We start from the raw sequence: 72089 nt of genomic DNA, 5'->3' as shown, positions 1-72089 counted from the left end.
AAGTATATATGACTTATAAGGACCAGGTAAGGGTAGGTTCTGTATTTTTAAGCTTGGCTCCTTTTGAGATTACAATATAATAGGCATGGATGCACAATAGTAATGCTCACCAGTCGGGTAACTTCTGACAGAAATATCAGACATTTATGTGTTAATAAAACAGTAAATATGAGCTGTGTAGAGACTTAAAAAAAGACATAGGTCAAATGTGGTCAGTCTACTTTTAAGTCTTAATATTGTAATGCATTAATTCATTTTGTAGTGAATGTTCATGTCAATAAAAACGTGGAACATTATCTGCCTTTCTTATCATTTAATTGAAAGCACCCAGCATAAACCACAGATTTATGAGTAAGAACAATGCAATACAGAAAACTACAATATTGACATAACTGTGGAAGCAACAAAGTATCTCTCTTGGTTGTTTCTTTTTTCCTTGCATCTTTCTTTTAATGCAATGATCCTGTTGTGGATGTAGTACTTTATGGCAACCCAGTCTCTGCCTTTACGAGCTGCCGGCTCTGCTTGGAAGCAGCAGTCACATTCCTTTTACCTGGTACTTTGCAGCAACCTTTACTTCATCATTTGTCCACTTGCTTCTCACCTTCCCAGCTGTCATAAATGGAAACAAAAGAAAATATCTTAATGTGAATGCAAGAAAAGATAGAAAATATTCTAGTTTATAGTTTATAATGTGAATACAAAATGTTCTTAAACCTTGCTTTCTACTGAGCACTTTAAAGGAGCAATGTAACACAAACTAGAGTTGTTGGTTCTACCAATTGAGAAAGGCTACAAAAACACATTCATGTCCTTCACAGCTTAAAACAATATGAGGACAATGTAACACAAAAACACAAAAATATCAAATTTAGTAGGAATAAATATCAAGCTGATGCTTTAAAGGAAAGTTAGAACTAACAAATGGTACGCCAATTTCTTTCTCCTAAGATCTTCACAAAGAAGTAAAGCTAATGTTGATTTTGGGAAACTTTGACTCAAACTGATTGTTTTAATACAATCAAAGTGCATTTAATTTATGCACTAGGCCCAACTGACACATAAACTTGATTACTAAATACAAAAAACATGATGTGTAACCTGTTGGAAGAATGAAGTGGGTATGTCACTCACCAATTGGTCTGTATGAGGCTGAGACAGGACCTCAGCACTTGGTGTCTGCAACAAAAGACAACAATATAACGTCAGAAACATTCTCTAGTATAAATCCCGACTAGATGATCAACTACAGATCATATTTGTAGCAGTGAACATTATTCACAGAAGGATCCGACTTCCTTATACAAGATTCTATAGAAACTTAACACTGTACAGTTCTGCTACCAACAATATGAGGACAGTGTAACACACACTAGAGTTGTTGGTCCAACCACATGAGGAAGGCAACTGAAACACACTCATGTCCTTCACAGCTTAAAACAATATGAGGACATTGTAACACACACTACAATCACTGGTCCTACCATATGAGGACTTCTTCTTAAACACACTCATGTCCTTCACAGCTTAAAACAATATGAGGACAGTGTAACACACACACTACAATCACTGGTCCTACCACATGAGGACTTCTACTTAAACACACTCATGTCCTTCACAGCTTAAAACAATATGAGGACATGACGACTGAACACATGTAGAGTTCATGTTCCTGACTTCTAACTTCTCCTGCTGTTGTCAATAAAAGCTCTAAACCCAACACTGATGTAAAGCCATCTATTTCCCCAGAAATTAAATCATGTAAACTGATCAGCGGGAGGTTAAATGGACAAAAACATGTGTAAAAGGACAAAAATATCAAATGTAGTCAGAATAAAGATCAAGCTGATGCTTTAAGGGTAAGTTTGGACTAACAAATGGTATAGACCAGGGGTGCCCAATCCCAGTCCTCGAGAGCTACTGCCCTGCAGCTTTTAGATGCGTCCTTGTTCGAGCACACCTGAATCAAATGAATGGCTCGTTATCAGGCCTTTGCCAGACTTGATGGCATGCCGAATTGGTAATCCAACTATTTGATTCAGCTGTGTTGGAGTAGGGATGCATCTAAAAGCTGCAGGACAGTAGCTCTCGAGGACTGGGATTGGGCACCCTGGTATAGACAATTACTTTCTCCTAATGCTAATGTTGATTTTGGTTAACTTTGACTGAAACTGATTGTTTTAATACAATTAAAGTACATTTCATTTATGCACTAGGCCCATCTGACACATATACTTGATACCAAATACAAAAAATATGATGTGTAACCTGTTGGAAGAATGAAGTGGGTAAGTCACTCACCGATTGGTCTGTATGAGGCTGAGACAGGACCTCAGCACTTGGTGTCTGCAACAAAAGACAACAATATAACGTCAGAAACATTCTCTAGTATAAATCCCGACTAGATGATCAACTACAGATCATATTTGTAGCAGTGAACATTATTACAGAAGGATCCGACTTCCTTATACCAGATTCTAAAGAAACTTAACACTGTACAGTTCTGCTACCAACAATATGAGGACAGTGTAACACACACTAGAGTTGTTGGTCCAACCACATGAAGAAGGCAACTGAAACACACTCATGTCCTTCACAGCTTAAAACAATATGAGGACAGTGTAACACACACTACAATCACTGGTCCTACCATATGAGGACTTCTTCTTAAACACACTCATGTCCTTCACAGCTTAAAACAATATGAGGACATGACGACTGAACACATGTAGAGTTCATGTTCCTGACTTCTAACTTCTCCTGCTGTTGTCAATAAAAGCTCTAAACCCAACACTGATGTAAAGCCATCTATTTCCCCAGAAATTAAATCATGTAAACTGATCGGCGGGAGGTTAAATGGACAAAAACGTGTAAAAGGACAAAAATATCAAATGTAGTCAGAATAAAGATCAAGCTGATGCTTTAAGGGAAAGTTTGGACTAACAAATGGTATAGACAATTGCTTTCTCCTAATACTAATGTTGATTTTGGGAAACTTTTCCTCAAACTGATTGTATTAAAACAATCAAAGTGCATTTCATTTATGCACTAGGCCCAACTGGCACATATACTTGATACCAAATACAAAAACATGATGTGTAACCTGTTGGAAGAATGAAGTGGGTATGTCACTCACCGATTGGTCTGTATGAGGCTGAGACAGGACCTCAGCACTTGGTGTCTGCAACAAAAGACAACAATATAACGTCAGAAACATTCTCTAGGATAAATCCCGACTAGATAATTAACTACAGATCATATTTGTAGCAGTGAACATTATTACAGAAGGATCTGACTTCCTTATACCAGATTCTAAAGAAACTTAACACTGTACAGTTCTGCTACCAACAATATGAGGACAGTGTAACACACACACTACAATCACTGGTCCTACCATATGAGGACTTCTACTTAAACACACTCATGTCCTTCACAGCTTAAAACAATATGAGGACATGACGACTGAACACATGTAGAGTTCATGTTCCTGACTTCTAACTTCTCCTGCTGTTGTCAATAAAAGCTCTAAACCCAACACTGATGTAAAGCCATCTATTTCCCCAGAAATTAAATCATGTAAACTGATCAGCGGGAGGTTAAATGGACAAAAAACGTGTAAAAGGACAAAAATATCAAATGTAGTCAGAATAAAGATCAAGCTGATGCTTAAAGGAAAGTTTGGACTAACAAATGGTATAGACAATTACTTTCTCCTAATGCTAATGTTGATTTTGGTTAACTTTGACTGAAACTGATTGTTTTAATACAATTAAAGTGCATTTCATTTATGCACTAGGCCCATCTGACACATATACTTGATACCAAATACAAAAATATGATGTGTAACCTGTTGGAAGAATGAAGTGGGTAAGTCACTCACCGATTGGTCTGTATGAGGCTGAGACAGGACCTCAGCACTTGGTGTCTGCAACAAAAGACAACAATATAACGTCAGAAACATTCTCTAGTATAAATCCCAACTAGATGATCAACTACAGATCATATTTGTAGCAGTGAACATTATTACAGAAGGATCCGACTTCCTTATACCAGATTCTAAAGAAACTTAACACTGTACAGTTCTGCTACCAACAATATGAGGACAGTGTAACACACACTAGAGTTGTTGGTCCAACCACATGAAGAAGGCAACTGAAACACACTCATGTCCTTCACAGCTTAAAACAATATGAGGACAGTGTAACACACACTACAATCACTGGTCCTACCATATGAGGACTTCTACTTAAACACACTCATGTCCTTCACAGCTTAAAACAATATGAGGACATGACGACTGAACACATGTAGAGTTCATGTTCCTGACTTCTAACTTCTCCTGCTGTTGTCAATAAAAGCTCTAAACCCAACACTGATGTAAAGCCATCTATTTCCCCAGAAATTAAATCATGTAAACTGATCAGCGGGAGGTTAAATGGACAAAACATGTAAAAGGACAAAAATATCAAATGTAGTCAGAATAAAGATCACGCTGATGCTTTAAGGGAAAGTTTGGACTAACAAATGGTATAGACAATTACTTTCTCCTAATGCTAATGTTGATTTTGGTTAACTTTGACTGAAACTGATTGTTTTAATACAATCAAAGTGCATTTCATTTATGCACTAGGCCCAACTGGCACATATACTTGATACCAAATACAAAAACATGATGTGTAACCTGTTGGAAGAATGAAGTGGGTATGTCACTCACCAATTGGTCTGTATGAGGCTGAGACAGGACCTCAGCACTTGGTGTCTGCAACAAAAGACAACAATATAACGTCAGAAACATTCTCTAGGATAAATCCCGACTAGATAATTAACTACAGATCATATTTGTAGCAGTGAACATTATTACAGAAGGATCCGACTTCCTTATACCAGATTCTAAAGAAACTTAACACTGTACAGTTCTGCTACCAACAATATGAGGACAGTGTAACACACACTAGAGTTGTTGGTCCAACCACATGAAGAAGGCAACTGAAACACACTCATGTCCTTCACAGCTTAAAACAATATGAGGACATGACGACTGAACACATGTAGAGTTCATGTTCCTGACTTCTAACTTCTCCTGCTGTTGTCAATAAAAGCTCTAAACCCAACACTGATGTAAAGCCATCTATTTCCCCAGAAATTAAATCATGTAAACTGATCAGCAGGAGGTTAAATGGACAAAAACATGTGTAAAGGACAAAAATATCAAATGTAGTCAGAATAAAGATCACGCTGATGCTTTAAGGGAAAGTTTGGACTAACAAATGGTATAGACAATTACTTTCTCCTAATGCTAATGTTGATTTTGGTTAACTTTGACTGAAACTGATTGTTTTAATACAATTAAAGTGCATTTCATTTATGCACTAGGCCCATCTGACACATATACTTGATACCAAATACAAAAACATGATGTGTAACCTGTTGGAAGAATGAAGTGGGTAAGTCACTCACCGATTGGTCTGTATGAGGCTGAGACAGGACCTCAGCACTTGGTGTCTGCAACAAAAGACAATATAACGTCAGAAACATTCTCTAGTATAAATCCCGACTAGATGATCAACTACAGATCATATTTGTAGCAGTGAACATTATTCACAGAAGGATCTGACTTCCTTATACCAGATTCTATAGAAACTTAACACTGTACAGTTCTGCTACACACAATATGAGGACAGTGTAACACACACTAGAGTTGTTGGTCCAACAGAAGAAGGCAACTGAAACACACTCATGTCCTTCACAGCTTGTATGAGGACAGTGTAACACAACCAATCACTGGTCCTACCATATGAGGACTTCTTGAAACACACTCATGTCCTTCACAGCTTAAAACAATATGAGGACATGACGACTGAACACATGTAGAGTTCATGTTCCTGACTTCTAACTTCTTCTGCTGTTGTCAATAAAAGCTCTAAACCCAACACTGATTTAAAGGCATCTATTTCCCCAGAAATTAAATCATGTAAACTGATCAGCGGGAGGTTAAATGGACAAAAACATGTGTAAAAGGACAAAAATATCAAATGTAGTCAGAATAAAGATCACGCTGATGCTTTAAGGAAAGTTTGGACTAACAAATGGTATAGACAATTACTTTCTCCTAATGCTAATGTTGATTTTGGTTAACTTTGACTGAAACTGATTGTTTTAATACAATTAAAGTGCATTTAATTTATGCACTAGGCCCATCTGACACATATACTTGATACCAAATACAAAAATATGATGTGTAACCTGTTGGAAGAATGAAGTGGGTAAGTCACTCACCGATTGGTCTGTATGAGGCTGAGACAGGACCTCAGCACTTGGTGTCTGCAACAAAAGACAACAATATAACGTCAGAAACATTCTCTAGGATAAATCCCGACTAGATAATTAACTACAGATCATATTTGTAGCAGTGAACATTATTACAGAAGGATCCGACTTCCTTATACCAGATTCTAAAGAAACTTAACACTGTACAGTTCTGCTACCAACAATATGAGGACAGTGTAACACACACTAGAGTTGTTGGTCCAACCACATGAAGAAGGCAACTGAAACACACTCATGTCCTTCACAGCTTAAAACAATATGAGGACAGTGTAACATGACACTGACCATGAGGACACACACCATGTCCTTCAGAGTTCATATGAGGACATGACTTCTAACTTCTCCTGACTTGTTGTCAATAAAAGCTCCAAACCCAACACTGATGTAAAGCCATCTATTTCCCCAGAAATTAAATCATGTAAACTGATCAGCAGGAGGTTAAATGGACAAAAACATGTGTAAAAGGACAAAAATATCAAATGTAGTCAGAATAAAGATCACGCTGATGCTTTAAGGAAAGTTTGGACTAACAAATGGTATAGACAATTACTTTCTCCTAATGCTAATGTTGATTTTGGTTAACTTTGACTGAAACTGATTGTTTTAATACAATTAAAGTGCATTTCATTTATGCACTAGGCCCATCTGACACATATACTTGATACCAAATACAAAAATATGATGTGTAACCTGTTGGAAGAATGAAGTGGGTAAGTCACTCACCGATTGGTCTGTATGAGGCTGAGACAGGACCTCAGCACTTGGTGTCTGCAACAAAAGACAATATAACGTCAGAAACATTCTCTAGTATAAATCCCGACTAGATGATCAACTACAGATCATATTTGTAGCAGTGAACATTATTCACAGAAGGATCTGACTTCCTTATACCAGATTCTAAAGAAACTTAACACTGTACAGTTCTGCTACCACAATATGAGGACAGTGTAACACACACTAGAGTTGTTGGTCCAACCACATGAAGAAGGCAACTGAAACACACTCATGTCCTTCACAGCTTAAAACAATATGAGGACATGACGACTGAACACATGTAGAGTTCATGTTCCTGACTTCTAACTTCTCCTGCTGTTGTCAATAAAAGCTCTAAACCCAACACTGATGTAAAGCCATCTATTTCCCCAGAAATTAAATCATGTAAACTGATCAGCAGGAGGTTAAATGGACAAAAACATGTGTAAAAGGACAAAAATATCAAATGTAGTCAGAATAAAGATCACGCTGATGCTTTAAAGGGAAAGTTTGGACTAACAAATGGTATAGACAATTACTTTCTCCTAATGCTAATGTTGATTTTGGTTAACTTTGACTGAAACTGATTGTTTTAATACAATTAAAGTGCATTTAATTTATGCACTAGGCCCATCTGACACATATACTTGATACCAAATACAAAAACATGATGTGTAACCTGTTGGAAGAATGAAGTGGGTAAGTCACTCACCGATTGGTCTGTATGAGGCTGAGACAGGACCTCAGCACTTGGTGTCTGCAACAAAAGACAACAATATAACGTCAGAAACATTCTCTAGTATAAATCCCGACTAGATGATCAACTACAGATCATATTTGTAGCAGTGAACATTATTCACAGAAGGATCCGACTTCCTTATACCAGATTCTAAAGAAACTTAACACTGTACAGTTCTGCTACCACAATATGAGGACAGTGTAACACACACTAGAGTTGTTGGTCCAACCACATGAAGAAAGGCAACTGAAACACACTCATGTCCTTCACAGCTTAAAACAATATGAGGACATGTAACACACACTACAATCACTGGTCCTACCATGAGGACAAACACACTGTCCTTCAGCTTAAAACAATATGAGGACATTCATGTTCATGTTCCTGACTTCTAACTTCTCCTGCTGTTGTCAATAAAAGCTCCAAACCCAACACTGATGTAAAGGCATCTATTTCCCCAGAAATTAAATCATGTAAACTGATCAGCGGGAGGTTAAATGGACAAAAACATGTGTAAAAGGACAAAAATATCAAATGTAGTCAGAATAAAGATCACGCTGATGCTTTAAGGGAAAGTTTGGACTAACAAATGGTATAGACAATTACTTTCTCCTAATGCTAATGTTGATTTTGGTTAACTTTGACTGAAACTGATTGTTTTAATACAATTAAAGTGCATTTAATTTATGCACTAGGCCCATCTGACACATATACTTGATACCAAATACAAAAATATGATGTGTAACCTGTTGGAAGAATGAAGTGGGTAAGTCACTCACCGATTGGTCTGTATGAGGCTGAGACAGGACCTCAGCACTTGGTGTCTGCAACAAAAGACAACAATATAACGTCAGAAACATTCTCTAGGATAAATCCCGACTAGATGATCAACTACAGATCATATTTGTAGCAGTGAACATTATTACAGAAGGATCCGACTTCCTTATACCAGATTCTAAAGAAACTTAACACTGTACAGTTCTGCTACCAACAATATGAGGACAGTGTAACACACACTAGAGTTGTTGGTCCAACCACATGAAGAAGGCAACTGAAACACACTCATGTCCTTCACAGCTTAAAACAATATGAGGACATGTAACACTGAACACATGGTCCTACCATATGAGTTCATGTTCCTGACATGACGACTAACTTCTTCATGTTCTGACTTCTTGTCAATAAAAAAGCTCCAAACCCAACACTGATGTAAAGGCATCTATTTCCCCAGAAATTAAATCATGTAAACTGATCAGCAGGAGGTTAAATGGACAAAAACATGTGTAAAAGGACAAAATATCAAATGTAGTCAGAATAAAGATCAAGCTGATGCTTTAAAGGAAAGTTTGGACTAACAAATGGTATAGACAATTACTTTCTCCTAATGCTAATGTTGATTTTGGTTAACTTTGACTGAAACTGATTGTTTTAATACAATTAAAGTGCATTTAATTTATGCACTAGGCCCATCTGACACATATACTTGATACCAAATACAAAAATATGATGTGTAACCTGTTGGAAGAATGAAGTGGGTAAGTCACTCACCGATTGGTCTGTATGAGGCTGAGACAGGACCTCAGCACTTGGTGTCTGCAACAAAAGACAATAATAACGTCAGAAACATTCTCTAGTATAAATCCCGACTAGATGATCAACTACAGATCATATTTGTAGCAGTGAACATTATTCACAGAAGGATCTGACTTCCTTATACCAGATTCTATAGAAACTTAACACTGTACAGTTCTGCTACACAATAATATGAGGACAGTGTAACACACACTAGAGTTGTTGGTCCAACCACATGAAGAAGGCAACTGAAACACACTCATGTCCTTCACAGCTTAAAACAATATGAGGACATGACGACTGAACACATGTAGAGTTCATGTTCCTGACTTCTAACTTCTCCTGCTGTTGTCAATAAAAGCTCTAAACCCAACACTGATGTAAAGCCATCTATTTCCCCAGAAATTAAATCATGTAAACTGATCAGCGGAGGTTAAATGGACAAAAACATGTGTAAAAGGACAAAAATATCAAATGTAGTCAGAATAAAGATCAAGCTGATGCTTAAAGGAAAGTTTGGACTAACAAATGGTATAGACAATTACTTTCTCCTAATGCTAATGTTGATTTTGGTTAACTTTGACTGAAACTGATTGTTTTAATACAATTAAAGTGCATTTCATTTATGCACTAGGCCCATCTGACACATATACTTGATACCAAATACAAAAACATGATGTGTAACCTGTTGGAAGAATGAAGTGGGTATGTCACTCACCGATTGGTCTGTATGAGGCTGAGACAGGACCTCAGCACTTGGTGTCTGCAACAAAAGACAACAATATAACGTCAGAAACATTCTCTAGTATAAATCCCGACTAGATGATCAACTACAGATCATATTTGTAGCAGTGAACATTATTACAGAAGGATCCGACTTCCTTATACCAGATTCTAAAGAAACTTAACACTGTACAGTTCTGCTACCAACAATATGAGGACAGTGTAACACACACTAGAGTTGTTGGTCCAACCACATGAGGAAGGCAACTGAAACACACTCATGTCCTTCACAGCTTAAAACAATATGAGGACAGTGTAACACACACTACAATCACTGGTCCTACCATATGAGGACTTCTTCTTAAACACACTCATGTCCTTCACAGCTTAAAACAATATGAGGACATGACGACTGAACACATGTAGAGTTCATGTTCCTGACTTCTAACTTCTTCTGCTGTTGTCAATAAAAGCTCCAAACCCAACACTGATTTAAAGGCATCTATTTCCCCAGAAATTAAATCATGTAAACTGATCAGCGGGAGGTTAAATGGACAAAAACATGTGTAAAAGGACAAAAATATCAAATGTAGTCTGAATAAAGATCACGCTGATGCTTTACGGGAAAGTTTGGACTAACAAATGGTATAGACAATTACTTTCTCCTAATGCTAATGTTGATTTTGGTTAACTTTGACTGAAACTGATTGTTTTAATACAATTAAAGTGCATTTCATTTATGCACTAGGCCCATCTGACACATATACTTGATACCAAATACAAAAATATGATGTGTAACCTGTTGGAAGAATGAAGTGGGTAAGTATGAGGCTGAGACAGGACCTCAGCACTTGGTGTCTGCAACAAAAGACAACAATATAACGTCAGAAACATTCTCTAGTATAAATCCCGACTAGATAATTAACTACAGATCATATTTGTATCAGTGAACATTATTACAGAAGGATCCGACTTCCTTATACCAGATTCTAAAGAAACTTAACACTGTACAGTTCTGCTACCCACAATATGAGGACAGTGTAACACACACTAGAGTTGTTGATCCAACCACATGAGGAAGGCAACTGAAACACACTCATGTCCTTCACAGCTTAAAACAATATGAGGACAGTGTAACACACACACTACAATCACTGGTCCTACCATATGAGGACTTCTACTTTCCTGTTGGAGGTTGAGACAGGATGGAAGGAGAGCAGGGAAGTAGCTGGCACAAATGATTCTATTGACACAACAGGTCAGTGAGATTAATGAACTGAACACAACAGACTCTTTCAAAATAAAACAGGAAAATGGCATGAAAATACAAACGTTGTAATATACAACCCTAACATAAACTCCTTAAAACAATGTTAATAACGTTAAGCCAAACTCAACTAACCCGCCACTAAACATAAGAAACTCAAAACCTTAGAATAACGTCAGAAACGCTGGGCCAGAGACCCAGACCCTATTGGTTTGTGCTAAATACGAAAACATTATTATTAACATTTAAATCCCCAAACATATCTTGTGTTGAAAAAAAAAATGTGTGTTGCAGTTAGCTACACTTAAAAAGAGCTTAGACTGACTGTCTGTGCAGTTGAAGATGCAGAGCACGTGCAAGGCCACAGGTCCCTTTAACTCCAGTGGGAATTTAAAAACAGTTAAATTAAACTTCTAATATCTATTGTTGAAGATAAATCTTAAGTAATTTTTAGCATTTATCATCATTCATCACACAGTTTGTTCAAATCGATTGTGTATTGTTTTAGTTCCGTTTAACTAGCGTTAATTAGCTTGTTAAACATACAACTTTACCTTGCTAAATGTGCGTCGAGTCATGGATATCAAAGGTAAATACATACGTCAAGACAAATCTCTGCTGAGTGCTGAAGGTCCCGGATGTGCAGTTCACTCAGAGCTCCGGCGAGTTTGTATCTTGCCGTGACCAGCAGCTCTTTGGTTGAGGCTTTCGAACAATCAGATGCAGCGTTACTCACTTGTTGTCCAATCACAGACGTCGTTCTATGCTCCACTGACGAAATGCCGCATCCTCTCACCAGCCACGGGCTCTCCTCGTCCATTTAACAACAAAACACAGCAACACTCGCTGTATTTGAGGTAGGAACACTTGAGAAGTGTCACAGTGTTTTGCAAACTGCTGTTACAGTTAATTTCGTTCCGTTAATTTGTTTGGTTCCTATTCTTAAGTAACACTTAAATACACATGTGGTTAGCTTGCTGGTCTAGTTTAAGTTAGCATGGGCATGCTGTTCACTGATGGAGTAATGCCAAAATTGGCCTGATATTGTCAGTGTGTTATCATAAACATGTCCTAATTTGTCATGAAAAGAAGAGCAGTACCCCTAGACCCTCAAGTGAAAATACAGATAATAGATAAGCAATTTAAGAAAATAAGTATAATGTGTATAATAAATGATTTTACTGTCACTTTCCTGGGTTTGTTGACCCAGCATTTTAAGTTTTAGTTTGTTTGGATGTCGATGTTTATTTATAAGTTCTTTAGGTTAGCTAAGTTCATTTGTTTATTAGATTACCCTTGTGATGTCTGTTTTATTGTGAAAGTCCTTGTCCTATATGCAGTGAGTCTAGTTTTGTTTCCCTTGTCTTGTTAGGTCTGATTTGTCCCAGCTGTTCCTCATCCCCTCATTGTCTCTCTGTGTACTTACAAGGGCTTGCAAAAGTATTCGTCCCCTTTTCCACATTTTGTCACATTACTGCCACAAACATGAATCAATTTTAATGGAATCCAATTTCAGCAAAAGGTGGTTCTACAAAGTATTGACTCAGGGGCTGAATAATTACGCACACCCCTTTTCAGTTATTTATTTGTAAAAATGTTTGGAATCATGTATGATTTTCATTCCACTTCTCACGTGTAGACCACTTTGTATTGGTCTTTCATGTGCGTAGTCCAATAAAATTGATTCATGTTTGTGGCAGTAATGTGACAAAATGTGGAAAAGTTCAAGGGGCCGAATACTTTTGCAAGCCACTGTAAGTCCTGTCCTCATTTGTTCAGTGTCAGGTCATCTGTTGTCTTTGGTGCCACGCTTTCCATGTTCCAGGTATGTTTGTATCCATGTCAGGTTTCATGGTTTGTCCCCAGGTTAGGTTATTGTTTAGCTTCACTTCTGCCTTTTGTTTTGTAATCTTTTAATTCAATTAAATTCAATTTTATTTATATAGCACCAAATCACAACAACAATCGCCTCAAGGCGCTTTTATATTGTACAGTAGATTGCACAATAATAGATACAGAGGAAAACCCAACAATCATACGACCACCTATGAGCAAGAACTTTGGCGACAGTGCGAAGGAAAAACTCCTTTTAACAGGAAGAAACCTCCAGCAGAACCAGGCTCAGGGAGGGCGGGGCCATCTGCTGTGATTGGTTGGGGTGAGAGAAGGAAGACAGGATAAAGACATGCTGTGGATTAATAACAAGTATGATTCAGTGCAGAGAGGTCTATTAACACATAGTGAGTGAGAAAGGTGACTGGAAAGGAAAAACTCAGTGCATCATGGGAATCCCCGGCAGCCTCACGCTCACTGCAGCACAACTAAGGGAGGATTCAGGGTCACCTGATCCTGCCCTAACTATATGCTTTAGCAAAAGGAAAGTTTGAAGCCTAATCTTAAAAGTAGAGATAGTGTCTGTCTCCCGAATCCAAACTGGAAGCTGGTTCTGCCTATTTTACCAGCCTTAATAAACAGCTTGCTTTCTGTTAATATTAAAATTTTCTTTCACGCCCTTTGTGTCTGCATTTTGGGTCCATTCCTCAAATTCATACATGTGTCTCAACTGCTTTTCCCCACTCGCGACACACACCCGTCGGGGTCAAACTCTGGTAATTGGTGATTCTGTTCTCAGACATGTGAAGCTAGAGACACCGGCAACCATAGTTAATTGTCTTCCAGGGGCCAGAGCAGGCGACATTGAAGGAAATTTAAAACTGCTGGCTAAGTGTAGTGAAGTAGATTCTGGGGTAGGATTTTACATGATGTCCACAAACGCACCACTAACATCCACACCTTCCCAGTTGACAATTAGCAGGCTTATAAGAAACAGCTGCGCTTCACTACCAGAAGGAGTCATTTGGTAGTCTTGTCCATCCAAGGTGGCTGCGAGCATTAGGCAGTTAAGCGCTGCAGATCTCTCCAGGAAAGTTACTCAGTTTAGTATTGCCCTTTAGAGAGTGGTAAGTGGGACTCTTGTGTTCATCATAACGTGGCATAGTAGGGTGGACTTTGACAACTGTTTCCCTCTTTTGTTGCAGGCTTGCACTATACTACTGCTGTCTTGTCATATGCTGTTTTGTTTGTTACGCAATGCTTTTATAACAAACAGTAATTTGGGGTGTATTTGTTTTATGTAGATCTTTTACTAATCTGTTTAATGTTTTATGCTTTCTTTTATTGCTTTAGTGGAGGTGTGGCTGCTTGTTGAGGGGCTAGGCACGTGAGGTGGAATCCTCCCGATGCATGCGAGTGTACACACCGGGCATAGGTAGATTGCACCGCTTAGTGTGAGTGAGGTCTGCAGTGAAATCACATGGGTGAGTAATTGGTGGCACCCTTGGGCACTCCTCCCTGTAGGTTGCCTCCTCAAGTGGCCGGTCTCCACCATTTTGTTTAGTTGCTCTTTATCATGTTGTGATTGTTTTAGGGTAGCATCGTGGTAGGGAGTCTGGTCGTTTTAATTAACTATTTTGCCGCCTCAACCCTGCTACCTTAGGTGCCTCTTTGATTTTATAATTCTATGTTTTTAGTAGTTCTTCTTAATAAACCTTGATTTGTAAAATTCACCTGCCTCACCTTTGCCGTTAATAACAAGTCTGTGGGCTTTGGTTGCCAGTGTAACACTTACATTGGCTAGAGATATCTTTCCTGGGGTGTAACTCCTCCCCCAGGTGGCGTTGTCAACATCTTAGTTACCGTCCCGGTTATTCCTCATTCGCGCCACCACATAAGGGTAAACGAAATTCAGTAAAATCATAATTCACATCGGCAGTAATGACACCCAGTTACGCCAATCGGAGGTCACTGAAATCAATATCGAATCAGTGTGTAACTTTGCCAAAACAATGTTGACTCTGTAGTTTTCTCTGGTCCCTCCCCAATCAGACCAGGAGTGACCTGTTTAGCTGCATTTCTCCTTAAATTGCTGTCTGTGTTGTCCCAGAAATGATGTCGGCTTCATAGATAATTGGCAAAGCTTCTGGAGGAAACCTGGTCTTGTTAGGAGAGACGGCATCCATCCCACTTTGGATGGAGCAGCTCTCATTTCTAGAAATATGGACAAATTTATTAAAGCCCCAAAAATATGACTATCCAGAGTTGGGACCAAGAAGCAGAGTTGCAGTCTTACACGCCTCTCTGCAGCTTCTCTCCTCCTGCTACCCCCAAAACCCATCTCCACTGAGACCGTGTCAGCTCCCAAACAGACAAAACAAACTAAAACCAGCAAAAACAATTTAAACATAAAAAAAAAATCAAAAAGAAAGAACAATACAGTATCCACATCTGAACCAAAGAGTAAAACATTGTGGATTATTAAATATTAGGGCGCTCTCCTCCAAGTCTGTTAGTACATGACTTAATAATTGATCAACAAATCGATTTACTCTGCCTTACAGAAACCTGGTTGCAGTCGGATGATTATGTTAGTTAAAATGAATCAACACCCCGAGTAATTCTAACTACCAGAAATCGCAGCAGCAGGGCGGAGGGGCGGTGTGGCAGCAATTTTCACACCAGCCTATTAATTAACGAAAGACCAAGACAGACTTTTAATTCATTTGAAAGCCTGATGCTTAGCCTCGTCCACCCCAGCTGTAAAACTCAGAAACCAGTCTTACTTGTTATCATCTATCGTCCACCTGGGCCTTACAGAGTTTCTGTCTGATTTCTCAGACTTTTATCTGATTTAGTGCTCAGCTCAGATAAAATAATTATTGTGGGTGATTTTAACATCCATGTAGATGCTAAAATGACAGCCTCAACATGGCATTTAATCTGTTATTAGACTCAATTGGCTTCTCTCAAAATGTAAAAGAACCCACCCACCACTTTTATCACACTCTAGATCTTGTTTTAACATATGAAATAGAAACTGAACATTTAACAGTGTTTCCTGAAAACCCTCTGCCGTCTGATCATTTCCTGATAACATGTACATTTACAGTAATTGATTACACAGCAGTAAAGGCCCTGGTGTGGTGCCTATGGGTCTAGCTAGGCCCTGGTGCGGTGCAGATGGCCTCAGAAAACAGCACAGGCCCTGGTTGAGGCTCAGTTGGTTTATGCTAGCAGCACAGGCCCTGGTGTGGTGCAGACAACTTCTGGTAGTAGCAGAGGAGAAAAAACCAAAACAAAAAACAACCCAAAATTCAAAGCAGACATTCAACAAGGAGACATGCTGCTGCCCTCTTGGAATTCAGAGTCGAGACTGAGCCTGATGATCATACTGAATCACATGACAGCGGCAGGAATCTCTAAGTTCAACTGCAGATTGCAGATGCAATTATATTAATGCAGATTAATATAAACTCTTCAAGGGTCAAAATCTGCACACACATCATTCTGCTTAGTGAAGGTCAGACAATTTGTGCATTGATTTTGAGAAGTAAGACTCATTAAATAACAGTAATATAATTACACAAATGTTGAAACTTTATATTTTGAGACATTTTGTCAACAACAAAAACCCCAAGATGTGCAGGCACTAATAACTGAATCTAAAGACCTTCATTTTTGTCAAGATTTGCCTGATTTAACTGTTGTTACCCTTGCTTAAGCCCCAAGAAGGGTATAACCTGGGTCAAATGTGTTATTGTGTCTGACACACCTACAAAATGAGGACTCGCAGAGTGACGCCACTATAACCTGGGTCAAATGTGTTATTGTGTCTGACACACCTACAAAATGAGGACTCACAGAGTGACGCCACTGAAAGTGTGTTAAAAGTGTGTTTGTTCCAAAACTGGCCAGTAGGCGGCGAAACTGAAAGTGAGCAAAACGCTAAACACACTTAAACACACTTTTTCATAAAATTGTGATATTTCAGGACATTCGAGATTTTTGGTTTGGGAGCATGTTGGGGCCTCTAGAACACTTTAGAAGGCTCGGAAAAATGAGGACCTCAAAATGTCCTCATTTTTCCGAAGGCCCTCATTTTGTGAGTGTGTTATCATAAAATTGTCCTCAGATGTCACGAAAAACACACACACACACACACACACACACACACACACACACACACACACACACACACACACACACACACACACACACACACACACACACACACACACACACACAGGAACATCTTGTATAAATAAAGGACGCGGACAGTCAATAGACGCAGATCCTGTGTTCATGGCTGCCCTCGCGAGTGAAAGAACTGCAGTGTTTGTGTTTTCTAAACTCAGGAGTCTTGGCTAAAGAAAGAGCGGCAGGGTGATTTAAAGAAATCCCCTGTCAATGTTCCTGCACACATACATCGAACTTCTCAGATTATTGCATTTAAAATTACATGAGCAATCATGTCCAGTAGATAATGGACCTACAAGTGTGAAAAACATGCCACCACTGCTTCATATTTCTTGCAGAGTTTAAGGAAAGGAAAATCACAGTCCCATTAACCTACGCTTTCATCTGTTTTCATCCCTGCTAATTGAACAAACAACACATCACAACAAAAAGAGATTACCAAGATCTGGCCTCATTTGGACCATCTTGAAAACACATTGCTCCAATGAAACTGATGCTGATTGGTGACAATTTCCCACAGACTCAAATGCCTAAAGAATATGTAAGTGCGAACAGAAACAAACTCTTTGCCCAGAAAACAAATCTAAGGTGGTGGTGGTGGGGGATTTTGGGGGGATCTGAGGTCAATCTGAGGATTATCACCAGCTTGCAAGAAGATTGTAAGGACATTATGGAGCCACCAAAAAAGTGAAAAATATCAGCAGGTAGGGAGCATTTTTACATGCTAGTACCCAATAATAACGTAACTCTTAAATCAATCTTAGAGAGGATGTTTAGGTGTGTGTGTATGTGTGTGTATGTGTGTGTGTATTTGTGTTATTCAGGACCTCACGTGAGTATTCTCCAAGTGATACATCATTACATTTACATTTCATATTATTTTATTATATGCATTTGAATTATATGCATATTACATACTGGTATAGGCCACACAGCAAGGCTGCTGTACATTGAAGGACCAGCAGATGTCAGTACCTCCAAATGAGCTGTTGAACGAGGCTTTGTGTGATTTGCCTTTTGGCGAAGAATATGCCACAGCTGCTAAATGTTCACGCTGAGTTCACAGACACCATACAGAAACAGAACATACAAAACCTATCCCACTACACTAGCATGATCAATGCTTTGTTTCTATTCTCTAAGTTAAGTATGTAGCACAATGGACTGTGTTAAATGTGTTACTAGCTGGAGGGAGTGATGCTATCAGTATATGACAGTAACAACCTTAATTTAATAACTACTTTAATATTAGCAATAATAATATCATTTGGTTAAATGGACAAACTTAAAACTTTTTTTTTTAATAGAGCAAAACATTTTTTGGCAACAAGGTTTAATTGAGGGAATTGATGCCCTTTGTAAAAACAATCCCTACAGTCCTGTTACCTCATGACATAACAGAATCGAAGCTGCTTTTTGTATATATGATTTAATTATGGTGTGATTTGATTTTGGAAAGGGTATAATTGGTTGTATTTGATACTTTTTGTTTTAAATTTATATTTGTCCTTTAAAAACTTTATCTTGCCTTGTTTGGTGTTATTCTTTTCAGCATAACATCACATGCCTGACTTCACTTCTTTTTTTTTTCATTTTCATTTGCTGTAGTAACACAATGGACCTAACATCACACAAAAAACAAAAAATCAGCGTAGGAAAGAGTCAGACACGCTACTGAATCATTTTAACTACTTGAAATGCACATATAAAATGCCTGTTTCAAAAATGTATCTACACAGAAACATCAGCTGTCTATTAAACACATTCTATCTTCTACTAAGATAGAAGCAGATGGATCGATGCAGGTGAGATTTTGGGTGGTACCCCCCCATGTATTTTTGAACCTGAAAAGAGGTCATCTATCAACTTGTGCAGTTACATTTGAAGGCTGAGGGGAGTAGGGGTGCTGGCGGTGCTGCAACACCCCTTGTTACAAAAGGCAGCCATCACATTGACCCAAATATTTTTTTCTTTTGCTTTAACAGCCTTAGTTGTTGTTGTTTTAGTTTTTTTAATTGTCTTATTGTTTAATTTTTTCTCTTTTATATTTTATTGCACGATTGTTTTGCATTTCACTTATTTTGGTTGTACTTTGTGCAGCATGAGCTGTTGGAAATGTGCTATATCAATAAACTTGACCTTGACCTTGGCAGAACCCCAGCCAGCTCCTCATGAAATCAAAACTGTCAAATAAGTAGAGGTTCTTTTGACATTTTTACATTTTCAAAAGCAATTTCATTTACAGCTCAATAATAATGTAGTAAATACTGGGATAATAAAGTGGAAAAAAGAAGGTAATGATGTATAACTAGCAAGTTATTACCACTTAATCAGCAAAAGAAGTAATTAAGTAATAGGTAATTATATCAACAATAGCTACAACTGAGCAATATTAAATTTACATTTATGGATCTTATTCCCATAGTGCTTGAAACTAACAGTGTAAATGTAATGTAATGGGGAAGGCTTTAGGACCTGGAAGATTTAGGGGAGAGTTTAAATCAGAAGTGGTAGTGAGCTCACTTTTTCTCTCTCCCACAAAACACATAAGTACAATAGTGGCTAGATTTGTGGTGTGCAGAGACGCTAAGCAATTGTTGGTGTGCTAAAATAAAGCAGTAAAGATTCCTTTCATATCAGGATCAAGCTCCCATTCAACAGAGAGGTGAGGTATCAAAAATGTTTAAGGTCATGCATCTTTTACAAAAAGAGTATATTAAATTATAATTGTGTGATGTTCATGATATCCTGTTCTCTTTCAGTATTGTGTAACATCACACGAGCCACGCTGCATAACAGGTACATAATTCAACCTAAGTTATGACATCGTAGTGCAAGCTCCTGTAAAACATTATTGTAACTCCATGCTGGCATGTAGCCTAAATTACATGCATTCCTATGCAGGGCGGTCTGCATGTGTGACGTGACAATAAAGGCATTCTATTCTATTCTATTCTATTCTATAATTTTACTTAGTCCAAGATAATCAGGACATAATCAGATGCGAAATGTAATTTTAATTTATAGAATTTATGTTTGAACTCACAGATGGTTAATTTCCCACAAAAAACAAAACACTTTAACAATACTGCGTTTCTTCTAGCCCACAAGATTAACTCGACCACAGAATTCTAATGACTTCTCATGCTTCACAGGCATGCAGCAGTTTTGCCAGATTACACAATGTTACCTCAAAACACAGAAAATCTATTAGAAACTTTTGGAACTTTTACTGAGTATAGTTTACAACATCATAACATCTATTTTGAAAGGGGAAATAGAAATCAGAGCCTCACAGCATAAGGTTGGATTTGGTTTTCATGCCGTGAAATATGTATATATACGCTTTTCTATGCATCGGGGCACTCAAAGCGTTTTATACAATTTGCCTCATTCAGCCATTCTTACAAGGTCATTTTATATATTTCAGGTGTCCGATACCATGTACAAAATGTCTGGATTTGGACATGTTATCCTGTGCTACTATATTCTAGGTATGGCAATTTCTAAGAACAGATTAATGGAACACTTTTTAATCAAAGTATAGCATCAAGCCTATCCATCTATCTATCTATCTATCTATCTAAATATTTAGATTTTATGTTGTATACAAGATATAGATATATATTGTTTGCATTTAATTTTATAATTTATTTTCATTTTTCTCACAATCCTCTTGCAGGATATATTTGGTGCAGCTCCAGTGCTTGGCAGGTAACAATGCCGAGTAAAATCAAAGGATTGTCGGGTTCCTGTCTTGTTATCCCTTGCAGTTATGATTACGATCAGTATCCACCTAAAAGACCAGATCGTGTAGTGTGGTATCAATATGTGAGCAGAGGATATCCAATAGTATCTGACGACTGGAACAGGAATGATGTGTTGGACATATTTAAAGGAAGAACAAGTGTATTTACTTCTTCACACCATCGGACATGCAGTCTGTTGATTGATCCAGTGACTTTGGCTGATCACAGTCAGAAGCTTTATCCCTGGGTGGATCCGGAAAATGTTGGATGGAGAACCTACCGTTTCTATGACACAACTGTAACAGTTGAAGTAGTAGGTAGGTAACTAGTTTGAGCTTTCACTATAAATTGATCATTATGTTGTTATATGACTATATAATTCTTCACATTTTATTATTTAAGGCACAGCAGATCCACCGGTTATCAAGATCTTTGGAAACACGGTGGTTGGGCAGTCTGTAACAGTGCAATGCAGTGTTTACCACACTTGTCCCAATTATCCCCCAAGTCTGAGGCTCAACATCCCACTGCGAAACGAACGTCTAACTCATAGTCCTCTATCTGATGGAAGATCCAAAACTATGGTGACAACCACTCTGTTCATAGAGAAAGAATATCAAACTGTGGAGTGCTATGTCCGACACTATGGTGGTCGCTCTGCATCAGCATCTAAAACCTTAACCTCACAATGTATGTAGTAAAAGTAAATTATATTTTTTTTCATATGCCATCTTTGATATTTAACCATTTTTAATTGTATCCCAGGCTCCATTTCAGAACTGACTATCAGCCCTGCATCATATGAATTTCTGGAGGGAGATCAAAGTACAGTAACCTGCAGTGTTTCATACACATGCTATCGAAATATTCCAACTCTGACATGGAATTATGGTAATATGCCAGCCTCTTCTGATACTAGCAAGTTATCAGGGGGGGCTCAGTGGAGGACTGTCTCCACACTGACATTTACAGCATCAGCTAATGATGATGGAAGATCGCTGATATGCTATGCACGCTTCCCTGGAGGTCAGACACGAGAAGCAAGCGTCACTCTACGGGTAAAGAGCGAGTGCAAATTTTATCTTCATTTAAACACTGAACTTTACAAATCTAATGTAGAGCATTCATTTGCACGCACTATCTTGTATTTTTCCTCACTGTCAACCATGTCAACAGTAAAATACATTTCAATGAATTGTACTTTATTTATTTGAATAAACTGTAGACTGCAGCATGGTGCTGTGTGCTAAATTTGATACTGATTTCCCTCCTCTTCTCTTTTCTTTTGCTGCTCATTCTTTTTTTGTGTTTTTCCATGTGTTTATATAAATTAGTGGTGTTGCTACAGCAAATACGAGCATCGCTGTTTACAGTGTTATCATGTACAGCCATAAATGTATAGGTGATGCTTCTCTTTGTCACTCACTATAGCACATGTGAGTCATGTGATTGAGCAGTAACTAACCACAGCAGAATAGGAGAGGAGGGTCAGAACAAAGTATGCTTGCAGCGGAGGAGTAATGTTTGTATGGACAAGTCTTTTATGAAAGTTTTCCTTTTTGATTTCGTGGAATAAAAATTTTGATATAATGTGTCCTACTGTGAGCTTGATGTTAATTCTTCACATTTTGTTTTTTCCAGAAAGTGAGAGAGTTATAACTTCATACGGACATCAAAGTAAGTACATTTGTCAGCCCTCTCAAAATTCATCTTATCAACTATAGCTTCTCCCTATTACAGCAAACTCGGCTCTGCCTACCAAAGTCCCTTTAAGATTCACTTCCTTGACTCACTCCTGTCTGATGAATCTCTGAAGTTTCCAGTAAAAAGAGGATAGACCACTGACCCAAGGCAAATCGTCCAAAAAAAAGTGGGGGCATTGTCTTCCATAATGTCCAGAACAACATATTTGACTACTTTAAGAGCCATAACAAAATGTTAGGAAACCTGAATAAGGGAAAATTGCTCCTTGGAGACTGATGGCATCAAGCCCTTTGATGATGGGCCATTCTGTTTCTATGTAGAAGATGGAAAGGAGACACAAAGATTCAGTTACAGCTGTGTATTTATTGTTATGAAAGGTCTGGAGATATTTATTAGATTGTTGAAATGTACTAAATTATTTTCTTCTTTGCTTTATTAGCGTTAACAATATTCTGCTTTGTGTTTCCCATGGTCAGCTTCTCCAGAAAATCCAGTGACAACCCATATTCCAGAAGAAGTTGATGCTGGTTCAACTACAACTATCTGTTATGAAAACATGTTCATCACATCCTCTAGTGTCCTTGAGGAGTGTTTCTAACGTCATGAGTGAGATCTCACACACTATGATGTCACAAGACTCCTTTGGTGTGACAAGTAATAAGTCCACACAGTCAAGCTCAATGTGAAGGGACAGACCACATAGTTTTTGTGTCCTGTATATCTTATACAAGTATATCATATATTGCACTGTGAGTAATAACCTTAAATGTCTACATTATGAGGATTACTGATGTATCAAAGTGTTTCCCCTGTCACCTTTTCAGTCTCTGATCATTTATGTGAGACTTTTTCTAAAACAAATCCCGATTTTTATTTTTATTATTATCAATATTATTATTGCATGATTTAGTGAAACGCAAAGTAACAACCTTCAGAGAAGTTTTAGAGTTAGGTCTATAATTTTCTGGACAAAGACACAATTTTTGTAGTTTGCTTTTGTATACCATCATGTTGGATTTTAAATGAAATAATGATGTGACTGAATTGCAGACTTTCAGCTTTAATTCAAGAAGTTTTACAAAATGTTGCACAAGCTTTTTAGGAATTGCAGGCATGATTGACAAGCAGTTTCATGGCGAGGTGAGACCTGTTCCCTTTTTGATAACAAATAAAGTAGACTTTATCTAATGTTGGTTCTATGTGTTGATTTTTTTTATCATATATCCTTCTACTGTGATTTCAAATGTTCTATTCAATTCAGTTTTATTTATATAGCACCAAATCAGAACAGCAGTCACCTCAAGGTGCTTTATCTTGTAAGGTAAAGACCCTACAGTAATACAGAGAAAACCCCAACAATCAAATGACCCCCTTTAAGGAGTAAGCAACTTGGCAACAATGGGCACAAAAAACCTTTAAACAGGAAGAAACTTCCAGCAGAACCAGGCTCAGGGAAGGGCAGCCATCTGCCACCACTGACTGGGGGTGAAGGGAGGAAGACAACAAAAAAAAACACTCTGTAGAAGAGATCCAGATATTAATAACTAATGATTAAATGCAGAATGGTGTGTAAGCACACAGTGAGTGAAAAAATAAGTGAAGACACTCTCAGTTCAGTAATGTAACTAAAGGAGGATTTAGTGTCAACTGATCCAGATTTAGAGTAGGTTATTCAATAAGCATAGCACCACCTCCCTCCCCACTACACCACTGCAAAAAGAGACAGCATGGTAATAAAATGTCAGACATGGAATTACTACTGAAATTAACAACTGTAATCCAATTGTCCCATTATTTTTTTTATTTTCTGTTAATGTATAAAGAAAATCTTCAATTAAATTTTGAAAAGTGATCATATTAATAGAAGGAGCTGTTCATTCCACATTATTTGTTTTTATGGGGCCTTTGTCCTGTGTGTGGGTGGAATCTCATACCATCCACCCACAAACAGTGTTGAAAAAAGTAAATGTTTGAGATGAAGGTGAAGATGTTAAAACATTTAATATGTGGCACAAACATTTAAGTTGTTCCCATTCATTTAGTTTAATCTCCAGCAGTTGGCATTAAAACACCATTTGACATAAAAAAAACCCCAAACAAACATAAAAACAGTACTTTTGCACCAACAAGGTGATCCCCAGACTGATTAGATGAAAATCCATCCATCTTAGGCTACATCCACACCTACACTGGTATTTCTCAAAATGCAGCTTTTTCTACGTGATTCAATTGTTTGTTTGTTTTTAAATACCTGATGTGCAGCATGTGGTGCCTGTGGAGCACCAATGATACAGCTGATGACAATCAGCTCGGGTACATGTAACAGCTGTGTGCTAATATCGTTTATTGCACATAGTGTCATGGTCCCGGGCCTTTTGACTCAGCAGTTTTTGTTTTTTATTATTATTATGATCATGATCTTGTGTTCTAGTTTGCTCTGATTGTGTACTGGGATTTAGACTTTTTAGTTCTTAGAGCATGGTGGCACGGTGGTTAGCACTGTTGCCGCACAGCAAAAAGGTCCTGAGTTCAATTCCACCATCAGGCCGGGGTCTTTCTGTGTGGAGTTTGCATGTTCTCCCCATGTTTGCGTGGGTTCTCTCCACGTACTCCGGCTTCCTCCCACTGTCCAAAGACATGCAACTTGTGGGGATAGGTTAATTGGATAATCCAAATTGCCACTAGGTGTAAATGTGCGAGTGAATGTGAGTGCGAATGGTTGTCTGTCCCTGTGTGTTAGCCCTGCGACAGACTGGCGACCTGTCCAGGGCGTACCCCGCCTCTCGCCCTATGACAGCTGGGATAGGCTCCAGCGCCCCCCGCGACTCTGAAAAGGATAAGCGGAAGCGAATGGATGGATGGATAGTTCTTAGAGTTTGGTTTCTGTGCTCCCTCAGTTTAGTGTCTGTATTGTGCCTCTGAGTTCAGTCTATGCATTTCCTGTTTTATGGTGAAAGTCCTTCTCTTATGTCTGTGTGTTTACGCTTCCTCTGTCTTTTCAGGTCAGTTAAGTTCAGTTGTGTCTTCCTCCTGTTTGCCATCCCGCGTCTCCCTCTGTGTGTATTTATAGTGTGTGTCCTCTTGTGTCTGTGTTATTTCCCTGCGTCATCCTGTGAAGTTTCCCCGAGTCTCCCTGCGTCTCCATTCCAGGTTTCAGGTCTGTCTTTGGTTAGTTTTCCCAGTATAGGTTTTCCTTAGGTTCTGTTTCATACCCACTACGTTTCTATTTGTTTCACCCACAGTATTAATAAACCTCACTCACTCCACAAACCGTGACACATAGAGCCATTTAACTGGTTCTTACTTAACAAAAAAAGAAAAAAAAAAAAAGTCTCTTCATCAAAATATTTAAGAGATACCCCGAAGACAGAGACAGAGGGTGCTGCAACACAAACATTTCCCAACTTTGGGATAAATCCTTTTTCTTCTTATATCAGTCATTCTGGAGCTGATTTTTCTATATATTTCAGGTATATTTCAGGTTCTCTATTAAATAAAAAGGAATTAAATTAAATATTAAAAAGCAATCAAAAAAGTGTTTATACATCCTGCTGTCACACAGCAAACATCAACCTGCACAGCAGACATCAGTATTGAATATATGTAAGTATCTATCAATATTTTTCAACAGGACAATGACCCCAAACACAGCTCCAGGCTCTTTAAGGGCTATTGGACCAAGAAGGAGAGTGATGGAGTGCTGCACCAGATGGCTTGGCCTCCAGTCACGTGACCTAAACCCAACTGAGATGTTTTGGGATGAAATGGACCTCAGATTGAAGGCAAAAGGGCCAACAAGTGCTCAGCATCTCTGGAAACTCTTTCAAGACCGTTGGAAAACCATTTCAGGTGAAAACCTCATGAAGCTCACTGAGAGAATGCCAAAAATGTGCAAAGCAGTAATCAAAGCAAAGGTGGGCTATTTTGAAGAATCTCATATATAATACATGTTTTGAGTTATTTCAATTTTTTTTATTTACAACATAATTCCATATGTGTTCAATCATAGTTTTGATGCCTTCAGTGAGAATCTACAATGTAAATAGTCATGAAAATCAAGAAAAACCATTAAATGAGAAGGTGTGTCCAAACTTTTATTACTGGTATATATACATATACATGCATATGTATGTGTATGTATGTATCTATGTGTACATCATATATGCCTGTATGGGTATTTGTATAAAGTGTATGCATGTGTATATGTGGATGTCTTGTCGTCTTTTATCTAATTTAATTTAATTCTTTCTTTTATTTTGAATTTTTGCTATTTTTGTTCTGCACTTTGGCCGACACTTGAAGTCTTTTAAACGTGTTTTAAAAATAAACCTTACTTCATTTGACTTAAAGGTTTATTCCTGTTCCTACATGTCCCTGCATACGTGCATCAAACTTGTCAGACAGATTATTGCATTTAGAAATACATGAGAAATCATGTCCCGTACATAATGGACCTACAAGTGTGAAAAGCATGCCAGCACTGCTGCAAGGAGCTTGAATTGTTCCTGTGGAAAGACAAACGTATGCTAAATACACTTTGGCTTTGTTTGTTTTCTTATATGAGACATAAAGTAGAAATTTTTACTCAAATTTATTGCACAGTTATTTAGTCTGTGGCAACCTTTAAGTTTTTCAAAGAAATCACAGAGACATATTCATTTTTCTTACTATGACCATGTTCTTTGTCACGGATTTTGAATGATGTCATCCCTACCAGCTGTAAATACTACCATGGTGGTTTCTGTTATTAACGTACACTGATCCAACCTTTAAAGGTCAAGTATTTTGTGTATAGGGGACGATGGTATAAAGTCTCCACCTGTATTTTCTGCTACTACTGCACATTGAGAGATGCAATACAGTTCTTTGGTGCATATATAAACTTCATTTTGTGACTTAATTTCATGCAAAAAAGACACCAATGAAACAAGGTTTAATGTTACTTTTTTATATGGTGTGAACAAATAAGGAAAGGTTGTGAGGAGCTGTTAAAAATTCGAGCAATGTAATAATTAGAGGCTCAGAAAGAAGTTATGGTAAAATCTAATGTCTTGTTGATTTAACTTTCAGCTTTGTTTAAACTTCATTCACATATTATTTAAAAATGCGTCTTTACATGTTATACGTGCCATGCAGTCATATGCTTGAGTTTGTAGACCTATAAAATATAAAGTTTGCTTTTTTGTACTTTAGTTGTTTGTATTCTGGAATATCTGTATGAAATTACTCAGAGTATTCGGCTACTGTCTTACAGACAATTTGAAAAAGAGAAATATTGCAGACATAACATTAATACAGGCAAGACTGTCAAATTTACTTTCGTTCATGGGAAACATGTGGCTCAATTTGATCCTAAATCAGCTGGACCAGTAATATGGCTTTTTTTTTTTTTAGGGAAACATTTATTAATAAAAACAAATGTAATCAGCCTTAGGGTTGTTGCATTTGTGTGTAAAGCAAAATCATATTATTGTTACTGTGTTTGTTGATGTGTGTGCATGTTTAGACATCTTTGTGAGGACAGAAAATTGGCATGCTACTATACTTGTGGGGACCAACAGTCACTCATAGGGACAAAATGCCTGTCCCCACGAGTTTGAAGGCATTTTTGAAGGTCAAAATGTGGTTTTAGTGTCATGGTTACAATTAGCAGGGGTGCACATAATTGGTCTGCAGGTGTGCATTCGCTGTCAAAATAAAAGCTGCACACCAGATAAGAAGTTGCAACGCACGCTTGCGTACATATAAAAGGCACTGTTTTTGTCCGCTAGAGTGGGATTTTCACGGCATATTCTGCACCACATCTCTGTGCGTTCATCATTTGTTTGAAGCCAGCTCACCTCCTGCAACCACTGCAACCACCGAGAATATGCGCTTCTTTTGCGGTTCGGACTCCATCTGACATTTCTTTGGAGGTGGAGGAACACCAAAGTAATTGCTCAAAGGAGTTTGCTTCTTCGACATCTTTAAGAGTTCTAAATGTACGTCCTCCTCCAGAAAATCTTATGTATGCAAACGCGCGTTGCAACTTCTTATCTGGTGCGCGTCTTTTATTTTGACAGCGAATGCGCACCTGCGGACCACTTATGTGCACCCGTGCAATTAGGTTATGGTTAGGTTTAGGCCGAGGATTAGAATTAAGCATTCATTTTTGATGGTTAGGGTTAGGGTAAACAGGTTGGGAAAGCATTATGTTAATGAGATGTCCTCTCTAAGATATGAAAACAATTTGTGTGTGTGTGTGTGTGTGTATGTGAGTGTGTGTGTGTGAGTGAGAGAGAGAGAAAGAGAGCTCTGGGGGTTGTCATAGATAGTAGCGTACCTATCATTTATTCTATGCCTATTCAGTCACTGGGAAAAGAGAATTTTCATCAGGTCTGGACTGGGACAAAAAATCAGCCCGGGCATTTTGACTAGAGACCAGCCCACCAGGTATTATAGGAAAAGCCATAAAGCCTTTGAATGAAAACAAATGCTGTTGTGACAGTGATGTGCACTGTCTTGTTGGTATATGTATGATTTCTATACATTTTACATCAGATAAAAACTTTGGCTGTAAGATTCAGATAATTATTTATTAAAAGCGAGACATTTGAAATGAAAATAATAAAGAAAAGTATTTCTTTGTGCTTCCTTTTCCCTGTTAATGCCCTACCTGGCCCCCTGGCAAAACTTTGCTAACCCTGCACAGTTACTCTCTGTCAGCTACGTAGAAAAGGATCCTGGTGTTATTTGTCTCTCAGAAACAGTTCATAACTTCCCTTCAACTCATTCATGTCACCTAAAAGGTAAACCTGTTTCTCCATCACCTGTTCAGCTCTGATGATTCAGTAAGGACATCTCCTGGTTTCATCTGCATGTTTCCCTCTCACCAGATAACCAAACCGACATCATGACCAGCAGCTTTTACAGCTGTGGCTCCAGCAAACATCAGCTGATACTAGAAATTAATATTAAATAAATTCTAACAACAGCTCATCAAGCTTAAACGTGCTGCTGTTGTTTAGCGCGACATCCGCTAGTTTCCTCTTTCTGGCGCAAAGTGGGAGATAAACAAGAGAGAAAAGCCGATCAGCTGATCTTTGATCAGTTTCATGATTGAAGTAGCAACAGGAGAGAGAGGGGAGAGAATGAGAGAAGACGAAACAGCTGTGCAGCGTAAAGACAGAATAACTCCAGCTTTGTGTCTTTTTTCATTCAAGCTGAAGTATGGGACAAACTGTGTTCCTTTGCGGCTCAATACGAAACGGGTAATATTTTCTGTGAATACGGGACGATTCCGTTTTTTATGGGATGGTTGGCAACTCTACTAACGCTTATGAATAAAATAAAGTTCACTATCAGTAACATAGCATCCACGCAGCTGTATAGAAACTCCGTCGTGCTAGCTAGTACGCAGTACGAGTTATTGTAACTGACTGTAAAAAGTTAGCACAGCGAAAATAAACTACCCCTAAACTTGGTTTATATCTGACCCAGATAGACTGCAGGTCATAACTTCTCACCTGAAGTTCAGTTCACCTGACACTCGGACCGGCGGCCGCCTCGGGTCTCTCCTCCTCTTGCCTCCCCTTTCCCTCATCCACCTGCTGGCCTCTGTGGAAGCTCTGCCATAGTCACCATCAAACAACTTAGTTATTTTTACACATCAGCCAGTATCTGGCCAATACACCACCTTTCACTGTTTATACCATTACAAAATAAGAAAAAACAAAAACAAAAAAACCCCATCGGCCCATAAAAACGAAAAATCACCATCAGCCCGAATGCCAGTCCGGCTATGATTTTCATAGACCTTTATACAATCCTCTAAAAAATTAAAATTAAATACACCCTTACTTTCATAGGAAAAGAAAAGGTAACAGCATAGTGTTGCTAATCAAAAGCACGTGATTAACTAATCATCGGCACATGTGCTCTGCAACTGTGTTGTTTGTCTGAGCCGTTAAAGTATTTGCTAAGACAATGTCAGGAGTGAACATCCTAGCAAATTCAGCCTGAGGTCATACCATGAATTGCTCAGAGCAATCGCAAAACTCAAAATTTATGCTTCATTTCACACTCTACAGGCCTCAGGATATTAAATGTGATGTCTTGTTTAGAAAAATTAACAGGAAAAAATGTCTCTCTAAAAAGAACATTGCAGCATGGTTTAGAGTTGTTAGGTTGCTGAATAAACCACAAGACTTCTGTTTTTAATTTTTGTTAACAGATGAGGCCAGGGTGGAGATGTTTGACCATAATGCACTGCACCATGTTTGGCAGAATACAGCACACAACATATCAGCACAAACATCGCATCCCATCTGTCAAGCATGGTGATGGACAGGTGATGATTTAGGTTAGTTTTGCTGCCACAGGGCCTGGGCATTAAGTCCACCATGAATTCCTCTGTATACCAAAGTATTCTAGAGTCAAGCATGATTTCATCTGTTTGCCAGCTAAAGCTTGGCTAAAACTGGGTTGTGCAACAGGACAATGATCCTATTCACAGAAGCAAATCTACAACACAATAGATGAAAAATGAAAAGTCGTGTGAAAACATTTTCTCAAGGCTTTTCTGTAAATATGAATACATATAAATTGCTTTGTACTGTAAATACTCCTTGACAAACTCTGAGCTGATCTATGTCCACAAAGTGAAAAAAATATTTAATGTTTTGGTCATGAAACATCATATTTTCTCTGGGCTCTGGGGAAATGGGAGGAAGCCCTGTGTAGATGAGGAAAAACTGTTTAGTAGTGTCCAGCTAAGGGGAAAAGATCCAAGAAATCAGCTGTAAAACCAAGAGCAGGAGGGAGGCATGTGGACTGCTGGTACTGTTGCAGACGTCACCCAGGCAGCAGCTAATGTAATCCCCAAAGAAATTTGGGATCTGTATCGTTTGCCTGTTCGAACACTGATGCTTGGTGGCGCAGCCTTTTCCAAATGCCTTTGCCCCAAGTGCATTCACTGAAGAAATGAAAACATTTATAACAGACAAATCAGAGAGCACCTCAGAACACAGGAAGCACAAACACATAGACACTGAATGCTGAAGGTCTGTTACCTTTTCCATAGAAGCAGTAGTTCTCATTTTCATTGCACTTTACAGTTTTGAAGCAGTCTTGTTTGTCACATCTGAGACACTTTGTCCCATTTGGAGAAGACAAGCTGTCAGTGTTCCCTGGTATACACTCATAACATACCAGTGTGCAGGCTGGAAGAACATAAAACATGAAACAGAAACACGAAAAGAACATGAAAAGATGTAAATCAATTAAATATTTTTTTTCTTGTCTACATAGCATGGACAAATTCTAAACCATTAACTCTGAAAAGAGTTATAGGGTATATTTGGCATAAAAAGCATGTTTGTTTTAACATACTTTGAAAAATGACACTTAAATATCTGTGCACATGCTGCAGGTCAGAATAAAGATGATTAGCAGAAAAATAAAAATGTAAATACTATATAAGCTGTTGAAAAACTTTTATTGGAATATAGTAACATGCTGAAAAAGCATTTAAATAGGAAAATGTGCAGGTAAGAATCACAATACTTATTATCTTAAACATGCAAAACTTAAAGATGAGATAAGTGAAACAAAGACTTGCCTTTAGGGAAGAACACAGTCCCAAAGATCAGCATAAAAAGATGCATTTTGTGACGTTAGTATTTTGGGAGTGAGTTGAAAAATCTCTGTCTGCCTGCCTGTCTGGTCATCCACCTGTCCTTTGTCTATCTTTCATTATTACTGTGATCTGCTTTGAAGCTGCCAGGTCGCCGCTGGGGACACCCTTGTGATATTTAACCCAAAATATTAGAAGTGTGTTACATAAACAAAAACTGTCTTCGTTTATTTATTCTTTCTGTGTTTGGTTAAATAAGACATGTGTGGTGCAGCTATCTCCATGTTCTTGATATGGTTTCTTGAATTTTTTTTTCAAGGTCACCTTTGACCTTGGGCAAGATCAAAATCAAATGCTTAGCTAACGCAGGTACTCATGACCCCCTAGGCCTAGTATTTCTTGTTATATTTGAAGACACTCCATAAGATATTGCAAGGTCTAGAAGGGCTTTACTGATTTTTACGTTTGGTGTGACTTTGATCTTGACAATGACTTGATTTTGCCAAAAATTAAATATATAATATATAATAATAATATTATGCAACTGTATTAAGGAATCAAGAGCTATTATATTATGGCCCCATCCCTACTACTGTTTGAAGCATCGGGGTACAGTGGTGTCTTCGAGTAATATATGAATGGCACTGTTACAGAGTTTTTGTTTGTATTCCAGGGTCACTAAAACCAAGTTTTAACTTTTAATAGGTTTTAAGAGGGTGATACTTGGAAAGCATTATGGATATAGTCAGCACCCAACCCATTTTCTTACTGAAAGACTATTCAACCAGAACAGGTTTTCAAGCCGAAAAAAAGACATTCAGAGATCATCAATAATGTTAAATTTTACTTAGTGATTTAAATATTAATTACTTAGTTAATTACGCATGGAAAACTAGGTTAAAAATACTGGCAAAAGACTCAACAATGTTAGAGTGGTACAAGATGCAAAATGTTTAGAGATTATATAATAAAGTAGTAACTTGTGGTGACAATGTGTAAAAAGGCAGGTGGGCTGAGTTTATAAAAAACATTTCTAATTACAGAAACTTCCTAAGACAGTTTATATACATAAATATATATGCATTATCTGCTTTCCCACATTATATATATGTAACTGGGGGTACATTATATGTATAGACAAAGTACAGTACTAACCCCATGTTGCATCAGAGGGCAACATGGGGTTAGTATCTTGCCCAAGGATATTTGGCATGCAGACTGGAATCGAACCACCAACTTTCCAGTTAGTAGCTGACCTGCTCTACCACCTGAGCTACAGTCACCCATCATATATATAAAAGCAGTGATGATTTCAAAAGGGCCTCCCTCAAACCCTGGTGCCAAACAATACAGCATTCAAGTCAGTTAAAAAAAAGTTTAAAGTTGATTTATTCAGCCAAAAATGAGTAACATTTTTACAAATACTATTTTGCAGAATTACGGATACAAGCATTTGTCACACCACACGACATAAATTACAGGATTATATTAATTAATAGAGAGAAGACATCAACACAAGGAACTGGCATGAAAACTCAGCATAAGTGATCATAAAGAGTGCACATAGATTTGTTTTATAATTATTTAAATTTATTATTTAGAACATTAATTGCTGACTTTTTTCTTTTTTTGATTGTTTTTCAGTTGTTTCCATAGATGTTGAGGTCTGCGGTATTAATGTTGTCATCACCTTCATCAGGGTCCTGTGAGAGATGAAGGTTGTTAGTGTCACAGATATTGATAGTTTAGCATCAGTGAACTTAATTATGAGGAACATATTGATGGCAAATTAACAATACCTGTTTGTAATTGTAAGATTTGGGCTGGCTAAGATCCATTAGCAACAGCAGCAATAAAAGGAGATGGGAAAAATAACATTAGAACAATGCAAATGAATGTCTACAGTTTACCACATAAATTAATTCACGGTGAGTAAGATGAGTACCTTTTGGGAGATGGGAAACGAGGTTTTGTGACTTTCTGGTTATCACAGGATTTCGAATTCACATTGTTTGGACTGCACAACAAATATTATCTCATTAGATCATCAGAAAGACAAAAACAATTGACAAATTCTTAAAAAAAAACCCAAAACATTTAGCATATTTACCTATGACCAAAATCTATCATGTCACCTTTAGGCCTTCTGTTAAAAAATAAATAAATAAATAATATATATATATATAAAATGTATATGTAAATTGCATAAACACCACTTTAAAAGAAGTGTCAATCCATTTAGTGGAAGCTGGCAAGGCTGGCCAATATAAATGTTTTTTTCACACCCTACCTCGAAAATCTGCTCCAAATAGACCTTCTACACAAAAAAGAGGAAGAGAAACAGGCATATGTTTTAAGAAACATAAATAGAAGTGTAGATTTGATCAAAAACGAGAAAAGGCTTCGGACTTCTGCACAGAAATGCAAATTACAGTGAGGCCAAACATCTGCAGCATTTTACAGAACTGTAGAAGGGGTTGTACAGAACTAGACGCTAATATTATCTATTGCATTCAGAGAACTAAGGTTCATTAGAATTACTCTTGCCTTTGATCCGAACGAGATGGTCCTGCTCCGGAGCGAATCCTGGAGAGTTCACAAATTATATTATTCATTAATTCAGTTAACAGTTACAATACCACATGAAAAAGAAATATGGTTTGATATACACATGTTTAATAGAGGTTAAGTGTGTTATCCTCTTGAGACCCAGAAGAAAAAATCTTTGATATTTACAGTTTTTTTTAGATAATTTAAATATTGTGGTTGAAAGAAACTTGGTATGGCTGCGTGTTTTTTTTTCTTGAAAATTATGATTTTTCTTTTTCTTCTGTTCCTTGTAGTGGACATAAACTTCATTCTGCATGCCAAACACTAACCTCAACCTGGGTTGTTAGGTCATGGCACCCGTGGCAATAACAATGACCATGGATGATGTGACAGAGGGCTGAGTGAGGCAGAAGGGGAGTCATCCTAGTCATCCAGATGAGGTGGTGGAAGGACAAATAGCAGAGCAAAAAGATAAAAGCTCAGATAGCTAAGGAGGGACAAAATGATGACACCTGATGTCCATTATTGATAAGAAGTATTATGTAAGCTAGGGCTCTGCAGTGGTGGGATTTTATTTCTCAGCTGCCACAGAGAATGCCTGTCCATGAAGGGAGTCAACTTTCCATGGTCTTAGGAGGGATATAATGTGTGGATTTGCATTCAGAGGTCTACATTAAACCATATTTTTTATTATGGATCCTGGGTGTAATTATATTGTCCCTAAACAAAACCTAATATGTCTCAGAGCTTTCACTTTCCTGCTCTAATGTTTGGCCTTCCTCTGCCTCATTTCATTAAAGCTCCAAGTTTGACTCCCCTTCCATAATTTTAATTAAAATCTTTTTGACTTATTTTTACCAACAGAATCATAATATCTGTAACATAGAGGTCTAAGGCTCATGTCCTCCACAGATGACAAAATGAATCTTTGGGTCTTAAGAGGATGACTTACTCACGAATGTGGCACTTGTGTGTTTCTCTTTGTAACGTACAAATGAACTAACCAAATGTGATTTTGTACAACAAAAATGAAAGACGCATTAAGCCTCAAAACAAAAACAGCAGTGGGGGGTAAGGGTAGCTGTTTTTTTCCTCTATTTGATCTCTCTAAGATGAGAAAGTGAAAAAAACAAACACACAAATACTGTTTTCTCACCTGTGAGACATCCTTGACAGCCGATTCCACATGCTAAAAATTGGGGAAAACTACATTATGATAATGAAAGAATACATCTGAAATCATTTAAAATCACTGTGTTGTTTTTTTACCTGCCATCTCGACTTTGAAGCTCTTCAATACGTTTCCTTGAACAGATAGAAAAAAAAAGTTTATTAAGATGCTGTGCACAAAAAAGTTACATTCCTAAATGTTCTTTAAATTTAAATTGAAGACATGCCTTATAAATATAAAATACTAATTCTTTCCTCAAGGTGTTTTTGACTATCAGATATTTGCTGTCAGTTAAGATCGGTGACATTGTATTACTCACTTATATTTTTTAGTCATGAAAATGCAGACGAGTACGAAGGCCACAGTGGTACCAATCCCCACCACAGAGGGAATGATGATGTGATTATAGTTCTCTACACCTGAAAAAAATAGAAGTCGTGTTAGTGTCCTTCTTGGTTTTTGTTGCAAAGGTAGAAATGAGACTAAACCTAGTTTTATTTTTAAAGCAGAGTATAACTTCTATTCAACATTACAAAATTCAACAACTAATTAAAAATATCTCACGTTTTACACGGAGTGTGAAATTTTCAGATGATTTCAGGCCTCCATTAAATTCAGCAGTGCAGGTTATCTCGCTGTTGTCATCCTTCTCCTCAGGAATAAATGTCAGGATGGACTGTGTCTCCCAGTTTCCGTGTTTAATATCTTTATGATGCACAATGACCTTTGTACTATCCAGATTCCATGTGAGTTTAGGAACATTACTGGGGCAGGTGTGGATGACTGAACAGGTGACAGTGTAGGGCTCTCCTTGAGTGGCTGTCTTTAGATTAATCACTGCAGGCTTTGGAGGCTGAGCTGAAAATGAAAAAGACAGACATAAAGTAAGAGGCAAAGTGATTTAATAGAAAATTGGTATAGATGTTTGAAGTCATAGAAAGTTGGTGACATACTGAGCATTTTCAACTCAACGCAGTCTTCAACAAAGGAGAACATGTCCTTGGTGGGGTCATTGTTTTCTCTTCGCACTAGTTCAACCCGGAAACAGAAAGGGCCATTGTCATGATCTTTAACTTCAGTTATTTCTAAGGTGCAGTTGTTCTGGCCCAGCTCTCCCACCACCTTTGTTCGGTCCTTAAAGTTGTCCTTAATCTGTGTAGGATCCTCATGATAGATGATTTTTTTTGTGCCATCTTTTTCATGCCAGATTCCTCTGAGTCTGGACGTGGGCAGGTTTCCTCCAGTATAGGAGAATGAACATGGTACCACAACACAGGATGTAACCAGAGCGTCAATGCTTTTTACAACATTGGCCTTCCATTCATCACTGGACACGGAGCTACAGATGGCTGAAAGAGAATTTTGAAAATAACAAGGAAATTATTTAATTATACACATTAAGCATAAAGAGACTGGAAATAAATAGCTGACCAGTGATGTTACCTGCAAAGAGCAGACAGAATTCCATCATAATTTTCTGTTTGTCCATTCTTCTCTAATGTTGGGATGTTTGATTGAGACTAAAGAAATCAAAACACTACATTTTACCAACACAACCAAAATAAACCACGGCTGTCAAAGTGGACTTAATTCAAATAGCATTAATGCCAACAGACATTTATTTAGAATTATTCATACCAATTTCAATCTGACAAATATGAGCCATCATAGTAGAAAAGGGATTTTCCCTGTGTGTAATGTCAATAAAGTGCTATATCTATATCTATATATATATATATATATACAAATAACGGCATTGTTTTTAGTAAAAGTATCATATGTTGCTTATGTGTATGTGTGTAATTTCAACAAATGGGTGAGAAGGCCAATACCAAAAATACAGCCACAGAACAAAAACTTCAAACAACACTAGAGGGAGCTACGGGGAAACACTAGAGTCACAGCTACAACAGTGCTACTCTAGGAACCTGTGGAAGGCAGTGTGGACAATAACGGGCTACAAACAACCAGCTTCTTCAATGATGAATGCCGACGCTTCACTGGATGTTGAGCTGAACATGTTTTATGCTCACTTCGACGCTGCAGCAATTAAAACAACAAACGGCTGTGTGCGCACGGGGTGCGCCAGTGAAGACAACGCCTTAATCATCACAGAGCATGCCGTGAGGAAATCTTTCAGGAGGGCGAACACCAGGAAGGCAGCAGGATCAGATGCAATCCCTGGTCAGGTCCTGAGAGCCTGCGCTGACCAGGCCCCTCTTCCGTGGAACCAGCTTCCAGTTTGGATTCGGGAGACAGACACTATCTCTACTTTTAAGATTAGGCTTTGGCTTAAAACTTTCCTTTTTGCTAAAGCATATCGTTAAGGCTGGACCAGGTGACCCTGAATCCTCCCTTAGTTATGCTGCAATAGGCATAGGCTGCTGGGGGACTCCCATGATGCATTGAGTTTTTCCTTTTCAGTCACCTTTTCCACTCACTATGTGTTAATAGACCTCTTTGCATTGAATCGTACTTGTTATTAATCTCTGTCTCTCTTCCACAGCATGTCTTTCATCTTGTCTTCCTTCTCTCACCCCAACCGGTCGCAGCAGATGGCCGCCCCTCCCTGAGCCTGGTTCTACCGGAGGTTTCTTCCTGTTGAAAGGGAGTTTTTCCTTCCCACTGTCACCAAAGTGCTTGCTCATAGGGGGTCATTTGATTGTTGGGTTTTTCTTTAAATGTATTATTGTAGGGTCTACCTTACAATATAAAGCGCCTTGAGGCGACTGTTGTTGTGATTTGGTGCTATATAAATAAAATTGAATTGAATTGAATTGAATCAATGGCATGCCAGTGGAGAGAGTGGACAGTTTCCGGTACCTGGGTGTCCACATCCCTCAGGACCTGTCATGGTCCTTCCACATTAACACCCTGGTTAAGAAAACCCGCAGGCGTCTCTTTTTCCTCAGAAGACTTAGAAACTTCCATCTGCCACTGAGGGTGCATAAAAACTTTTACTCCTGCACCATCGAGAGCGTCCTGACGGGAAACATCTGCACCTGGTTTGGGAACAGCACCAAGCAGGACAGACAAGATCTGCAAAGAGTGGCGCACTCGGCCGAAAGTATCATTCGATCAGAGCTTCCTGACCTGCTGTCCATCTACACCAAGCAGTGCAAGACTAAAGCCAGGAAGATTATGATGGACCTCTCCCATCCCAACAATGTACTCTTCTCACTGTGGAGGTCTGGGACGTGCTTCCGCTCCCTTAAGGCCAAAACAGAGAGAATGAAGAGGAGCTTCTTCCCCCAGGCTATTCGGGGCCTAAACCAGGTGTAGGACTGAACTCTCACACACACATCACATCACTGTAGGACTGGACTCTTTCACACAAATCACATCTTCACACGGACTCTGGTTTTTCCTTTTGCACACTTCTTATAATTTATAATTTCTTTTTATTAATAATTTCTAACGTAAACTGCACATCTTTCTGTAAATTTCTAAGTTAAATCTGTAAATTTTTGTGGTAATCTGTAAATCTGTAAATATTACTGTCAATTATTACTGTCATTTTATGGTCAGGCATTGTACAACAATAAGCATCTCACCTCATGTCATACTGTGGTTGTGTGTGTGTGACAAATAAAATTTGAATTTATATAAGAAGAGAGGAGGGGGTTTGGCTGTGTTTGTAAACGATAAATGGTGTAACTCTGGCCATTTATCTATCAAAGAGACGCTATGCTGTAAGGACATTGAGCTAGCGGTTAGCATGAGACCGTACTACCTACCGCGAGAGTTTACACACGTCATTATGATAGCTGTGTATGTCCCGCCCTCTGCTAACGCTGCAGCAGCCTGTGAGGTCCTGCACACTGTACCAGCAGACTCCAAACACAGCACCTTCAGGCCCTTTTCTTGATCTCTGAGGACTTTAATCACATCTCCCTGTCCTCCACTCTCCCCACCTTACCCCAGTATGTCACCTGCCACACCAGAGACAATAAAACATTGGACTTATTGTATGCCAACACCAAGGAGGCATGCAGCTCATCACCTCTCCCTCCCCTGGGGGGCTCAGATCACAACCTGGTTCATCTCCAGCCTATGTATAAACTAGGGTGACCATATTTTAATTCCAAAAAAGAGGACACTTGGCTAAGTCATGAAAAACTTGCTTAAAGAAACATATTTAACATATTAAAACAATGCCTTCTTTGTGCAGTTAATGAATTGTGAAATACAATGTGTTATGTAGGCTTTTACAAGTCAACAGGGGCAAAAAAAAAATAACTTAAAAGCCTCTGAAATTAAATAATGGTACAGAAATAATACCTCATCTGCATAAAAAAATTACCAGTACTGGGTCGGTACGAGGGAAATGTCTTTCGCAGTTCATCTGAAAAGATGCACTTGCGCTTTGGGATCTTTTAAACATCATTATAATGATACTATAATAGGCGCTTTGCTGCGCGCAGAACAAGCGCTCACAAAGCAGCAGTTCGGGGATGACGTCACACACATGGGTCCTCTGTCGGACTATAGGAAAACCCGGACATTTTTATCAATCTCGAAAATCCCCCCGGACGCCTCAGACAGAACGTGAAAAGTGGACATGTCCGGGGAAAAGAGGACGGTTGGTCACCCTAGTATAAACCTCTAGTACACAGAGAACCTGTTGTGAAACGCACAGTTAGGAAATGGCTCGGTTAGACTGAAGAGGCCCTAAGGGACTGTTTACGTTCTACTGTGTGGGACAACCTCTGCAGCCCTTTGGAGGATGACCTCACAGACTGTGATGGTGTGGACAACTTCTGTGTGGACAACTCCGTACCCATCATAAAGGTATGGTGATTTTCTAACAACAAGCCATGGATAAGTCCTGAAATTAAGGCTCTCCTCAAGAAGAAGAAGAGAGTCTTTAGATCTGGAGACAAACAGGGGCTGAGAGTTGTCTAGAAGAAGCTGAAATGGAAGATAAGGCAATGGAAGGAAAACTACAGGAGGAAGATGGATAAGCAACTGCAACAGGACAACATCAGAGGGGTTTGGGACAGCCTGAAGACAATCTCAGGACAAAAGCCAACCCCCCAGGCTGCAGGAGACTTGGGGTGGGTGAATGACCTTTAACACCCAAAGAGCCATTTGGACCAAGTTTCCACAAAAAAAACCCCACTGGGGGCCGCAGACACTTTTTGACATCTAAAATGAAGATAACACTGTATATATTGTTACACTTTGTAGTGTGTTGCTTATGAAATCCATGAAGTGCTGCAGAGAAAATTAAGTTTTATTTATGTAATGAACACATTTTGAACATTTTGTACCCTTAAAAGAATAATAACAAAAAAGAAATACAATTAAAAACTAAAATGATCCAAGTAGCAAACAAAAAATGTTGTGAGCCATCATCCTTGTATTGCCTTTGGGCTTTCGGAGCGTGTAGCGGAGCCTTGACCTGAATTTAAAAGATAAACTGGAAAAAAGCTCTATGTCACTAAACAATGAAAAATAAATATTTGCAAAATATGTATTCTACCTGGTTAATGGACGTCTGCTCCTGAACCTCTGCGGACAGCGCCTGGAAATCGGAGCGGTACAAAGTTACTTTCATCTACGCAGGACTGTAAGCTGTCGTCTGTGAGGCGTGAGCTGTGTTTGTTTTTCACATAGTTCATGGTGGAGAATAGCTGCTCACATACATATGTGGATCTGAAAATCAACATGATTTAAGGAATGCATATTTCTTCATGTTTATGTGTCGTGGATGGCATTCCATGTTTCAAACACAAGTTTGTCCGGTCTTGGAAGGTTCTCAATATCCTCCACTAGTGATTCTGAACGAGAGTGGCCTTCTGATATGAAGTGTGACTCTTATCTTGAGCGACGAAGAATAATAAAATATAATTTTATTTTCATATTTCAAGATCACAACAATCTTCCAATTTAAAACTACAATTTTAAAAAAGAACTAACAGAAATTAAATACACTAAAATTAAATAATTATAATTTATTACTTAAAATTTAATCTGGCTGATGAATCTTCACGTAACATATTACTAAGTCTGTATTATTAAGTCTGTAATTAGGCGCCATTCTTCTTATGCTAAAGTGCTGTTGTTCAGTCGGGGGAAGCTCTCCGTTGAGGAGAAAAGCATGAATTTGTTTGTACATGGAGGTATTATCCATTATTTAAATGTCCCGTGCAGTCGAAAAGGAGGCAGAGCTGTCGAGAAATTCTAGGAGCTAACTGGCCAGTAACCATGTCATTCAAATGTATTAACTGTCGCAATGTTGGCAAAGAGAGGAAATGATGTAAGATTCGCACATGCATGGTACAGATCTGGTAGTGACAGGAGCGACTCTTCCACTGTTACAAGCTCTGAGTTTCAGCAGCTGAGAGCCGTGAGGGAGGGATGAGTGAGTCGTATGTAGCGCAAGCATTCACAGAGCTGTGAGGGGCGGTAATGCACGTTAACGTTGGTTGCCAACCAAGAAGAAGAAAAAGAAGCAGCTGTGAGCCAGGAGGGAGGGGGGGAGTTGATTCGTTCAACTGGTTTGATGTGAGCTTTCTACTCAGGGTTTTTTCTTCCAGTCCAGAGCAGAAATGTTTTAGTTAATAAACTGGTTGTTCACAAATGTTTGTTTTTTTCACAATTTTAATTATAAGCTACATATATTTCTACTTATGAAATTAGTTTCCTAACAGTAATGGGATTAGTCAGTGAATGAGTCAGTTGGGATTGTGAATCATGACTCACGAGTCAGTAAAGTGATTCTCGAGTATTGAAAGATTTGTTCATGACTCGCACTTCACTACTGTGTACATCACTGTCACAACAGCGTTTGTTTTCATTCAAAGGCTTAATGACTTTTCCCATAATACCTGGTGGGTTGGTCTCTTGTCAAAATGCCTGGGCCGACTTTTTGTCCCAGTCCAGCCCTGGTGGCAGTTGCAAGAGATGGATAAATATTTGAAAAGAAAAATTGCAGATTCCGAACAGGGCCCTGGACAAAACTCTAATCCAGAAGAGCCAAGTAGGAGTGGTGGTCAAAAGAAAGCTAAAACAGTGAGCTCAAGGCAATTCAGTGAAAGTTAGCTTCCATTTGGATTTAGATTCACTGGAGATCCGACTGCACCCACTTCGTTATTTTTGGTGTGTGGGGAAAAGCCTTGAAACTCTGAAATGGTCCCAAGCAAGCTTAAACGACATCTCCACAGAAAACATCTCTCACTTCAAAACAAGAACACAGGCCAGTTTGTGTGCCTGTGTGAACTCGCTGAGAAACAGGTAACTTTAATGAGAATGAGAAACAAAATAGAAACTGAAAAAAAAGTGATTAAAAGTGGGCCATTAGGTCTCAAATCAGCAATTTATTTGAGATTTCTTGCTAAATGGTCCAGCGACCCACTTCAAGACATTTATTCACACTGAAATCTGAGGTAATAGATATCTTAACATGGATATCTCAAAAACTAGACAAAACAGGGCTCGCAAAATCGCTAGCCCGACGTCCCGGAGCTAGCGATATCTCCAGTTGGGCGACCAAAATCTATCTCACCCCCGCCCGTCGGGCTTTTCACAGGAAGAAACTGTCAAGGTTCTGGATCCTTTTGGCCCAGCATCTTGTGTTTCCTGTAGTCTTGTGATATTTTGTTTTATGGGTTATGTTCTGGTTCATTAGTAGTCTTAGTTTTACTTTTTTGAGTTTGTAATATTCCCTGTCTAGTTCCTTGATTACTTAGTATTTTTCCCTTGTGTCTTTGCCCTCTGTGTCTTTCTCTGTGTGTCTGTGTTTATGTATGTTGTATGAGCCCTTGTGTCTTGTTTCCATCTTTGTGTTCCATTCTATGTTTCCCCAGCCCGACATGTCTCCTCTCTCGCCCTCATGTTCCCTCACTCCCTCCCGTCTGCCTCCTGCATCATGTTCTTCCGTTTCCCATTTTATTGTGAAAGTCCCGTGTTTCCTTGTTCGGTGTGCCTAGTTGTGTTTCGCCTGTGGCGCCGTGTGTTCTCATTACCCTCGTTTTTCTTCTGTGTTTTTATGTCAGCGTCTCCCTCGGTCCTGTGTCGTGATCTCCCTCATAGCTGTGTCCATTTCCCTGTGTGACTCTCCCTGTCCTTAGTAATGTAAATTCCCAGTTTAGTTTGTAGCTCCTTTGGTTCAACAAATAAAGCTGCATTTTGAGTTCACGTTCTGTGTATGAGTCTGTGCTTGGGTCCTCTCCTTCCTGACTGCACACAGCCAGTGTATGACAGAAACCTCCATAAGAACAGGCTAAGGGAAGGGGGGGCATCTGCTTTTGGGAGTTAGGAGAGGAAGAAAAACATAGTAACTTTTATCTAAACTTTATTTATTTATCCGAGCAAAAAAAAAAACTGTCATTGACATTGACACAAACAACCTGCTGCTCAACACCGAGAAGACCATGAAGCTCATTGTGGACTACAGGAGGAATGCTGACCCACATCCACCCATCTACATTAAAGGGATGGCTGTGGAGCGTGTGAGCAGCTTCAAGTTCCTGGGTGTCCACATCTCTGAGGATCTCATCTGGACGACCATCTGCTCCAAGCTGGTCAAGAAGGCTCACCAGTGGCTCTTCTTCCTGAGGACTCTGAGGAAGAACCACCTGTCCTCAGACATCCTGGTGAACTTCTATTGCTGCACCATCGAGAGCATCCTGACCAACTGTATAACAGTCTGGTACGGGAACTGCTCTGCCTCGGACCGGAAGGCGTTGCAGAGGGTCGTGAAAACTGCCCAACGCATCGCCAGAGCACCACTTCCTGCCATAAAGGACATCTACAGGAAGCGGTGTTTGAACAGGGCTTGAGAAAATCATCAAAGACCCCAGTCACCCATCACATGGACTCTTCACCCTCCTGTCCTCTGGGAGTCGCTACAGGAGCCTCCTGACTAAGACCACCAGGTACCGGAAAAGCTTCTTCCCTACAGCTGTCAGACTCCTGAACTCCTGACATCTGACCCACATTAAACTCATGGACTGAACATACACACACCCACAACCACCTATAACTGAACACACACACAATGGACAAAAACTAACAAATGGACAACCGTACCCTCATACACACTATAATAACATGGACTGAACCACCACTCACAACCACTAGCACTTTATATGGCCTCTGTAGGAGTTATCCACATATTTCACTTATCTTAACTGCACTAATTCTGTATAAACAATCATTCTGTACAATACGATAATTTTAATTCTAAAACTGTTTACAACTGTTTATAACTTGCATAGTTCATATTTCTGTATAGCTTTTTTATTTCATATTTTTGTATAGTTTTCACATTTATATCCTGTTCATAGCCTGTACATACTTATAGTTATAGCATATTCATAACATACCTTCATACCGTGTACATTGTAACATACCCGTAATCAGTGTTGGGAAGGTTACTTTTAAAATGTATTCCATTACAGAATACATGTCCCAAAATGTATTCTGTAACGTATTCTGTTACATTACTCAATGAGAGTAACGTATTCTGAATACTTTGGATTACTTAACATATTATCATGCTTTTTACAACTACGTGAATGTACTATTGCTGTGTGATTTATTACTGTTACTGAAGGTCCGTGGCTCCGAACCATAGTAAAGGGACCTCTGGCTAATACGTTTGGTTTGTGTCGGGCTCGTAGCCGAAAAATAGCTTTACTTTGTTGTTTGGGTCAACTTCGCTTGCAAGAGACAGAGAGAGGAGTTGAAAGGCTGCTCCAACGGAACTTATTGTTTCGGAGGAAAACACGAACACAGTGTACAGTTGAGTCTTAATAGCTTACTTACAAGTGGGCTCGTCAGGCACTCTTTTTGACTGCAGTGGTTATTATTATATTTACATGCTTCCATCTTCCGTTTTTGCTCGATGACAACTCGTATTTTTCCACTCGCCTTTTTCTCCCTCCTCGCGTTCACAGACACATAACGAGTATGGCAGTCCATTCCCTCTGCAGCACGGACTACACTGCCCATGATGCTACATTCTTTAGAGCTATACCTGTAGCATTCTTGTCTGTAAAGGTTCTCAGTCATCCAGGTCATCGTAGACTAAGGAGCTTGGAAAGAAAAGCGTCTGGACTTCTTTGAGTTGCTTGAAGATGTTTCACCTCTCATCCGAGAAGCTTCTTCAGTTCTAAGGGTCAGTGGTGGAGAGTCCCAGATTTAAACCTAGTGGGAGTTTCCCCCCCTATTTAGAATTCTATTCTATTCTATTCTATTCTATTCTATTCTATTCTATTCTATCATTTCTTTGTACTTTTAGTCACCATGTTACTCCTCTGCAGCACCTTCCTCTGGACGGTGTCTCCACGGTCAAATCACCGGCTTTATTCCGCGAATCGTTCCCCTGGACTCTAATAACTAACCACTCTCACCTGCCTGTCCTCCTGGTCACTGACTCATCTGGATTACTGGAATACAAGGTTAGAATCCCTCTCACTTACTCACTCATCACTCAGATGCTCACCCAGATACCCACCTCCAGAACCTTATGCCCTCCATCTGCAAGTAAGTCACAAATAAGTAACCAGCACCTCTCCACTTAGGCTCTCCTTCATTTAGATTTAATGATACTCTCCCTCTGTTTCAGTGTCTCCTCATCAGAGATTTCCCCGCCAGGTGCTTGTATCTCACCATAGTTTATTCCTTGTTTTCAATAAAACTTTTCGAAATCTTATTGCCGCTTCGTGTCATGTCTGCACTTAGGTCTACTCCCACCTACCGACCTTACGGCCCTGACAGCCAGTGATCCACATTTGCCAGGCAGCTAGTGACTGACTTTTCACTTTTTCTCCAAATAATAACTCTTAGAAACATTTATTCTAATGGGACTTAAGGGGTTACCATGAGTGAAATTTGGAAATTCGACAAACATAAGAACTACATCTAATAAGCTTTCTACTTTTAAATATTTAGCTTTTCTTTTTCCAAACTTGAAATGTTGTAGAATTTTCCTATGAGCAGAGTTTCCCTATGTGATGTCCTCCTATTTCATTATCTTTCTCAGTGACACATGAACTAAGATTTTATTGGGTGGTAGAGTTTGTGTTTTGCTTTTGATTTATTTTTCACAAATGTAGTGTTATTGGTTCACTTGTTTTCTTCCTGATCAATAGTTGTATCATTAGAAATGCTTTGTTTGCTTTGTGCATATCTGTATACCTTTACAGTAGAGTCTGACAGAAAAGTGAAGATGTACAACCTCAACTTTCAGTCATGTTTGTTTAACTTTATCGGCTGTGATTTCCTGTGCTGAGTTCGCTTACCTGAACACCCTGCTGTCTTCCCTTTGTCATTTGTTGTGATGTCTGTGAAACCTGTTGCTTGCTTTATGTTTTATGTTGGTAATGGGTGCTTTACCCCACCTAGTGAAATCTCTTAGTAATGTCCTGGGATGATAGCAAATAGTGTACAAGGAAATTATCACTTAATTTGCATTGAAAGCAACATTGTTGAAAGCATCACTTAATTGTTGCAAAGCAACAATATAAATTGAACAAAATACTGCTATTTTTAATCATTTCACTTTTTTAGATAATGACCTGTACTGTGGTCTTTGTGATTTTTAAACTGTCTTTGTCCTGGTCCTGAGTCTGCCGACTCAGTGTTTTGTGTTTCTTTATGCTTTTGTTTATTCTGAGTATGTATTCTGTTATGATTTGCCATTTGTTAGGTTTCTGTTCTGTGCTTGCCCTGGTCCCACTTCTGTGTTCTGTCTGTCTATGGTGTCACACTGTCTGTTTGTGAATCTGTCTGTTTAGTTCAGTGTCTTGTCTGTGTCTGTGAGTTTCCTGTTGTATTCTGAAGGTCTGTAGTCTCATGTGAGTGTGTTCAGTTTACGTTTCCCCTGTCCCGTCAGCTTTGATTTCTCCCAGGTGTGTTGCCCTCCTGTTGCTCATCCCCTGATTCCTGCTATGTGTATTTAAACCCTGTGTGTTCTCCTGCCTGTTGCCGGTTCGTCTGTGTTCCACGGTGTCCTGTTCCCCGTCCGTGTCTCTCTGCCGCTCACCCCATTCTGGTATCCTCTCAGGTTTGTTATTTAGCTTTCCCAGTTTAGGTTTCTTTAGTTTTGTCTTCCCTCATTGCCTGTTTTGCCTCCTCACCACCATGTAAATAAACATCACTAGCATTATCATCGACTGCCTGCATTTTGGGTCCTCCTTTCCTCCAACACCACACGGCTCGCCTCGGCAGCCGTGACAGTCTTTTTAATCCACATTTGTGTCTTGTCTTGTGTAGAAAACGTAACAGTAGTCTGACTTAAAATTTAGGTAAACTTACAGTCTCTGACAACAGAGAGAATTGTGTGATAATTACAGTCTACTAATATTCTCACACATTTGACAGGGGCATTGTAATGGGGAGGAAAGTGATACTGACTATACTGCTATTCCGCTTGCTCTTACCAATCTCAAATGACTATATTTTTTTGTTTGCAACTTTTCATTCTAAGGAATTAGATAGCTCGTATAGTGATAAAAGAGAAATTATTCCAACCAATCATTAGTGTCGATTGCTTTCTTTTCTTCCTGTCCTGTCCGACAGTGTAGCAATCAGAATTGTTGTCTAAATGGCCAAAAATACCAAACAAATTTGCTTTCACAAGTGAAGCATTACGGCATTCGCTAATGGTCCAATGGTCGAAAGGTGAACCACAATGTGGCGAAGGAATACCATATTTCATTCTTGTTCTCACATGTTCACACTACCTTGGTAAACATTGTGAAGGTTACCTGTTGGAAAATTTTGTACAAAGGACTTTTAAAGCTCTAGGGAATTCATGGCTTTTTTTGATGACATCAGTGATACATCAAAACTTGTTAAATCTATGGGAAGAATGCAAACTGGTGCTACAATGCTTACATTTGGAATGTCCTCATTATTTTAATGCCATTTTTAATGCCATTCTCAAAACACTTCAGATAGTCCATTCGTGTAGTTGTAAAAAGCATTACAGTATATTAAGTATTCCAAAGTATCCAGAATGCTTTACTCTCATAGAGTAACTTAACGGAATTACAAAATACATGTTTGGCCATGTATTCTGTAATCTGTAATGGAATACATTTTATAAAATAAACTTCCCAACAATGATGATGGTTCCTCCTCTTTCTTGAGTTTCTGCTGCCTAAACTATTCACTGAGTATGCAGTCGGCAACGGCCATCTTCCTGATGTATTCATGGATGTCCGCTGCCTCATCCTGTACTGTGGTGCTGACACTCTCTACATCAACCCCTCATCGCACACCTCCGTACAGCCATCCCTCCTCACACACCTCCCTACAGCCAACCAAGCCAGCAGGTGGATGAGGGAAAGGGGAGGCAGGAGGAGCAGAGACCCGAGGCAGCCGCTGGTCCGAGTGTCAGGTGAACTGAACTTCAGGCAAGAAGTTATGACCTGCAGTCTATCTGGGTCAGATATAAACCAAGTTTAGGTCTAGTTTATTTTCGTTATGCTGACTTTTTCGTGTTGGGTACTAGCTAGCATGGTGGAGTTTCTATACAGCTGGGTGGGTGCTATGAAGTTACTGATGTTGAATTTTATTTTGTTCATAAGGTTAATTGTTACCGTCCCCTAAAAAACGGAATCCTCTCGTATTCAGAGAAAATATTACGCATTTCATATTGAGGTGAAAAGAAACGCAGTTTGTCCCGTACTTCAGCTACAATGAAAAAGACACATAGCTGGAGCTGCACAGCTGCCTCTTCTTCTTTCATTCTCTCCCCCTCCCTTTCCTGTTTCTACTTCAATCATGAAACTGATCAATGATCAGCTGATCGGCTTTTCTGTCGCAAGTCCCGTCTCTCTCATTTGTTTATCTTGCGCCAGAAAGAAGAAACGAGCAGAGGTCGCGTTAAACAACAGCTAGTCAGCTGTTGTTAGAATTTATTTAATATTACTTTCTAGTATCAGCTGATGTTTGCTACAGCCACAGCAGCTGTGTTATTTACCATAAAGTGATTCAGAGTCATTCATACCAGAGTAACTAGAGAGGATAATATATTTTTAAATATACTTTTTACAGAACTGAATATAATTTCTTTATGTAAAAGTCTCTGAGGATTTTCCAACTATTTGTAACATTACAAAAAGCAACGGCCTCCATCACAGTGTTCATGAAATGCTGGGTTTATCCATCTTTTGGGGCAAGCCTATCGTGTTGTTCAGAAGATTTCCCTGTAAGAGACCTGGTGGTGAACATCATCAGTCCCCCTTCATCCTTGCGATAAGATAAGATAAGATAAGATAAGATAACCTTTATTAGTCCCACACGTGGGAAATTTGTTTTGTCACAGCAGGAAGTGGACAGTGCAAAAGTTATATAGCAAAATTAGAATACAATAAGAATAGAATAGAATAGAAATAAGAATACTGTACACAACTGTAAAGAATAGAATAAAATAAAATAAAATACCACGAACTCGTTTTAAGACTAGAGGTGATAGATCTTTTAGAGCGGTGGCCCCCAGGTTGTGGAATGCTCTCCCTCCATCTTTACGTTGTCTTGATTGTATTTATTCTTTTAAAAAGCAGCTTAAGACTCATTTATTTAGATTGGCTTTTAATTAGATTTGTGCTGTATGTTTGATTATTAATGTATTTTAATGTATTTTATGTATTTCTGTCTTATATTACTGTGAAGCACATTGTGGTTTTTATCCTGTGAAAAGTGCTATATAAATAAATTGAAATTGAAATTGAAATATACAGTAAAATAAATAGAATAAAATATACAATAGGATAAAAATAGAATGCAAATGCTTTATACAACTGAGTAAAAAATACAACTTTTTCAGAAAAAGAGTATTGCACTTAGTGTTATTGCACATGTGTGTGTTAGATCAGTTGAAGTCTTTGTTGTGGAGTCTGACAGCAGTGGGGAGGAAAGACCTGCGAAGTCTCTCCGTCCCACACCGTGGGTGCCGCAGTCTCCCACTGAAGGAGCTGCTCAGTGCTGTCACAGTCTCCTGCATGGGGTGGGAGATGTTGTCCAACAGGGATGACAGCTTAGCCACCATTCTCCTGTCACTCACCACCTCCACTGGGTCCAGAGGGCATCCTAGAACAGAGCTGGCCCTTCGGATCAGCCTGTTCAGTCTCTTCCTGTCCCCGGCAGAGATGCTGCCACCCCAGCAGACCACACCATAAAAGATGGCTGAGGCCACCACAGAGTCATAGAAGGTCTTCAGGAGTGGGCCCTCCACTCCAAACGACCTGAGTCTCCGCAGCAGGTACAGCCTGCTCTGCCCTTTCCTGTAGAGGGCGTCTGAGTTATGAGTCCAGTCCAGTTTGTTGTTCAGATGAACACCAAGGTACCTGTAGCTGTCCACAGTCTCAATGTCCATACCTTGGATGTTCAGTGGTTGCAGTGGAGGATGTTTGTGCCTGCGAACGTCTACCACCAGCTCCTTGGTTTTACTGGCATTGATCTGGAGGTAGTTCAGCTGGCACCAGTCCACAAAGTCCTGAGTCAGTCCTCTGTACTCCTTGTTGTCCCCATCAGTGATGAGGCCGACTATTGCAGAGTCATCAGAGAACTTTTGCAGGAAGCACTGGGTGGAGTTGTGGGAGAAGTCTGCAGTGTAGATGGTGAAGAGGAACGGAGCCAGAACCGTTCCCTGTGGGGCCCCCGTACTGCAGACGACCCTGTCCGACACACAGCCCTGAGTCCTCACATACTGTGGTCAGTCGGTGAGGTAGTCCAATATCCATGCTGTGAGGTGGTGGTCCACTCCTGGGTTCTCCAGCTTGTCCTTCAGGACCGTGGGAAGAATAGTGTTGAAGGCACTGGAGAAATCAAAGAACATGATTCTCACAGTGCTCCCAGCGGTCTCCAGGTGAGCGAGGGAACGATGTAGGAGGTGAATGACAGCATCATCCGCTCCAATGCCAGGCTGGTAGGCAAACTGAAGTGGGTCCAGTGATGAGCTCACCAGGTGCCGAAGCTGAGCCAGGACCAACCGCTCCAGGGTCTTCATCAGGTGGGATGTCAGAGCCACCGGCCTGTAGCTGTTGAGGTCCTTGGGGCGTGAAGTCTTTGGCACTGGTACAACACAGGAGGTTTTCCAGAGCTGTGGGACTCTCCCCAGCCTCAGGCTCAGGTTGAAGAGGTGCTCCATCACCCCACACAGTTGGTCCGCGCAGGACCTGACGACCCTTGAGCTGATGCCATCTGGACCCGCTGCTTTCTTGGCTTTAATCCTCCTCAGTTCCCTACTAACCTGGGTGGTTGAGAGAGACAGGCTGGAGCCTTGTGTTGAGTGTGTATTGGATGCTGTTATTGGGGGTGGGGAGGAGTGAGCAGGGTGAATAGAGGAGGTGTGAAGTGTCTGAGGTGTCAGAGGTGGAACAGCAGCAGTGGGGGTGGGTGAGTCTGCAGCCGATGTTGGAGACTGCCTCATGGATGAATCAAATCTGTTGAAGAAATTAGAGCTTGGCGATATATCGAGTTTTTTAAAAATATCGATATATTTTTATACGAGATATAAGATGTGACAATATCCTTTAAATCGATATAGTCTATGTTACGTTATAATTATAGTTGCGGAGCCGCAAGTTTGCCTCTCTTTCGTCCACTTTTGTCTTTACGCAACGTTACTCGACCTCGCCTCTCCTTCACTGAACACAACTCCCCCTCCTCCCCCATCGCTTCACCTGCAGGCAGCGACAAGATGGACATGGCAAATCTCCGTTAATGAGTTACTGCGCATCGCCCCGTGCGTGGGGCTGGACACGGCGTCAACATGTTAACGAGCTAACCACGCTAACGAGCTAGCCACGCTAACGAGCTAGCCACGCTAACGCCATGCACGGCCTGAAATCCTTTCATTTTCTCAAAAGTTGACTGCGCGCCTTTTGTATGAATTCTGGTTGTGCTTGATGACCGCGAACCGATTTTATGTGATACACAGCGCTCAGCTATCTGTCAAAAAATGTTTTCGTTCGACTTTGGTAAGCTACGGAGCTGCACCGCTTGATGGATTGTCGGAGCATTACGGCTACCGAGGAGCCTCGCGGAGTAATACGTACTGTGCTTCAACGTTATATTACTGTATTGCATGTGTATAAGGACCATAAATGGCACCTGTTCATAGACATGGTTACGAAGCGGATTTCAAACTCCAGGCTGTCAGTCACGCAGTAGAAGTTGGGAACAGAGCAGCTGTGAAATCTGTCTATGTTATTATGCTCAGCGTCTTTTAGTTTACATTTTGACTGCACAGTTGTGAGCTCTTTGTTATGCACAAAACAACATAGTTTTCTTTTATTTATAGAGCATTATTATTTAATAAATGCTCCTAATTTATTTTTGAGTAGTTTTTTTCATGTACATCTATGCTGCATGTTAATAAAAGTGCCTGTGTGACATCTGGGACACAGGTTTGACTAAGAACTCTCTTTTTGATCTTACTTTATGGCTTTAAAAAAATATCGAGATATATATCTTATATCGCCATCCAGCTAAAAAATATCGAGATATGAATTTTGGGTCATATCGCCCAGCTCTAGAAGAAATGATTCAGTTCATTTGCCCACCTCACATCCCTCCCAGGCAGAGAGTTCTGATGTTTGTGGCCTGAGATGGTTCTGAGGCCTCTCCAGACTTCACCAATGTTATTTTGCTGAAGCTGGTTCTCCATCTTCTGCCTGTAGCTGTCCTTCCCATTCCTTATCAGTCCTCTCAGCTCTCTCTGCACCCTTTTCAACTCCTCTTTGTCTTTGGATTTGAAGGCCCTCCTCTTCTGCTTGAGGACGGCTTTAATTTCTGGGGTAATCCAAGGTTTGTTGTTGGAGAAACACCGTACAGTCCTGGTAGGTACGGTGTTATCCACACAGAAATTAATATAGTCAGTAATGCATGTAGTAAGACTGTCGATGTCCTCTCCGTGGTCATCACAGATCACCTCCCACACAGTCGACTCAAAACAATCCTTAAGAGCCTCCTCGCTCTCCTCTGACCATCTCTGTACTGTGCGGGTGGCTGGTGGCTCCCTGCGCACTAAGGGCTCATACACAGGGACAAGGTGCACCAGGTTGTGATCAGATCTGCCCAGGGGAGGGAGAGGTCATGAACTGTATGCCTCTTCTGCATTGGCATACAGTAAGTCCAGTGTTTTATTGTCTCTGGTTGGGCAGGTCACATACTGGGTGAAGGTGGGCAGTGTGGAGTCCAGTGAGGCATGATTAAAGTCCCCTGATATTATGAGAAGGGCTCTCGGAGATTGTGTTTGCAGTCTGCTGACCACAGAGTGGAGAGAGTCACAGGTCGTGTCCAAATTCATGGGCTGCATCCTCCTGAGGACCCGGCCTTCGCGGTCTACGTGGGCCGGGTCCTCAGAAGGTCGGGTAGGCCGGAAGTAAACAGCTGTGAAATTGGACGGTCTAGCCTTCTGATTAACGTTACCGCTGTCTCGGTGGAGTTTAAACAGCTGTGTCCCAAAACGTAGGCTGCATCCTTCGGAGGACCCGGCCTTCGCGGCCTACGTGGGCCGGGTCCTTCAAAGACCGAGATGGCCGGAAGTGCGAGGCTGTGAAATGAGACCGTCTAGCCTTCAGATTTGCATCACCACTGTGTCGGTGGAGTTTAATAAACTCAGCCGTCTGCTCCTTGCTATCTAAAATATAACAGGACACTGCCATAAATTCTCGACCATCTCACACTTCTGTTTAATCAGTTTTCTGTTGGACGTTTATTCAGCTGTGTCAAAATCCCGGAGGAACCCACCGGATGGATTAATAAAGTTTTATTTAATCTAATAATCTAATAACTTTGATCTTAGCCAAACCGATTTGCTCCAGAACAAATAAAGCACAGAAAAAAGCCAAACAATTACATTTTTAAGTTATCCGAGTGACTACTCATGTTTAACCTGAGTAGCGAAAGAGAGTCTGAAAACGATGAAGCGGGAGTCCGCTGCTCTTGCTGGCTCGAGTGACCATTGAACCCCCTGGCTAGCTATCGAGCGGGTGGGTAACATATGTCTCCGAAAACATCGGCGCACTTTTGCAAATATGCGATGTCTTGATAAACCAAGCAGATATTTAAAGTTTGCACAGCTACTTTCTCGCCTGAAAATGTGTTAAAAGTTTATTTTGTGACCCAGAAAGATTAATAAGGGTAATTTTAAAACTTAGTAGCGGCCGCCATTGTTGGAAACTGAAATTGGCTGGGCCGCGCTATGAATTCTGGGATATGGTGGGCCACGTAGGACACACCCGACCCATCCTTCAAATTCGGGGAAATGAAGGACGCATTTGTCGGCCGCATTCGAAGGAGTCGACGAATTGGGACAGCCTTCGTCGCCTGGCTGTGACGTAATCGGCCTTCAAATGCCGCCTCCGAAGGATGCAGCCGACGTTTTGGAACACAGCTATAAACTCAGCCGTCTGCTCCTTGCTATCTAAAATATAAAAGGACACTGGCGTAAACTCTCGACCATCTCACACTTTTGTTTAATTGGTTTTCTGTTTGACGTTTATTCAGCTGTGTGAAAACCAAGGAGGAACCCACCCGGGGGATTAATAAAGTTTTATTTTATCTAATCTAATCTAATAACTTTAATCTCAGCCAAACCAATTTACTCACGAACAAATAAAACACTGAAAAAAGCCAAACAATATCATTTTTAGGTTGTCTAAGTGACTTATATATTACGTTTAATCTGAGTAGCGAAAGTCCGCGGTGATCTGAAAATGATGTGCCGGGAGTTGTGCAGTTCTCGGCGGCTTCAGTGACCCTCGAGCTCTCGGTTAGCTATCGAGCTGGTGGGTAACAGACGTCTCCGAAAACGTCAAAGCACTTTTGCAAATATGCGATACCTTGATAAACCAAGCAGATATTTGAAGTTTACACAGCTACATTCTCGCCTGAAAATATGTTAAAAGTTTATTTTGTGACCCAGAAAGATTAATAAAAGTAATTTTAAAACTTAGTAGCGGCCGCCATTGCCGGAAACTGGAGTTTGGCTGGGCCGCGCTATGAATTCTGGGATATGGTGGGCCACGAAGGACACAACCGACCCATCCTTCAAATTCGGGGAAAAGGAGGACGCATTTGTCGGCTGCATTCGGAGGAGTCTACGAATTTGGATAGCCTTCGGCGCGTCGCTGTGACGTAATCGGTCTACAAATGCGTCCTCAGGAGGATGCAGCCCATGAATTTGGACACGTCCACAGGCTGCATCCGCGTTGGCCAAGGGGGGGGACATACGCTGTTATCGCGATAACATGCGAGAATTCCCGGGGCAGGGAGTACGGACGCATGCTAACGGCTAACAGCTCAATGTCTCTGCTGCAGAGTTGTTCTTTTACAGTGATGTGCCCAGGGTTATACCATCTGTCATTCACAAACACTGCCAGTCCCCCTCCTTTCCTCTTACCGCTGTCTCTCGTCCTGTCCGCTCACAGCAGCTGGAATCCCGGTAGTGTCACGCTCGTGTCCGGAGTTAGCGATGTTAGCCACGACTCCGTTAGCATAATGATGCTACATTGCCGGTACTCCCTCTGTGACCAGGTTAGCGACGTGAGCTCATCCATCTTATTGGGCAAAGATCTTACGTTTCCAATAATTACAGAAGGAAGAGATGGTCGATAACGTCTCCTTCTCGGGCGACGGCGCTCCTTCCCAGCACAACACCTCCGTCTTTTCTTCCTCAGCTCGCTGGGAATGTTGAGTCTGTCCGCCGGCAGTACCGCTGCAGGACACAGCGCTAACAGCTGATCCTTACTATAAACAAAGGATCCCTGCTCTGGGTCCCCAGACACAGGTGAAAAAAGTAGAGAAAAACGACCAGGACTAGCACAAAACGGTAGAACATGGTTGCTGAGTCTAATTACTAATACGTTAGTTATAAAAAAATTACGAGGATTACAATGAACTTCAGTCTTCCTGATGTTTCTGAAATGGTGCATCTCTCAGTGGGTTAACAGAACATGTGACACCTTTCTGTGATGAAAGAAAGGGAACAAGTTTCTCCAAACCTCTGGAACGACGAAACCCAGCATGGTCTCCCTCACCAGTTTTCGCCCAGGATGGATGAAGCTGTTGATAATAATGTGGATAATCAAAAGAACAAATGATAGGTCTATGAAACATGCTGCTGTTTTTATTTTAAGTTTCCATGTTAGCAGCCTGTAGAGTGCTCTGTGAGTGTAATGGATCTAAAACAGTTTCAGTTTCAGTCCAGCTTCCCAGAGAGGGTCCCATTATGCATTCATAACATTTCAATGCACAGGCTGATAAAACAAGAAATATTACAAGGTAAAGATAAGTTAAATCATTTTTTCTTGTCTGCAAAGCATGGACACATTCTAAAACCTTTACACAAAAAACTAATAGTTCAATATGGCATGTACGCATTAAAAAAATAACAATGAATAACTGGAAATTACAGTACTTACTTTTTTAGAAATGTAAAAGTTAAAGAACAGGTAACTGAACAAAAAACATGACATTGGGGAGCAGCACAGTCCCAGGGATCAGCAAATATGCGTATATGTGTGATGGTCGGATACAAGTGAGTTTCAGTTTAGTTTCTGTTTAGGTTATAAGCAGTTCTGGTGACAAAAGGTTGTCTTCTTTTTTCAGAGCACTCCTTCCTTCTGTGTTTGACAGTGACAAATAATAATTATAAAACAAAGTCAAGTTATTTAAATTTTCTATTCTATAATATTTTCAAATTTTTAAAGCTTCAATACATTTGTAAGAAGAGTTCGTGGTAAAGTTTTGAAATTATTTAACCATCTTTCATTATTGCATCATTGGGTTGTTAAGAGTGATCTTTGCAGGATGTCCACTCCCAATGAAAGCAGCAGCAGTTGATGCTACAGATAGCAATATTTAGTTTGTCTTAGTGATGAACACTCACGCTATTAGAAATGCTTTTGTGTTTTGTTTTGTTTTCTAGTTTTGTGCATCTCTGGAGTGCTTCTTCGGTTTTATCAACTTTCACAGAATCACAGAAGTATAATGGACATCAAAACAATCTTTCTTTCAAAAAGCAAGTTAGGTCAACAATAATGCTTTGAGTCTGATTCATTCTCACAACTTGAATGACTTGAATTGACTTAACTCAGTGTTATCTGGGTCATGTACATATTAGTTAGAAATGTCCACTATTAAAACAAAATAAGTACTGAGTGCATCAGATCTTGCAGAAGGAGTTTTGATTGCATTGTAAGTTAACTTTTATTAAAACATTTAAACATCATAAAAACTGAGACATCGTCAACAATGACTTAAGAAATAAAAGTTATTCTCACATTTTTATTAGTCATGTGCTGAGAGAAGATTCTCTCTTTCTTGGCCACCGTAGCCCAAGGGGTAAGTTCACCTGTGAACATCCCATTTCCTGACAGGAAACAGAGTGATAAGCTTCTAAAGTCACCAATGATGTCCAAAGATTTTTCAAGAATGGTGATTAAGCAAAAAAATGTTAAAAAAAATAAATACGCAGGTATTAATAAATGTATGTTTGTAATGTAATCAGCATTCTGGTAACAAAGCAGTACTTCCAAAGTGCTTCAACAGGCAGACCACACGTTTAATCATCCAATGACACGTGATTTGTTTTCAGCAACATCATCTGTGCTCAACTGCAGTATCTTCCCAGGACAGGGACAGGACTATCAGGGAACCGAGGTCAACATGTTCTTGCTTTCTGTGCAGGAAAATGATGTGAAGGATAAATGTTACAAAGCAGGTTACAGAGAATTTGTTCTCCGCTGAGGCAAATTGCATTTTGCCTGCTGTTTACGGTCACAATCCTTTTAATACATATACCACTATCAAAAAATGTCGATAACAAATTAGTAAAATTTAAAACTGATTGTGTTACAAAAACTTGTCTAATGCTTTCAATATAATTCAGCAGGAGTCGACCATCGCCTTACTGTATGGACAATTGATTATCTCACCAACAGACCACAGTTTGTGAGGTAGTGATAGGCAAAGTGAGGCTCTGTGAAACACTGAAACATTCATCGAAATTGTACTGGAAATCTTAAACCCATCACCACAGTGACGCCTACTGGCCACTGACTGTAATAAACAATGTATTTCAGAAAATAGTATTTTCTCCCTCTTTTAACACATGTGAGGGTGTTTCACTTGCTGAGTAATTTAGTGCAATGCACACTAAGCCAAATCATAAAATATACTGAGCAAACACTGCTATGTTGTTGTGATAAACACACAGGTTTTCAGTTGTTTTGGGGACTGAGTCAGCTTCATTTTATGCAGGTTACCTGCCCAGTTTTGCAACCCTCAAAGAATTGTTTGACTGAAGCTTTATGTGAATGTCATTAGGTTTGTTCTACATGCTGTTAAAGGTACAAACTGCTGTGATGTCAGGTTTTATTTTTTAATAATTCAAAGGTGAATATACAAATAAACAAGACTAAATGTTCTTTCTTCTAAATAACTAAAAGATAATAGCTTATTTCACACTGGCCCATGTCTTTTAAAATCTGAACATGTCTTGGTTCACAAGTTGCTCAGTGGTGGACAAAGAACCTTTCCTTTTCTTTAATTGTAATCTATAATGCTGTGGATGACACAACTTGTGACATGGATATGATGTCTGACTGACAGGTTTGGATTACATTAAACTTGCATGCCTTTGTTCTGTTGTTAATGCAGCCACTCTGGGTGTTAACAGTCCATTCAATCATCCCAAGCCAGGAGATGAATAAATGAACACAGCGCATCTCTGCTGATATGAGTTTGCTATTTTCTGCTGGGAAGCATCACGGAGAGAGACAGGAAATGACTTCATTGTTTTAGAGGGCCAGCGGTCTCATGGCCAGTCCCTTAGACCCCATAGAGGAGGTTAATGAGAGGAGGGTGTTAGCCAAGCAAATGTCCATCATGGACAACAGTCAAACTCATCACCTGCATGTGGAGGATCATATCAGGCTGTAGTATAACAAACACATACAATAGATACCTGCTAAAATACACATGTATATTCTATCACTCCCACTTCCCAATTTCCAGTACTCCCATTTTTTATTTGTTTTTTTATTTTTATTTTTTCTAAGATATCTTTAATTCACTCTTTCTTCCTGACCTTTGTGATGCTGTAACATGTGAATTTTCAAATTTCCCCAGTGTGGGATACATAAAGTCTATATCTATGTCCAGTGATGGGAATAACAGCGTTACAAGTAACAGCGTTACTTTTTTCAGTAACAAGTAATCTAACTGATTACTATTCCTATCGTTACAACGCTGTTACCCTTACTAACAAGAAAATGCGGTGCGGTCGCATTACTATTTTTCAACAGACAGACGGTTGAAGCTGTGTTCAGCTTACTGCACTTTATATCAGTTGCATGGAAGTAGCTGACTACGTAAGTAATCTGGGCGCTACAGCTTTAAGCAGCTGCGCTCGCTCCCGCGGACGGCAATCACTTTCTGGTAGACAATCACTTTTTGGCAAAACACCTGGAGCTCAGGGAGAAAAACAATCACATGAGTGCTGCAGTTTGACTGAGGAAGAATATAGTAGTCATGGTAAGCCAATCACATGACCACTTTAAGATTACAAAGCAACAAGGTGATATATACCAGTTTGTAAATTGTGTTGATAGGCCACGTAAAACCAGAGTCATGATAAACAATATATACGGAGCGTTTTTTCCTCAATATTTTATTCACGCTTGCTGTCTAAGGACAGCGCTAGCAAGCACTCTCTGCTTATGACCAAAAAAAGTTTAGGAAGAGGGGGAAGTTTTAGGGGTGATGGCGTGAAAGAGAGAGGGAGAGAGAGAGAGAGAGAGAGAGAGAGAGAGAAAGACAGCAGAAAAAGAGAGAGAGCGAGTTTTGAGATGTGAGAGATTTGTGACGTTTAGCGTGTTTGGAGTGTGTAGTTAATGTGTTGTCTTGTGTAATTAGTGTGCAGTGTTGTGGATAGTTTTGTGTTGTGTGTCAAAACAATGAGGTGACTGCTGTCTCCAGGTAGAAACAGGAGTGATACACCTGCTGCTGTCAGACCTGCAGGTATCAGGCTGTGATGTTCTCCTTTATAGTGGACATAAATTATTTTTTTGGAGTGGCACAAATAATTTGTGTGGCATCTTATTGAATGCAGAACACCTGATTGTTCTGTAAATAGTTTGAAATGGTTATTTAAAAAATAAAGGTAACAGAAATGAAAATACCTCTCCAGATAATGTGCAAGATGTAACACAAACTGAGCTCATATAGTAGCAACTGGGAAGTATTCCAAGCCATCATTTGTATCAATGCTAACAGCCAGTAGCATTAAGGTTTGTACCGGTGGTTCGCAACCAGCGTGATGTGAACAAAGCAAGACATTATGAGGTTGTAACTGTGTTTCGGGCTGATGAAACCCTACAATAACACAGCTTTTGTTAGTTTAAAGGAAACATCCGGCAGCACAGCAACATTCTTCTGTACACACCGTAGAACATGTATTACTGAAAAACCCAGGATATCTAGATTAGTGCCACATCACTCTCTAATCGTTGTGTTCAGTAAAACAAGAGAACAGAAACAGAAAATGGCTTTGACACATTCACTTGCCAATTTGTGTGTTTCATTCAATTCAAATATTCTTACTATATGCCAAATGCAAAGTTTTGACACTGCTATCGCTACTATAACAACTTCTATTACAACCATTCACACAAAGCGTCTATTACACACTCTTTCTGATAACATCCACCGACTATGAAAATAAACTGTTCTCATAGCAAATATCTCAACCAGAAGACTGTGTTTGAACATTCGATTTTGTGCGATTTGCAGAAAATTTCAAGACTTTCTAATTTATATTGCTTGACTCGTTTATTCTCCTGCCGAAAGTGAAACTCTTACAAATACATATCCCATTGGTCCAGATCCAAAAATACTCCTGTCATCAACTTTCAGTCACAAAACTGACACTGAACCTAGATCTAGCAGCTTTTTAACATCAAAAGAAAGCTTTGTCCTGCTTCTTCTTTAAAATGCAAGCTTTTGTAATAAACGGGTATTTTTCATAGTTTTTTTCGTGTTTATATGACCTCCATAAAACACCTGTGTTAGAACACATTGTGACAAAACTTTAGTTATATCACAGACACATGGTTGTTAAGAAGAGACTAGCCTCAGTCTGTTCCAGTTCCCAGCACATTTCTCTTCTCTTTTCCTAAGTCCTTACTGTAACCCATGACTCACGTTAAGTAGTATAGGACAGCCAAAAGTACAGACCAGTTGCTAGGTTCAACAGGATTACAATAGGAACTGAGGTGAATGCGAAATGAAATGGCTGGAGACAGGAAATGAGTGACAATAGTTATTATTTTGTAGAAAAGTGAAAATAAAATGAAACATTTTACAATTTCCATAATAACAATAATAATAACCTGTCATAACAAAAACACAAAAAAACAGTCCTATTGAGCTCAATATTTCAGTTTGTCCTTTTTTCCAGCTACCTCACATATCTTGGCTGCACTGCTCCAAACCTAGGCCTTGCAGATTATATGCTGCTGCTTCATCTATATGTCAAGGAACATGAACATGTTGCTTTTGTTGTATTGGCTCAGATGAAGAATCACTGAACATTTCTCTGAGCAGAAAAGAACAACCATGCAGACACTAAATGCTGTATGCCTGTTACCTGCTGCTGAGATGCAGTAGTCCTTGATGGGTCTGTCTAGCACAACCCCTCGCTGGAACGAGACAATTCAACTACAACAGCAAAAAGCAAGACGCAAGTCACCAGAGCTCTTTGATCTCGTGCACGAGGGAGAGAACTATGACACGCGCCATTCCTTCGCTTGACCCCAGTCGCTCTCGTCTGCTCCCTTGCATCACTGCTCTTTATTGAGGTTTTATGAATATGCATAAGTTCATTAACATATGACATCTTACATAGGCGTACACGTGAACAAAGGGTACCAGTCTGTGCATAGTGTAGGTATGTGTGTGTGTGTGTGTGTGTGTGTGTGTGTGTGTGGCCCTGTGTACGACTCCCCAAAGCTGGTGCCAGGAGTCTAGCGGTCCATCTAAACAAAGGGCTCTTACACTCAAACAGATATACGTGTGTTTGCTATACCATATATCAGCAGGAGAAGATACAACCTCTCTCATGACCCTAGGAGGTGTGTGATCTATACCAGAACACTCTGAAGAGGAGTGAACGCACTCCCCTCTTTACACTACACAGAGTTGTTACAGACCTCCTAGGATGAGACATTCTTTCAATCTACAAATGATTATATACTTCTAAGCATATATAAATATATATATTTCTAAGCATAAATGACAATCAATAGTATAAACCTAACAGTCCTCATTTCCATTGCAGGCTAGAGTTTTATTGTAATCATTTCCATCACTTGGGTGTCTTTCTTTGGCTCTGACGGAGGTGGACTCCCCACTCTCCCTCACCTTATCTTTCCTGCTTTACTTCTTATGTCCTTCTCTAGTCTTGTCTAACTCTAACCCTCAGAGAGTCTCTGGGTCTTGTTCTCTAAAACCTAAAGAAGAATTATGGATTTGATTAACTGGTCCCTAAATGCAATTGACACCCTCTTCTCGACGAGGAGCCTTCGGGACAGCCCGAGTGTACTGGAGGGATGTTCCCTGCCGGATACACAATGGATGGATGATAGAAGTTGTGCACCGTGTGCCTGGCGGGACTGTCGATTGAGGACATTGAAGACATCTACCTATTTGGAACCACGATAATGGGGTTCTTGCTGATCTGACTGGCCCTGGCTTATCGGAAATTGAAGAAAGCTTAACTGGGTGAAAGGACACTCTCTGAGGCTGAAAACAGGACGCAGATGCACACTCACTCCCCTCCCCCATTCCAAACTCCTCTGATGCTTGCCCCCCATGCGATGCAGACGGCCGGTCAGCTGGACTGCCTAGAGATGCCATGGCCCAATGCTGCTGTCTACATTGGCTTACTCTAACCCCTTTAGCCAACCCTGTTGCTTGCCATGTGTTTTCATGGTGTTGAAGATTCATGTGATTTTGTGCTGAGGATTTTTTGTTTTCTGTTCTCATACTCATCCCCTATCAGGAGCTCAGTCTGAGTAGAGTTTCTTTTTTTCCTCCTCCACTGCTCTTACATTTCATTCATACATGCACATTTCATTGTTTTTCTTTACGCTACCTGTTCGGACCTGTCTCCGCAATGTGATGTTTGTGTCATGTATGTATGGTTGGAAGGGGTATGATTTTGCTGCAAACAACTGCAAGCGACAAATAAAGGCTTCATTCATTCACATTAGAAGCATTTCATAGGACCTGTAACAGTGCTTTCTGAGTCTAGATCATTAAAAGTTGCTGCGCAGGTAAGCACAAAGTAAAAAATTAAACTTACTGTGGTTTAGGTGTAATGAAAGGAACTGCACACACAAATTATAATTACGTTTTGTTGTTGCCGACGATATATCATCACGTGTATGAATAAGGTACAGTATACAGTATCACTGAAAACCAGAAATACCGGTTTAAGATGCTATACTGTTCTCTTGCCTTTTCACCCTACTGTCTTTACAAATGCAAAGAAAAAAATCTGTAACTGAAAGTTATTCCAAGCAATAATTTCCATCCATCATAATTTTAGAAGAAAGCTAATGCTAACAGCCAGTAGCATTAAGCTTTTTTCTTTGTTGGACCAGTGGTTCTCAACCGGTGTGATGTGAATGAAGCAAGACATTTTGAGGTAGTCAGTTTGTTTCAGGTTGATGAATACCACAATAACACAGCTTCTCTTAGTTCTAAGGAAAGGTCTGTCAGCAAAGCAACATTCCTGTGTACACTCTGAAGAACATGTATTACTAAAACAGCTATTGTATCAGGATTGCTGTTTTGTCACTCCCTAACTGTTGTGTTCAGTAAAACAAAAGAACAGAAAATGACTTTTACGTACTCACTGGCCAATTTGCTGTGAAGAAGAAGTGCTCAGTGCTTTGTGTGAAGCCACCAGCAGCCTAGACCTGTTGAAGCTTAATTAAGGGAGTTTTAATGGATACCTGTTCCAGCTTTAACCATAAACTGTATCAAAAAGTTTAAAGCATAAATTTAAATGTTGTATGTCTGTCTTAAAAAGTATTGTACAGATTTACCAGCGGTTATTGAATTGTCCCCACCAATAATTTGATCTCTTCGAGTAAAGAAAAACAAAACCCGATAGAAAGAAAAAAAACGATCTGTCAACGTCTCATTCACCTAGCGGTGCAGAAAGAGTTAAATGACGTTCTCTACTGGAGTCCTACCTCATGTGACAAATATGGCCAATGTGATTGGCTGTGCCTTTCAGGGAGCTCTGGAGAGGAGGATGGCAGCAAAATGGAAGAACCTGGATATAGGAAAGTATTTTTCAAAGAAACCTGTAAGTCCCTTAAAGCCAAGTTAACTCATAAAATGTGTCCGTCATAATAACGTTACAGGCTATGCTAAGCTTTGGTCTAAAATTGTATGTAACCATGAATAACGTGTTTTGGAAACTAACTGCACAACAGGCAGCACTATTAGTTCTCTCAGTCTCAGAGTAGCATTTCTAATTTTGATTGAAACTGTCAGAGAAAAACGGCAGCCTCGAGCAAGCCAGGATATTAGTTTACAGAGGCTGTTAAAATTATATATCTAACGTTAAAATGTTGGTGACACAATAATTTCATCCTAATGGTACTGACATATTCATAGGGTTAATTTTTGAGACAAAATATCATGAGGTAGTCATGATTTTGCAAATATTCCACCTTGTAGTGCAGTTTGCACAAATTGTTTTAAAAATGCACTCACCCTACAAACATTACTGATGAGTCAAGATCTGCACAAACTGACAGAAACACTGAAGCAGCTACCCGTTTTATTCTTATTGTCATGTATGTCCTATTTGTCAGGCGACAGAAGAACCAACACAAAGCTCAGAGGTGATACAAGATCACAGGTGAAATTGGATGTTGACTTGTTGGTTCATTACTGTATTTGAAGCACATGTGTGACTGCATGTATTTGGAATGTCTCACTGTTATTTATCAGGTGACAGAGGCAGCTCTGCCATGTTGTAGCTCGGACAGAGGTGAAGAGGCAAGGTCACAGGTGACTGACTGATGATTTGGTGCTATAGATTAATGAGAGGAGAAGGCATGTATTTGGCTCCTTCACATAGTGGACATTGAGTTGTTGTGTGGGGCACCAGTAGTCCATGTCTGTTGCTGTAACAGTAGTTCATGTTTAGAATAAAAAAATCCCAGCTCACTGATTTGATCGGGGCAACAGTGCGCCTAAAATGTTGCATAGTTTTGCTGAGAGATCTTTTACTTTGTTGTAATCTTAGATGAGTAGTTTTATGGACAAAAACCACCAGGTCATTCAGTGTTCCCTTAGTGCTAATGTATAAGAGGTGTTGGTGTACTATAACTGAAGTAATGTTGTTAAGTCCTTAAAGTCATATTATTTTATTGTCATGACTGTATTTGAAACTATTTTTATTTTTGTATGATACCTGATTTATATGGAATATGGCTGAAGTAAACTAAAGCCTAAAATACTTAGTCAGTCATTTGTTTAATAGTAATTTAACATTATATAATTCACATATAAAACTATGAATTGTAATTTTAAATGGTTTAAAAGCATGTAGAATAGCATATGTAGGCAAGTATATTTCTCCTTTTTTATCAAGAAGCAAAGACAAAAAGGAAAAAAAAAAGAAACAGGGAAGGGTTCGGTGGTTGAATCATCCGTCCCCACCAATGCCAAAACCAAATCTACGCCCTTGCCCCAGAGAGATTGGTTTGTTGGTTTTGGAGAAAAAGTAACACATCATCCGCATAAAGGCTGATTTTATGTTCCACGTTCTTGCATTTTATGCCCTTAATTACTGTATTCTGTCTAATTGCTGCTTCTAGTGGTTCAATAAAATTGAACCTCCCCCCTGGCATCGTTGCCCACCTCTCAATTTTAAATACACGTAGACATTGAGGGCTATCAGGAGGGGCTATGCGCTTACCTGCTGCTCTCTGGCAGGTAGCTCCATGCCCTCCTGGGTTTTAAATGCACCTTAGAACACACATACATCAACACTACATATGAGCGGGCGGAGGGAGGTTTGGAGTCTTCACACACCCCTGTTCTCTGTTGCCTGTTGGGCGGGGGGGCTGGGAGGAGGAGTTGGCCATCTGATTGGGGTCTGGAATGTGGGGCCTCCCTGCTGCTGTGGAGTCGGGGCGGTCTGCTTCTCTCCACCCCAGGGAAAAGGGTAACACCACCTGGGTCTGGGTGCAGTTTCCCCCTCCAGGGGCAAGGGTACCTAGACCTGGGGTATAGAGTACGCTTGGGGAGTGTGATTGTGTGTACAGTGTCTATTTATGTCTGTCTCCACGTTGGGTGAGTGCTGAGTAATTGCATATGAGAGCATGAGGGTGGGAATGGATGTTTGTATCTGTGTGTGCCTGTTTGTTTGTGTCTATATGTCAGGTCGGGTATCAGACGCCACCTCTCTGGGGACATCTCAGGCCCTCCATGGTATGGAGACCTATCTCCCCCCACCACTTCCCCTGCCAGTGGCAGACGCCCTCAGACATCGGTGCGTTGGTGGTTCTGATGGGCATCCAGGTACGCACCGGCTCACTCCTGGTGGCTGCTTGTTGGGGCCTGGAGCCTGGGGCTCGCTCGGGCCCCTTCGGGGGTGGGGTGCCCTCGGCCTCTCAGCCTGGGGCTCAGTCACTCTGGCACAGTTGGCTGCCAGCGCAGCTCACGGGCACGTCACTGCAACCCCCCCTGGCTTCTGCTTCGCGGCTGCTGAGTGACCCCTCATCTGGCACTCTCCTCAGCTCTTTCTGGGATAGTGGCACGGTTGCCCCTCTGTTGGTCTTCCTTGGTCTCTTGTGTTCTGAGGGCCTCTGGATGTCTGGAGTCTTGATCTCCTCCATACCTGCTTCATGCCCTGGAGGTCGGGGCAGTGGCCCCCCACACCCTCTAGCAGATCATTACATGAAGGAACCTGTTAAATACAAGTGCGTCCATGCTCACAGGTGTACACACAGGTGCTCACACACACAAACTACACCTTTTTTGGCTCCTACCTCACACAGCACACTGTGTGCTGTCGATCTTACGTGCTGCACAATAATATTTAATATTTAGTATTTAATAATGATAATGGATTGGATTTATATAGCGCTTTTCAAGGCACCCAAAGCGCTTTACAATGCCATTATTCATTCATGCTCACATTTTACTGTTATATTCACATAGATCATCGCGATGATGTTGTTTATTATATTTCTGTCTTTTTTCCCCCATTTTTCTCTTTTTTCTTTCTCAACAGGTGATCCAGGTGATTGATATATGTATTTTTTGTCTGTTTGTTTTGTTTGTTTTGGGGTTTTTTTCCCTTTATCACCATTCCTCTTCCCCACTGTTTTTCTTTCCCTCTTTCTTTCTCCCTTTTCTTTTCCCCAGTCAAGTCTGTCCTATATTTAGCAAGTGAAAATAAAATAAAATAAACAATAAAAGGTGAATCAAATGGACCATTACGGCAAGGCTGGGATGGTTCATTTGGTGAAGTAAATCCGTTGGGCATCTTTCTTCGCCTTTAGACAATAATTCTGATGACAAAAGAACCAAACGGGACAGGCAAAAAAAAAAAAAAAAAGGATTAGGATAGCTACACGATGTAAGGAATTGTCCTAAGACTCACTTAAAGGAAGCAGTAGACACAGTCTCTTAAAATTATCCTTTAACTTAAGATAGTATCTACAGGTACAAAGTAAGTGTTCATTAGCAAAAAAAAACCATGGCAGTTAAGAACAAAGGATAGTCCTGATGTCTTCTGTGTTTTAAATGTTCAACATTCTCACTATTGTCTCTTCAGTAGATCCTTGCGAGTGAAAGGAGTGCAACCTGTGAAACTTATATCTCAAGTTTCTGCTTTGAAGCAGAACTGAGGAACATGTAATCATCTAAACAAACATGATTACATGTTTTTAGGTACTTACCGCAGTGTCTGTACTTTTCCAACAGTACCAACTCGACTTGAGCCAAATCAGTTTTTGACTCAAGTCGACTTCAGGGTTTTCTCTCATGTCGGTACCTGCTACCTATTTAGTTCTTGCTCCACCGGGATTCCAAGCAAACTGAGTCGATCTGAAAATGTGGCCTTACTTAATGATTCATGACAACAACTCCTTCACAAAAACTAAAACTGTTATTTTTGAAACCGGGCAACGATGGAAATCACTGCACAGAAATCAAAACAATACCTATTATTTTGGGCTTGTGTTGCATTTAAATCACATCACAGGACTTATGGCTGCTTTGCTACAGTGACCCGACGCACATAAGGTGATCTCAATTGTAATTGAAAATGGACAAAACAGAGTAGAGTCGAGTCAAGTAGAGTCAAGTAGATATCTAGGGAAGTCAGGAGGGGAGTCATCAGGCATGTAAATGCATACAAGTAGAAGTGACGTCAACACGCTTTGGGATTGAGGGGTTTTCCCTCTGCCCTGTATTCCACCCACTGAAGAGAAGTTTAGTAGTTTCCAAAGCGTATGCTTGACACTACCCAGATAGCAAGACGACATTGAATCTATGTTGATTTTTCATCCAAACCGTCGTATATGGTCGGGGTTGAAATGCCAATGTTGTAACAACATTGAAATACTGTGGTAAACCGACGGTCTTACTATAGAGACGTTGTAACGATGTTGATTCACCGTTGTTTTTTTGTCATTGATATTTGATCTATTTGTAGTCGACCAGGTGACAACAACAACGTCGAGAAAACGTCTATTTATAGTTGACGATCATTCGGCTCTGGTCACCATCAAAAACCATCGATTTGTAGTTGAGCATTAAATTGCACTGCAACTGATCGGGTATAAAGTACCAGAGAAAGTAGATTTATTGTTCATTTGTTATCAATGACTTGGTCTAGTTCACCAGCTTTAAAAAAATCGTGTCTACATGCAATTTATGTATAGTTGACCGGGAAATTAAAGCAGCGATCACTTGGACTATTCCGCAGCACCCTCTCACATTGGTACATCCCCCCAGGTATTCATTGTCTTCTACAGTAGAGCGGGACATTTGATTTACTCTCAGCGCAATTGACCGGAGAAGGCATCGGTTCATGCACTGCACTGGCCTGCACCACGATTAGTATAAGGTAAGAATGAATGATTTTTTTTCCTACTCGTTATTTCCATGTTTGCATTTGAATAACAGTAAAAACTCTCGTTAATGTTGTACATTAACAAGTTTTTTACTGTTATTTACGAGCCCGAAATTGTGTCTACTTCTTACAATCCGGCAACAAATAAACTGCACTGCGAACAAAGTATATCAACAAAGAAAACATTTTCGTTTCATAATTTCTTCGTTATATTCCCTTACAAAGCTAGCTTTAACGCTTCGAGGTTTCCTTTGTTCTTGGAACAAAGGCGCTTGACCCAGACTTTCGCTCTGTAGTTGCTTAGTACTACAAAAAATTCTAAATCTGTGATATATGATTGATAAACGTAAAGTTAACTGTATAAACGTGTTCAATGACTTTGTTACTTTTGATGATTGGAGAGCACTCGTTTCAATTCGCACACGAAAACTTTAGACTCAGTTTGAATGCCCACGTGACTGTACGTTGCACGCTGACCTAACTTTACGTTGCACGCGTACATGACTTTCTGTTTGTGCCTTGTATAATGAATAAGGCTATGTCCACACGCACCAGCGTATTTTTGAAAACGCTGATTTTCTATGCGTTTGCACCTTTTGTCCACACGTAATTTATGTCTGGCCGTACATTGTGTTTGTATTTCCAGGCACATTTCACGAAGCAGAACGCAGTCTTCAGAGATATCCACGTGAACGCTGTGATACGCCTGACCTTCAGTCCGAAGAAGAAACCCAGACCAGTCTTAAAAGAAAGCACAAGTAAAACCCTTTTATTCACAAACATATCTTTGATTGTTAAGAATTTATGATCTTGTCTTTTATACATATCTGTGGTGCTTGCATACTGCAATATCACCACATAATATAGTCCAAAAGTGGAAGTTTGTAAACTTTTAAAAATGCAAAGTCGTGTACACTTGTGCACTTCAAAAATTCATTGTATACTGTACCTTCTTGCACGTCTCTGTTTCCTGTGTGTGTTGTTAGAAATCAAACTAACTTTAGGAAACAATATGCCAAAAGCATATTTACAATTACTTAAGACCGTTTTTAATTTCTTTTCTTTAGACCAAATCCCTGTACACATATACGGACTCAGAGGATGAGCAACCTACAAAAAAACGGTTTCCCCAGGCCCCTCGAGTGAAAAAATACCAGGTAATATAATACTGTCTAGTGTCTGTGTACATATCTGTGTCTGACACAAGGAAACTTTTGACAAGTTGTCTGTATTCTTAAATACTTAAAAATTATCTTTTTCTAAACAGCCCTCATCACTCCAGTCTGCCCCCCAGCCCACTGATAGCAACCATCATAATGCCCCACCCAGCTTCCGGTACCTTTCGCCACTCCGGCACAAACCGACACAGCTTTGCGATCTCGCCAGCATGCAGAGTCTGATGTCTTCCCTATAGATGGTATGCTTTTAAAAAAGTTTTAAAGCTGCATCACAATGTCATTGTACTCTTATCTAAAACAAAAAAACCCCAATTTATACTCCTGAATGTCATCTTGTTGTGATTTTTTTTTTTCTGTAGATTCCAGAGACTCTGTGAGGCCACTATTACAAGGCAAGTTTGAAAATCTTGGAATTTCACAGTTTACATGGTATAACAAATATATGTGACAGGCAAAAACTAGTAAACACTTTTAGCAGTTACAAGAACTAACAAATGAATATCCAACAAAAGGGAATAGAAATACATTGTACTGCCAATACTTTGGTTTATTCTTTGTATGACTTGAAA

At 39.8% G+C, this 72089-nt stretch overlaps 2 protein-coding genes across 4 annotated transcripts; one reads left to right on the top strand and one right to left on the bottom strand.

Moving 5' to 3' along the window:
• Positions 1–19927: 19927 nt before the first annotated feature.
• On the top strand, positions 19928–24055 carry LOC116324386 (sialoadhesin-like). The gene is made up of 8 exons (XM_039619806.1): positions 19928–20079; positions 20177–20213; positions 20845–20908; positions 21097–21480; positions 21566–21853; positions 21929–22221; positions 22805–22840; positions 23344–24055. Exons 3-7 carry the CDS (start codon positions 20857–20859, stop codon positions 22820–22822), a joined length of 1035 nt encoding a protein of 344 aa, XP_039475740.1. The 5' UTR covers positions 19928–20079; positions 20177–20213; positions 20845–20856; the 3' UTR covers positions 22823–22840; positions 23344–24055.
• Positions 24056–34113: 10058 nt separating this feature from the next.
• Positions 34114–62970, bottom strand: LOC116324382 (sialic acid-binding Ig-like lectin 12). Of its 3 annotated transcripts, none has more exons than XM_039619281.1 (14): positions 62819–62970; positions 41687–41728; positions 37645–37721; positions 37155–37550; positions 36766–37059; positions 36521–36620; positions 36300–36335; positions 36187–36219; positions 35028–35066; positions 34771–34797; positions 34591–34626; positions 34426–34497; positions 34280–34307; positions 34114–34183 (listed from the first exon to the last, which is right to left on the bottom strand). In XM_039619281.1, the coding sequence occupies exons 3-14, from the start codon at positions 37688–37690 to the stop codon at positions 34121–34123; spliced, it is 1170 nt and encodes a 389-aa protein (XP_039475215.1). In that variant the 5' UTR covers positions 37691–37721; positions 41687–41728; positions 62819–62970; the 3' UTR covers positions 34114–34120. The 3 variants fall into 3 exon arrangements, with proteins under 3 accessions (XP_039475215.1, XP_039475216.1, XP_031600818.2); XM_039619282.1 differs by lacking the exon at positions 62819–62970 and adding an exon at positions 57171–57233; XM_031744958.2 differs by lacking the exon at positions 41687–41728.
• Positions 62971–72089: the final 9119 nt, after the last annotated feature.

Source organism: Oreochromis aureus, linkage group 11 (genome assembly GCF_013358895.1).
Source record: "Oreochromis aureus strain Israel breed Guangdong linkage group 11, ZZ_aureus, whole genome shotgun sequence".
NCBI classification, from domain to species: Eukaryota; Metazoa; Chordata; class Actinopteri; order Cichliformes; family Cichlidae; genus Oreochromis; species Oreochromis aureus.
The sequence above is the reverse complement of the archived record's forward strand: the minus strand, read 5'-3'. Positions and strand labels throughout refer to the sequence as shown.

What these genes read in the sequence shown, in the direction of transcription:
- LOC116324386 (XM_039619806.1), top strand. Translation starts at nt 20,857, where the DNA reads ATGTACAAAATGTCTGGATTTGGACATGTTATCCTGTGCTACTATATT. An exon ending in CCTGTGCTACTATATTCTAG is followed by an intron (nt 20,909 to 21,096) that starts GTATGGCAATTT and finishes ATCCTCTTGCAG; the next exon opens with GATATATTTGGTGCAGCTCC. An exon ending in TGTAACAGTTGAAGTAGTAG is followed by an intron (nt 21,481 to 21,565) that starts GTAGGTAACTAG and finishes TTATTATTTAAG; the next exon opens with GCACAGCAGATCCACCGGTT.
- LOC116324382 (XM_039619281.1), bottom strand. Translation starts at nt 37,690, where the DNA reads ATGGACAAACAGAAAATTATGATGGAATTCTGTCTGCTCTTTGCAG. An exon ending in ATTCTGTCTGCTCTTTGCAG is followed by an intron (nt 37,551 to 37,644) that starts GTAACATCACTG and finishes ATTCTCTTTCAG; the next exon opens with CCATCTGTAGCTCCGTGTCC. An exon ending in ATGATAGATTTTGGTCATAG is followed by an intron (nt 34,498 to 34,590) that starts GTAAATATGCTA and finishes TTTGTTGTGCAG; the next exon opens with TCCAAACAATGTGAATTCGA.